General features: G+C 36.9%; 8 protein-coding genes and 1 long non-coding RNA gene across 15 annotated transcripts in view; 1 reads left to right on the top strand and 8 right to left on the bottom strand.

The window, feature by feature from the left end:
• si:cabz01074946.1 (CD48 antigen) overlaps positions 1–4345 on the top strand; it is a 6049-nt gene extending 1704 nt beyond the window's left edge. The window contains exons 4-8 of the mRNA XM_067524369.1: positions 39–317; positions 649–771; positions 2358–2390; positions 2477–2512; positions 2645–4345. Of these exons, the coding sequence (XP_067380470.1) occupies positions 39–317; positions 649–771; positions 2358–2390; positions 2477–2496 (455 nt within the window). The 3' untranslated portion in view covers positions 2497–2512; positions 2645–4345. The remainder of the gene's footprint in view (positions 1–38; positions 318–648; positions 772–2357; positions 2391–2476; positions 2513–2644) is intronic.
• Positions 4346–4916: 571 nt separating this feature from the next.
• Positions 4917–9883, bottom strand: LOC137137725 (T-lymphocyte surface antigen Ly-9-like). The gene is made up of 7 exons (XM_067524366.1): positions 9737–9883; positions 7833–8138; positions 7377–7649; positions 6666–6773; positions 6501–6559; positions 6301–6378; positions 4917–5817 (listed from the first exon to the last, which is right to left on the bottom strand). The coding sequence occupies exons 1-7, from the start codon at positions 9813–9815 to the stop codon at positions 5740–5742; spliced, it is 981 nt and encodes a 326-aa protein (XP_067380467.1). The 5' UTR covers positions 9816–9883; the 3' UTR covers positions 4917–5739.
• A 1896-nt stretch (positions 9884–11779) lies between these two features.
• LOC137137726 (SLAM family member 5-like) lies at positions 11780–17384 on the bottom strand. The gene is made up of 8 exons (XM_067524367.1): positions 17281–17384; positions 15072–15377; positions 14614–14886; positions 13993–14085; positions 13872–13887; positions 13697–13770; positions 13511–13561; positions 11780–12819 (listed from the first exon to the last, which is right to left on the bottom strand). Exons 1-8 carry the CDS (start codon positions 17372–17374, stop codon positions 12782–12784), a joined length of 945 nt encoding a protein of 314 aa, XP_067380468.1. The 5' UTR covers positions 17375–17384; the 3' UTR covers positions 11780–12781.
• A 4640-nt stretch (positions 17385–22024) lies between these two features.
• Positions 22025–26813, bottom strand: LOC137137721 (SLAM family member 9-like). Of its 2 annotated transcripts, XM_067524352.1 has the most exons (8): positions 26695–26813; positions 25290–25595; positions 24832–25104; positions 23921–24013; positions 23800–23815; positions 23625–23698; positions 23439–23489; positions 22028–22681 (listed from the first exon to the last, which is right to left on the bottom strand). In XM_067524352.1, the coding sequence occupies exons 1-8, from the start codon at positions 26786–26788 to the stop codon at positions 22644–22646; spliced, it is 945 nt and encodes a 314-aa protein (XP_067380453.1). In that variant the 5' UTR covers positions 26789–26813; the 3' UTR covers positions 22028–22643. The 2 variants fall into 2 exon arrangements, with proteins under 2 accessions (XP_067380454.1, XP_067380453.1); XM_067524353.1 differs by lacking the exon at positions 23439–23489 and having other exon boundaries at positions 22025–22681.
• A 10647-nt stretch (positions 26814–37460) lies between these two features.
• Positions 37461–38778, bottom strand: LOC137138098 (uncharacterized). The gene is made up of 5 exons (XR_010915889.1): positions 38677–38778; positions 38521–38536; positions 38330–38433; positions 38093–38143; positions 37461–37599 (listed from the first exon to the last, which is right to left on the bottom strand). It is a non-coding gene; the product is annotated as an uncharacterized lncRNA (long non-coding RNA).
• A 424-nt stretch (positions 38779–39202) lies between these two features.
• Positions 39203–40871, bottom strand: LOC137137147 (uncharacterized). Its single transcript, XM_067523087.1, has 3 exons — positions 40805–40871; positions 39987–40337; positions 39203–39637 (listed from the first exon to the last, which is right to left on the bottom strand). Exons 1-3 carry the CDS (start codon positions 40869–40871, stop codon positions 39249–39251), a joined length of 807 nt encoding a protein of 268 aa, XP_067379188.1. The 3' UTR covers positions 39203–39248.
• Positions 40434–43962, bottom strand: LOC137137146 (Fc receptor-like protein 4). The gene is made up of 7 exons (XM_067523086.1): positions 43770–43962; positions 43297–43452; positions 42796–43062; positions 42440–42709; positions 42090–42359; positions 41465–41743; positions 40434–41356 (listed from the first exon to the last, which is right to left on the bottom strand). Exons 1-7 carry the CDS (start codon positions 43960–43962, stop codon positions 41025–41027), a joined length of 1767 nt encoding a protein of 588 aa, XP_067379187.1. The 3' UTR covers positions 40434–41024.
• A 3418-nt stretch (positions 43963–47380) lies between these two features.
• LOC137138092 (carcinoembryonic antigen-related cell adhesion molecule 2-like) lies at positions 47381–58674 on the bottom strand. 6 transcript variants are annotated; one of them, XM_067525021.1, is made up of 18 exons: positions 58597–58674; positions 58442–58457; positions 57771–57814; positions 57527–57577; positions 57114–57168; positions 54353–57003; positions 53936–53971; positions 53504–53767; positions 51997–52299; positions 51259–51528; positions 50269–50511; positions 49858–49968; positions 49682–49697; positions 48968–49044; positions 48532–48588; positions 48385–48439; positions 47949–48014; positions 47381–47839 (listed from the first exon to the last, which is right to left on the bottom strand). In XM_067525021.1, the coding sequence occupies exons 6-17, from the start codon at positions 54390–54392 to the stop codon at positions 47987–47989; spliced, it is 1500 nt and encodes a 499-aa protein (XP_067381122.1). In that variant the 5' UTR covers positions 54393–57003; positions 57114–57168; positions 57527–57577; positions 57771–57814; positions 58442–58457; positions 58597–58674; the 3' UTR covers positions 47381–47839; positions 47949–47986. The 6 variants fall into 6 exon arrangements, with proteins under 6 accessions (XP_067381122.1, XP_067381124.1, XP_067381123.1 ...); XM_067525023.1 differs by having other exon boundaries at positions 57114–57150; XM_067525022.1 differs by having other exon boundaries at positions 57771–57826; positions 58597–58640.
• A 2556-nt stretch (positions 58675–61230) lies between these two features.
• LOC137138094 (carcinoembryonic antigen-related cell adhesion molecule 1-like) lies at positions 61231–66694 on the bottom strand. The gene is made up of 5 exons (XM_067525029.1): positions 66501–66694; positions 66085–66120; positions 65653–65916; positions 63729–64031; positions 61231–63271 (listed from the first exon to the last, which is right to left on the bottom strand). Exons 1-5 carry the CDS (start codon positions 66538–66540, stop codon positions 62961–62963), a joined length of 954 nt encoding a protein of 317 aa, XP_067381130.1. The 5' UTR covers positions 66541–66694; the 3' UTR covers positions 61231–62960.
• Positions 66695–70045: the final 3351 nt, after the last annotated feature.

Here is a 70045-nt window from a genome sequence, read left to right as displayed (position 1 = left end):
TTATATCTAAGTGACAATACCAATCTAACCCTTTGCAGAACGCCTTCAGAAACCGAACATTCACACACAAGTGTGGGTCCCAGGTACATCAACAAAAGGAGGCTGTTGGGTGGAGGCGCATTGTTCTTCTCCAGATAAAGACGTTGATTTCTCCTGGAAGACTAAACCTGTCAGTGTGACTACGTTGAGGAATCCCGATGGCACCCCTGCTCTTCTTTTAGTATTCCTGAACACAACACAGAACTATGCTGAAATCACCTGCATCTCCAGCTGTAAAACTGAGAATTCCTTAAGTGCTGTAAATATAACATGTGAAGGTAACGTTTACTCTGTGCTAATGTGTTTAACATGCAAACACAATATAAGGTCAAATAATGAAGGTCCCAAAACTCAAGGATCAGATCATAAATCCAGATTAATTTAAAGCCATTATTATGACAGCTGACATAATATCCTCAGACTTCTTGGTTAAATGTGAAATTATTATGTCAGTTGACATAATAATGCTGACATTTTCAATAGAATTAGCACATATTGTAACAAGTGATGTATAGTAAGTCCCCAAATTAATTTTGAGAATAATAGAGTACTGTACAACAGTTTACTGTTTATTAGGATTATGATTATGTTGTCTTTTGCATGTTTCAGATGACAAGATTCCGCCTGCACCTCAGCCTCAGCTTCAGCACAGGAGTAGACAATCAGTATTTTTTGTCACAGGAGTTTCCGTGGGAATTGTAGCTACAATAATTATAACAATCTTATTTGGAGGTGAGAGTAAAACAACTTCCTTGTAGAAAAAGCACAGCTAACACGACAGGAGAAGTATAAGACATATCAGTAGCTGCAAGAATGTCTGTTCGGAGTTTGTATTCCTCCTCCTCCTGGATTCCTTGCTTATATGTGGTGCAAACCCTTATGGATGTTGTATCTCCGACACCGGCATTATGCACAGCACCACCAATGTAACTAACATCATCCTGGAGCAATGTTGGACATGTTGGACATCACTCAATCTGAATGTACGACAAATCTTTGCTGGAGGGTACCAACAGATTCTCCTCTGAATGTTAATTCAACTATCTTTTCCTTAAACAACTGAAACTGAAATATCAACCTTAATTGGCTAAAAGTGAAATGTTCTGTTTATGTCCATGATTTAAACTTTGTTTTTGGTTCCTCTGCAATGCTGCTATGTGGCAAACAGTGTGTCATTATACACTGATCACCCACAACATCACCACATACTGCTAATGTCGTGGAAAGCAAGTGTCAGCGTGGCCACTCTGATTAGTCTGCAGCTACATAGGCAGTATACACTGCAAAATGTTATAATGTTATAATTTCTCAGGTGAAACTGTCAGAGTGCATCATAAGAAGAGGTGGTTCATCAGGTGGTTAATAACATATTGACTCCACCTTGAAAGCACAGACAATGATATGATTCTCCCAGGCAAACCCAGACACTGGGTTGCAAACCTGTGATTTATTCTCACCTATTCTCTACCTAAGATGAGTATTACTATGGGTATTACAGAATTTGCTGATAGCAGTAGATATACAGCTCATAAATTGGAGAAAATTTTATACTGCTCCAACATAAACTGCTCGCTGTGTGATAAATGATGTGTTTTGAGTGCATTTTACATGTTGTTGCAGATTAAGTTATAGGTTTTATAACTGTAATTTATTATGTGTTGTATCAAAAATCAAGTGCATAATGGTTAAAGTTTATATTAAAATAATTCTTACTTGCAGTTTGAGGTGTCTTTTCAACTGTTGATGAAAAACTTTTGTTACAACTTATCTGCTCTATACTCTGGTTAGTCACAGCATTAGCACCACCTTGTGATTTTAATGTGTGATGAACGAGGTGCATCAAAGTTGAGTATTGCATAGAGGGGGTATTCGCAAATATTTAGTCACTACAACAAAAGATGGAGATCTGTTGTAACAGTAGCTTTATAACTTTTATTATGGGAAACTGTGGCTCATCAGGTAGAGCAGTTGTCCACAAACACCGGGGTTGTTGATTTGATTTCCAAATTCTTCTGTCACGTTTCAAAGTCTCCTAGAGCAAGACGATGAACCCTGACTTATCTGTTTTGCTTATTCTTCATAACCCATACACTTCATTCAGTTTAATATGGGCAAGGAAAAGCTAGGTCATGTCTGGAAAACGTGACTTTCTGACTGTGGCTTCTCTTGGTTTCCATGAAAAACTTCCTTTTATCAGCCATATACATGTTACCTGCTCTATTTTCTAACATTATAACGTGCTCTATTTTCATAGACATGTATGGACATGTTGATGAGTTGGTGTTCAATTTAGTGATTTAATTTGTTTTTCATTTCAGAAAATATTAAAAAAGCATGGGAAACTCTCAAAGGTATGCAAGTCATCTAATGCTCAGATTGAAATTGAAATCAGTTTTACATTCATTAATATGCATTTTCATTTATTTTCCATTTTCAGGAAACCTGTGTACACCATAGTTACAACAGTACAAAGGTAAGTTCCAATTTCTCTTTATACTGTATCAGGGTTTATAGTAATAACTACTAATATAATGTCATTAATTAGAAAAATGACCATATTTTTCTCTCTTGTTTTTCTCCAATGAAACAACTGTACAAACTACAGCTATAAAACATCAGGGTGAAGTGATGCAGAGTCCACTGTATGTGTACTGTATGTCTTCTTACCTGTAAAACACCACTGAGAAATGCAAAGATCCCTCTATTTTTCATTGTTTAAGAAACATGTATTTTGTATGTTTCAAGCAGTTAAAAAGTTATTCACCATAAACTTGCTTTGAATTTAAAAATGTTAGACATTATTAATTTCTTAAATACATCACAAAGAATTGTTTTTTTTAAAGATTGTTTTTGTATTTCTATGTTTTTTTGGTGTGGAGTTTTCCAAGGCTTATTGTTGTTCTGGATCTCAAAGGTTGTTTATTTCTACTAAGGTACTATAATGTGACTATTGTTCAGTTTAAGATAGTACTAACGTTCTTTCATCATAGAAGTAACACAAATTATAAAACAGTGTATGTAAAAAAGTAAAATAATGAAAATTAAATTACACCCCCTTAAAAAATTAATTAAAAAGCAAATTGCAAAGCAAACTTATTTTAGTCATCCTACAGCCACCTATCAAAAAGGCAAATTTACATTAATAAAAAAGACTCAAGGTTAGGACTGTGCTGCAGAGCAGGAGAGGTGTTGATGTTATGCAGGTTATTATCTGTTGTATAATAGAAAGGCAACCACAAGGGGACACAAGTCAGTGTTTTCTTGTGGCAGTCCAAAGTCTGGATGAATGCAGAGGGTTGTGTCAGGAACGGCATCTGATGTAAAACACATGCCAAATAAACATGCAAATCATGACTTCCACAACGTTACAGGGAGCAGAGGTGAAGAAGGTACAGGACTTTAGGTACTGTTAGGTTGGAGCGGGTGTAGAAAAGTGTCAGGTGTGTTGTGTGATAGAAAAGTAACAGCGAGAATGAAAGGAAAGGTTTTCAAGACGGTGGTGAGACCAGCGATGTTGTTCGGCTTAGAGACAGTGGCACTGAAGAAAAGACAGGAGGCAGAGCTGGAGGTAGCAGAGCTTAAGATGTTGAGGTTCTCTTTGGGAGTTAGATGTTAGATGTTTTAGAGATAAAGTCAGAGAGGCCAGATTGAGGTGGTTTGGACGTGTTCAGAGGAGAAACTCTGAATATATCGGTAGAAGGATGCTGAGGTTGGAGCTGCCAGACAGGAGGTCTAGAGGAAGATCAAAGAGGAGATTTATGGATGTAGTGAGAGAGGACCCCTGAACAGCCCAAAGGAAACAAAGATCATAAAAAGGCCAGTAACAATGTACAAGGTATAGAGATTCAGATGTAGTTGTTCAATAAATATTCTGTAACTATGTGTGTATTCACTTCACTTTGGACAATATTTATTTCGACCCCATATTTTGAAACTAAGAAATCTATCATCCAGTGGAGCTGTGTGTCTGGCTAATGTATTTTTAAAAGTTTCTGGACATGTCTCTCCCCCCTTTGACTCTAGAACCACCTTCCCTAAAAAAACTCCATGTGCTAAATAGTCACATCCATCCCTTAATATCCAAGTTCACTGATTTGCTGTTCACATAGTACCTGTCCTCAAATCCCTAGTCTTTGATAGATTCCAACATTAAGTACAAGGTTAAGAGTTACAGTATGACTGTTTGAACCCAGGAAACTATTGCTGATTTCATCCAGTCTGGTTTTGCTGCTTAAATATCAGATTACATAAGCAATGAGTTTTAAAAAGATAAGAACATTTACAAACCGTGTTGAAAATTATAAACACAACCCTCAATGCTGGCTCACATTTTTAGTGTAAGTATACATAAAATACTGTCTTCTCGTTTTTTGCACTTTATTGTTCTATTGATTTTCCATGAGCTGTCTCTGAAATAAAATAAAGTATTGCAAACAACACAGCTATATACAACAGGAAGTACCTTTTATTATTACAACATTTTTAAAACTCCTATACTAAAATATAAATAATAATAAACTGTTTTTAACAAATGTAATTTTTGTATTTACAGACACTTCAACTCATTTGAATGCATAGCGTAAACATGCAAAATATAATGGAATCTGACATTTTTTACTGTGTCAGAAAGTACTTTTTCAAAGCACTTTTGTCTGTATCCAATTACGTGTAGGGCTGAACCTTTTGCAAATGTTGCTCTGAGCATAGTATTACTACAAGTTTTAATTGTTACTCTTGGGTTTTGGCTGTTTTTAATTTTATCTTACTTATTTTTTCTTTAGTCAACAGTGGGCGAAGTTGTACATCTTGTCTGATCCTCTAGGTATCATGTTCTAAGGGTTTTAGTTGGACCCAGAAAGGAGCAGAACACAGAGGAATGGAAGGCAGTAACAGTTTTTATTGAAAGGGACAGAGGACGGGGATAACCCGGGTGGTGATTCAGGACCGGAGGTGGAGGTGGCCGGGAAGCGTGGGGAGCTCTGAGGAGGAAAAGAGAGGTGAATAATAATCAAGGCACGGGGAGATTTGAACGGATTAGATGTCTTACTAGTTTTGGAAGAGAGGTGGCGGTGCTGCGGCGTAGGTGAGGGAGAGCAGGGGAGCCAGCAGCAGGGGAGCCAGAAGCAGGAAACTGGGGGGGAGGAGTGCAACTGAAAGCCGGCTGGAAAAACCAAGGAGACAAAAAACTCAAAAGCCCCGAACAAAGTACAACTAAAACACAAGCAACACATAAAGAAAAGTATCAACTGAAAAAACGCAGGGGAAAAGGAAACTCAAACCCTGACTCCACTTGCGCAAAATCCTCTTCTTAAATTATAATCCACTATGTTCTGATCTGCATGCAGAGAGTACAAATGTCACTTAGGGAGAAACATAGACAGGCGTCCTCGGGAAGAGAGGCAACAAAGTGAAACTCAGATCCTCAGAGAAAAAACACATGATTTTTGCAAAAGTCTCAAAAAACATCACAGAAAACAGACTTGACTTGACTTTCACAGATTCTTGGGCAAGAGAGCAGCATGCTGCTCAGGAGAGACGAAAGACAATCTGGCAGAGAAGGACAGGGGAACGGAGCATATAAATGGGAGGCAACAGGTGGACGGAGTGAGGCTGATTAGGAACCAGGAGAGAGGAGGAAAGAGTAGAGAGGAGAGAGAGCTGATCACCAGGGTAACTAGAATCAGCCTCACAGCTGTGACACTAGGAAACTTGTTGGTAGGGCGACGCTGAGACATTCTTCACCCGGCTCAGCTGGATCTTGTCATACACAGTGTGGGGCTAGATGTGGGACAAAAGGACATGAAAGATGAAACTCAAAATCAGATGCAAGATTTAATTTAATAGGAATTAATTATAACACTGTGAGAAATTCACACATCATTGTACCAGCAGTCAGGAATTTTATTTTGAAACACATTTCTTTGCTTCCTCAAAATAATACAAAATATCCATTTAATTGATGTAAGGTTGAAAAATGCACATTGTTGCTTTGCTTTTTCTGTTCTTTAGAATAATGTATTGTCAGCCTCACCTCACTGTCAGAAAGCTGATGATTCTACTCTCTGTTTATTACTGAGGTGGAAGTGATTAGTGGAGAGCAATATAAAAAGAGGTGGTTTTGGCCACCTCAGTTATTTTCTGACAGTTTCAACTTAACAGAATTCATGGCAGAGTTGCTGTATTGGATTGCATTAGATTGTACAGGTGTACCTAAAAAGTGGCCAGTGAGTGTAGACTTGCTGTTAAAACAATTGGTCTTACCCCATCTGTTCTTATGACTGGGTTGACTGCGTTATCAATGGTTTCATACAACGAGCATGGCTTCATGGAAGAAGTTCTCTGGTAGTGGACATGTGAATGTCAGAGAGAGAAAACACAGAGTGAGTATAACCTGCATTCCAACGCCTAAATCCTTAATCCATAATACAGTATAAACATACACACATAAAATGCATACTTACATCATCAATTACAAAATCACTGACATCAGCGTACACAGTGAGGTCATTTGAGTCACTGCCTGATTTCAGAAGAAAAGGCAAATTCAAATCGGATAAAGAAACTGGTACCGAAACAATGTCAATCATTATTAACTAGAAAATATATTTGTTGTAGAGTCTTTTTACCAGCTCGTCGCTGTTTGCAGTGACAAACACCCACAGCTATACCAACTATAATGACAAGCATCAAACAACTTCCTCCCGCCACACCCATGATGAGAAAGTTCCATGGGTCTGCAAAAGATCGTAATATTATGTCAGGTACAGGCCAAATTTACATAAAAGGAAATATGATTATACAGCAAGAAAAACACCAGGGACGACAAAAACAAACAGTAACGTATAATCTACTTTATGCATTTCTATGAATTTCTCAAACTAAGGGCGAATAATTTTTATTGTTATCTTTATTAACTTTATAATGATAAATGTTTACGAAACATATATAATACATAGAATAGAGAGATATAATTTAAAGCCTGTTAAAATCAGGTTTAGACTACATAGTGAACTGGATCACTCTTTAAAAAAAAAGTGGCGTTTCAAAATTTTAATTTGTTGTAGACTCATTCATTTAGATACAGCGTTTTCAAACTCTAGTATTGACATGTCTGCACTATGTCATTTGGATATAAAAGATATTCTAACTTTTTACTAGAAAATATAGAAAAATATATGTAAAAAATAGTCATATCCAGTCATATCGTAGCTGCTGTACTAATTACACTGTAACATGAGTCATCACTTTATGGATATTTTAGTTAAGAAAAACCATTTCTCTGTCAACACACTGCCAGGAATTTAACATTATACCTAAAGTCACTGCTCTGCACATACCTGGTACAGATGTATCGTTGCTACACTTCACAGTTGTAGACGCAGACTTGTCACTGATTGAATTAAATACTGTGCAGGTAAATATGGTTTCTCCGTCCTCTGGTCTGAGTTTGTACTGCAGCCTGGAGCCACTTAGGGTTTGGTTCCTCACAGTCCAGTTGTAGCTGACATTGCTGTCAGAGGTTGATCTGCACTCCACCAAAACTGTACAGGATTTGTTTGAGGCGTCCCAGGTGGAATTTAAAGTCAGGACAGGCTCCTTAGTTATGGGCTCTGATGAAGCATTAGACAGAGAAAAGAAAAACAGCATGTGGTGGACAGTGTCATTTCATTTTGGACAGATTCTTAGTTTGGAGGGAAAAAGTCACTAAATTCTGAAACATGCTATTTATTCAATAAACATTTGTGGCTTTTTACATTTACTAAACTACATTAGACAAAACAGACACATCTTACCATGAACTTTCAGAGTGATGACGACTGTGGGTCTTTGCTCGTCATTGACCTCTGAGATAAAACTAAAATTACCCGAATCTTGAAGAGTCAGATTTCTCAGTGTTAAACTCAAGTTTGTCTGGTTTACTGAAACTCTGTCTTTGAAATTATAATATTTAATTCTAGAGTATTCTATGTCTGCAACTATATCATCTATATATTTCCACTTTGCTGAGGTGACGTCTTTAGCTGGTAAACATGACGGAAGCTCCACTGTGTCTCCAACTTTTTTATGGATGGTACTTGGACAGCTGGAAGCCTCCACATCTGAAACACATGAGCAGAAAACAGAGTGAGCGTTACCTTTCTGAAATGTTATTGTTAAATTTCTTTTACAAATTGTGCCAAATGACCAACAACAACAACATATAACCTAACTTCATATCATATCTCCAAGGTCTAGTATACAAAGTATAATGGAACATATTACCACACAAAACAGCTGATATGATAAGGATGTTAATAGCAATATACATGATATGATGATTTAAAATGGCATCATTCGAACAACAGTAAGACATGAAATATGATGACTTGCACTAAGATACCATGATGTGACAGGACACCAGTATAATAAAAAAATAAATATTTAAAGTATTTGATTCCTATCAACACCACCACAGGTTTTCCATTAGCTGTCATACTGACATCCCCCATGAACTTAACTAGTAATTTAAGCTACATGACCTAAGAATATACTGTGGAAAACTTCATGTCACGTGATTCATGTTTTAAATTTTTAGGTGTTTAATTCTGTGCTGACAAGAAATTTACAGAAATTACTTAGTGATAACAAATATACAATTTTCAGATACAATTATCTGTCGTGGCTGCAAATTGAACAGCATCTATTCTTTAGCAGCTTACAGCATCTGTCATGATGACGGTTTAAAGCTGACCAGGTTCCCATGAACTAATTTCTACAGAGAGACAAGGACGCCTATAGATGCTGACCTCAGTAAGCAAGTTGCAGAAGAGTTTCCTTTAGTCAGAACCCTAACGTGCTGCTGCTACTGTAGTACTCAGGAAATACATGCTTTACCTGTTTAGCCTGTCCTGTAAACTGTAAACTGTCTTTAAGCCTTCACATCATTGGCTGTTCATTATGTATTTGTTAGCACCTAAATACTGACAGAGAATTGAAACACTGATGGCTTCTTTCTTAGGTATGTAAATAAAGCAGCAGCGAGACATGTAACACATCTGCTTCTCTACTTCTGCTATATTCTAAAAAGGTTCATAGTTTGCTGTTTCTGTCTGAGTAATAACTTTACATGTCACTATGTTTTATCAGAATATGTGTTGTTTTAGTAAAATGCATAACAATCCTTTAAAAAACAGTGAAGACTCAGCCGAAAGAGAAAGGGTGCACCATTCCTGAGTTAGACTAAGACTGGAAAGTTTGTTTCCAAGGTCATGCAGCAGAGAATTTGCTGACGCAAACATGCAAACCAAGTCCACAAATAAAGAACCACATGTCTTTGACTATTCATGAAATTAAAAATACTCAAAGAAAGTTTGGATTTTTTATAAATGTTGGCAACCAAAAGCACTTTACGTGTGAGACAAGAACATAAACTAGTGCTTTTGGAAAAGTAAAAGTTGAACCTGAAATTAGTTTTTTAAATTTTAATGTCTCTAGCTTTATTACTATGGACAGAAGCTGATGTAATTTACTGCTTTCTTGTATTTACAAAGACAAAAGGGAAAAAAAATGTACGCCTCTTCCAAGGAAGACATGCACACATCCAATAAATTCTGTAATCTTGACCTATGCTCTAGTCCAAGAACATGATAGAGCACATCAGCAAAGTAAATACAAACAGCAATAAAACTACAGAACACATGAGAAAAAGTGTACATACCAAGGAGTTTAACCCCGAGGAGAAACAATACACTCTGTGTGTAAAAGTAGCTCACGCAAAGAGGCCGACCACCAACCATGTCTGTGGGGAGAGCAACAACGTCTGTTTCCTCTTCTGCTCTGTCAAACTGTGCTGTGACAAGTAAAAAAAACTAAGACAAGGGTGGAGAGTGGGGGAGGTTTCTAAAAAAGTAGCTGGGTCTCTTGTGACACAAGATCAAAAGTAGGCACAGGCTTAACGTGTAAAATGAAGTGACACTCTAAATGACTCCTGTTCAATCAGGTAAACTTTAAGGTGAGTCAAGATCTGAGGAAGGTGAAAGATAATTCAGCAGAGCAGGGGCCAGAACAAAGCACAACAGTAAATGATGAAAAACCACAGGTTCCAGCGAGAAAGGCTGTAGCCAGTTATTCAGAAGCAGAGTGTATGTAAGAAGCGTAGGTGTGAAACGTTGAATTGAAAAGATTTTTTTCCTTGTCCTGTAGGTGACCAGCAGAAAACAAGTTACAAAAGGGTGCAAGTGTTGTGATGAGCCAGGAGAGAAGTGTGGAAAAAACTTGAGGAAGTTGAACGTTAGATACATGGTAACATTCTGAGCAAGCTGCAAAGATGTGACGCAGGCACCCGACCAGGGAGGGCATTTCTGGAGTAGATACGGGAAGACAAGTTCCGTGATAAGTGCCTGGGCTGCTTCCACTTGAAGTGCAAGGGGCCAAATTTTCCCACTAGGTGGTGCAGACATCATCAGGAGGGAGAAGCGTCTGTTACCTAGTGTCACACACAGGTTTATTACTGTAAGACACAGGTAAGCTTTAAGGTAAGTATGGCAGCACAAAGTGCCACTGAATGAAACAGGAATAAAAATGAATGCAGCCGTATATAGTGAACTGGAACCAGCACCACATGAGAGCACCAAGTGGAACAGAAACCTGATCCATACACCTAGTTGCACTCACTAATTTAATGCCTCATCAAGTGATATTCTCCCTCACACTGAGTAAATAAATGTACACTACTTCTTTACTATTTCCTCTGCCGTGTGCTTTCACACTTAGATCTCTTATCAATATCAAGTGTGCAACCCTCTTAAAAAGGGAAGCGACCTAACCAGCAGCCAGATAAGGGCCATTTATGTAGCTGTTAAATGAAAGTGCCTCTGCAAAAGAGCATCTGCATGGATCTCAAGTAGGGTGAATAACATCCACAATCATCGGTCTCTTCTCACTACATGTCTCTTTAAATGTGTATGAAAGAATATCACCGAAGCATTATGCCTCTGCTAATATCTGATGTATGTCGTTAAAGTGTAGAGCAGCTACATCACACACTTCTGATAATCATTTGTTTTGACTTCAGTTGTTATACGTATGAAATACTTTAAGTTATAACTAGGTTTTAGACTTTAACATGACTATTATTGACAAACCCCCCTTTTACTACTGCAGAGTGTTGCAACAGAGGGCTGTGGTTTCATTGGCCTACAAAAAAAAGAAGGACGAACAATTACTCTAATGTTTCCGGAGAGGTGGTCTGTGCACTGCCGGCAACACAACTTTAAGCTGAAGCCTGTTCACAGATTAAACCTCCAAAGCGAAACAGATTGTTTGGATGCTGCTTGTCTAAAATTCAGATGTCTGTGACACTTCCTGATTACAGTTATGTTTCTTTTTACAATTTTCTCAGGATTTCCATGAGTATAGAAACCCTAAAATATACTATATATTGTCTGCGTGGGTTCGAACCCCACTCCTGGTAAAGAATTTAGGTGACCTGGTGGCTCAATAGGGAGATGATCAAAAGTAGGCACAGGCTCTAATGTGTGAAATGCAGATCTGTATGATCAGTTGTTCAGTTTAAAGAACTGAAGAGTCGGCTAATAAGGAAGATACTCAGGGTGAAACCCTGAAGTTTAACATTTGCTGAAATTTCTTTTGAAAGAAGAAGTGATCTGATGATGGCAAAATGATGTTGACCAGTGAGTCATAAAAAAAAAAAAACCGGGACACACCCTCCATATCCTTTAAAGGAACTCTAAAAACCAATCAAATGAGTTCAAAAGTTTACATTTATTCATTTCACATATCTACCAGTTTTTAAAAGTATATTGCAGTTCATTTCAATGTTGTTATTTATTATTTAAATGCACCAAATTAACAAAAGAATAATTTATAGGTAACATAGGTTTACAATGTTTCATAGTTAAGGACATTTAACATGCAATTAACTACACATCAGGCATGAACTCAGTAATAATACGCACTGAGCAGCCACCACATTACCACTGGTGGTATCAATATTTTATTACAAAATAAATACTAAGTACAAAATAAAAGTACTCCACTGAGAAACAATGTATTTTAAACAGTACTGAATGGGTTAGATATGGCAAAACATGTACAGTAAATAACTAAAAAAGGAAAAATATAAAGGGTAAAAGATCACTGTTAATAAAGGTGGAGGGGATTTTAACTATGTGGTTAATCAGTGATTAAGAGTTCCTGATATTTTTTAAATATATATAATTCATGTATTGAACCCACCCTGGGGTCCTGGTGGATCAATGAATAGAGCATTGGGTTGGGATGCAGAATGCTGCAGGAATGAATTCCACCCTGGTCCAGATCCCAGACCCAGATAAAATGGGAGGGTTGTGGCAGCAAGGGCATCTAGTGTCAAAACTCATGCTGAATTAACACACGGAACAAGTTCCGCTGTGCGACCCCTGAAGGGACAAGCTGAAAGCTGTTGCTCTTTTGATTCGTGAAAACCACCAGCTGGTGTTAATGTTGTGAGAGTTTGATGCATGTGACCACAGGAACCACTAGGCAGAGAGCAAATGAAAGGAAGCCATTACTATTACCATTTTATGTATTTTTAAAATGATTTTCAGTTCCTCTGTTGGTATAAATTGTTTAAATTTGACATAAATAAGATACAGAAAACTTGTTCATAAAAGCCATAACCCGTGGTGTCTGCTAGTTGAGTGGTTAAGATGGCACATGATGGAAACATCCTCAGTTGAGTCCTGTGGACCTTTGTTGCATGTCATAGCTCTCTCTCTTCCTGTGTCTTCATTCTGTCCTCTGTCAAATAAAGGCATAAAAACTTTTAGACAGTGTGATAATGCACAAAGTATATTTTCATGTTACAGTTCATAAAAAATTCCCCATAAATCTTCAGACTATAAACCATGGTCAGAAAGATGAGCCATCTGAACTGGCCTTCTGTCTTCCTGTTTAGAAACATCTCACTGTTGAACCAAGAAGCTTTTGATGACTGGTTGGGGACCCAGTTATGTCCTCCAGGTTGGTCCATAGTGTTACACCTGAGCTGAATACCACTAAAGGACTAAAGAGGGGGTTTGAGTAGCTGAGAAGTCGTTGGGATGCAACGATTGCATCTAGACCTAACAAAGGGGTTGTTTGGGATGGTATGGCCTCCTGGTGGATGTGTGAAGGCACCTGAACACAGTTTCAATTATTTGCTAATTACAAAATGTGTTTTTGCCATGTGATTAATTTTTAAAATGTGATTGATGGGAAAAATGTTTTTCTTTTTTAATTTTAAGATTCATTCCCAAAGGAGAAAAGTGTGAAAAAATGAACAAATACAATTTACAGCGTATACTGTAAATTTATATTGTTGTGTCAGCACATAACAAGGTAAGGAGACAATGAGGAGCGAGGGGGCTTGAATGTAGCACTCATTCTAAAAATTCAAGATTCACGGAATCACAGGTCACATTCTCTTGAAGGCAGATTTTAGTCACAGTACCTTCTTTAGCCTCTTCAGGTCCTCTCGCTGATTCATAGACACAACCATCACCTATTTATGATCAAAAGTCATAATGATAATAATGTTTGTCAGTGGACTATCATGTTGGCTGTCATGTTGTTTTGGCAGCTTTTTTTTCAAAACCAACTCATTTAAAAAAGTTAAAGGGTTTGATGGATGACTGACCCTGGAGAAGTGAGGAGTACACAGGCTGTTGAGTTTCATCCTTCTTTACTGTTTGAGTGCTCGATGTTTGGAGCCTGAGATGCAGTTAAACATTTTCTATTAGTATTAATTATTAAATATTACGACAAGGACATTGGTGCTGTTATGTGGGAGATGAAATAAGTGGCTCACTGACCTGTTACAACATTTATCTGTAAAAGACAAACATTGTTATATCAGATTTTCCTGTTGCACCTTAAACCAAAAGTCAGGTTCACAAATTCATGTTATTGGGCCAATATCAGACAAATACCCACCTTTGGACTTTGTGTAGTGAATCAGTGACCCTAGTAGGGCGGTAAATGGTAAAATTCCAATAATTCTCAACAAGACGAGATCTGACCATGACCCTGTAGTGATAAATAATAATAACTTTATGTTCATCTGTATTTATATATATGTCATATCTGAGGCGATGGTGCTTTTTAAATATATCACAAGCCATGTCAACAATCTGTAGTATTAATTCCACATGTTCTTCTTGTCAAAGCCATTATGTTATTAACTACCAATATAACTCAACATTTCACAGTTTTGGATGAACTTTTGCTATTTGTTACAAGTCTTGAACCTATAGTCTTGTCTGTAGTCTGTCTGTTTTAGTAAATTCATTAATTATACGTGAAGCAGAATTTTCCTGAACCTGTTCAGAACATAAAGAAAAATAAACCTTAGAGAATTAGACAAAAATGATTCATCAAAAATGTGCATAGACTTAATAAATATTCTTCAGTCATACTGAAGCTGCTGTACTAATTAAATTTTACTATGATTCATCATTTGAGGATATTTTCAATGACAGTTAAGTAAAACCATTTCTCTGTCAACCCACTGCCAGGAATTTAACATTATACCTAAAGTCACTGCTCTGCACATACCTGGTACAGATGTATCGTTGCTACACTTCACAGTTTTAGACGCAGAATTGTCACTGATTGAATTAAATACTGTGCAGGTAAATGTGGTTTCTCCGTCCTCTGGTCTGAGTTTGTACTGCAGCCTGGAGCCACTTAGGATTTGGTTCCTCACAGTCCAGTTGTAGCTGACATTGCTGTCAGAGGTTGATCTGCACTCCACCAAAACTCTACAGGATTTGTTTGAGGCGTCCCAGGTGGAATTTAAAGTCAGGACAGGCTCCTTAGTTATGGGCTCTGATGAAGCATTAGACAGAGAAAAGAAAAACAGCATGTGGTGGACAGTGTCATTTCATTTTGGACAGATTCTTGGTTTGGAGGGAAAAAGTGACAAAATTCTGAAACATGCTATTTATTCAATAAGCATTTGTGGCTTTGACAGCATTTACTTCACTACATACGACAAAACAGTTACATCTTACCATGAACTTCCAGAGTGATGACGACTGAATCTCTTTGCTTGTTATTGACAAATGAAATAAACATGAAATCACCCGAATCTTGAAGAGTCAGTTTCCTCAGTGTTAAACTCAAGTTTGTCTGGTTTACTGAAACTCTGTCTGTGAACCTATAATATTTAGTTCCAGATGATCCTATGTTTGCAACTGTATCATCTTTATATTTCCACTTTGCTGAATTGACATTATTAGCTGGTAAACATGACAGAAACTCCACTGTTTCTCCAACTTTTTTATTGATGGTACTTTGACAACTGGAAGCCTCCACATCTGAAACACAAGAGCAGAAAACAGAGTGAGCGTTACCTTTCTAAAATGTTATTGTTAAATTTCTTTTAAAAATTGTGCCAAATGACCAACAACAACAACATATAACCTAACTTCATATCATATCTCCAAGGTTTAGTATACAAAGTATAATGGAACATATTACCACACAAAACAGCTGATATCATAAGGATGTTAATAGCAATATACATGACATGATAGATTTAAAATGGCATCATTCGAACAACAGTAAGACATGAAATATGATGACATGCACTAAGATACAATGATGTCACAGGACACCAGTATAATAAAAAAATAAATATTTAAAGTATTTGATTCCTATCAACACCACCACAGGTTTTCCATTAGCTGTCATACTGACATCCCCCATGAACTTAACTAGTAATTTAAGCTACATGACCTAAGAATATACTGTGGAAAACTTCATGTCACGTGATTCATGTTTTGAATTTTCAGGTGTTTAATTCTGTGCTGACAAGAATTTTACAGAAATTACTTAGTGATAACAAATATACAATTTTCAGATACAATTATCTGTCGTGGCTGCAAATTGAACATCATCTATTCTTTAGCAGCTTACAGCATCTGTCATGATGACGGTTTAAAGCTGACCAGGTTCCCATGAACTAATTTCTACAGAGAGACAAGGACGCCTATAGATGCTGACCTCAGTAAGCAAGTTGCAGAAGAGTTTCCTTTAGTCAGAACCCTAACGTGCTGCTGCTACTGTAGTACTCAGGAAATACATGCTTTACCTGTTTAGCCTGTCCTGTAAACTGTAAACTGTCTTTAAGCCTTCACATCATTGGCTGTTCATTATGTATTTGTTAGCACCTAAATACTGACAGAGAATTGAAACACTGATGTCTTTGAACTTATAATATGTAATTAAAGGTAATTCTATGTCTGCAACTGTATCATATCATTTATATTTCCACTTTGCTGAGGTGACATCTTTAGCTGGTAAACATGACAGAAGCTCCACTGTGTCTCCAACTTTTTTATGGATGATACTTTGACAACTGGAAGCCTCCACATCTAAAACACATGAGCAGAAAACAGGGTAATGATCTTAAAAAACATTATTGTCAAATAGTTTATAATGGCAGGTGATACGTGAGAGAACAGCAGTTTTTTTAGTTGTTTGTTTTTGGTTGGGTATTAAATTAAATTACACCCCACCCTCAAGTAGTGGTTGTTCAAAAAAGTAGGTTAAATAAAAAATTTTCCAACACTTTGTTGTTGAGCTGACAACTTAAAATTAAATTTGGAACAAAATTTAGTCTTTGGTTTTAAGGTGCATTTGTTCATTAGTGCTTCTTCAATGCATTTATAGCTTTTAAGTGTTTAAGTGCAACTGCATTTCCAAAAAGAGTTTAGATTCGGTGTAATGTAAATAGTAACAGAATACAATAATTTACAAAAACACATATTACAACACCATGAGGCTGCGTAGTAAAAAAGTCCTGACGTTAAACTGACCTGCTGTGTACTGCGTTTTAGAGTAATGAGGTAATAAGTATGACCTGAAACCTGTATCACGGAAGAAAAACTTTAACAAAAGATGAAGCCTCACTTGCCTCTTCAGTGGTCAAATGCTTAGATTGTTATAAAAAGAGGAGGTCAACACAGTCACTAATATTTGTTGGATTTAATGTTATGTATGTTGTTGTCTTATTGCCATTTTCAATAAACATGTTTAAATGGTTTGCTAATTACTGCATTCTGTTTATATTTTACACATATTTAGTGGAAACAGGCTTATAAATTAAAACTACACAATGTACACATGATACACAGCCATCATCATAAGACTGTAGCCTTTAAAAACACCTTTTCAGCGTTTCAAGTAAAAAGCGTAGTTGAACAAAGGTTTACAGACCATGAAACAAGACCTGAAGCAGCAGCAGAGCCACGTACACAAGCAAACATCCACCAACCATCTCTGCGTGGACAGGAACAGTCTGTTTCCTCATCTAAAAATTGTGCTATGAGGTTAGAAAAAAAATAATGTGGTGGGTGGTGTGACAGTAAGTAGGATATGTGACACTTGTAAAAATACAGATTAACATCAGCAGCATCACTGTATTGCCTCCTTTCATGCACAGACCTACTGTAAGTTTTAAGTATGATTTAATTGAAAGGTCTTAGAAGCTGAGAGAAACATAAATTAATTTCCTATTTTCTGCGTCATACATCATGGATGTAAATATATTTTTCATCAGGTTTATTTTCACATTAAAGTGTCATTTTTTGAATTCAACAGGATGAACAGATTAGAACATTTAGGAAAATCTGCCTCAAACCACTGAAGTGTGATCCTATCACTTGCTGACACGTCTTTAAAGAAGAAAAGTGACATAAAAAAAATGACACTGCTGAGATCAGAAAACAGGAAGCTTAAAAGACACGCCTGACTTTATTTACAGTCTTCATGTTAAGAGCCATTTTGACATTTTAGAATGTTTGACAAACTCACAGATACTATTACTGCCACTACTACCAGAGGTGTTTTAAGATACAAACTTTACCCTTAATATAATATTATACACACACACACACACACACACACACACACACACACACACACACACACACACACACACACACACACACACACACACACACACACACACACATCTGAAAAAGTTCACATTTGACCATAGAACAACGTCAAAGTGCCACCAAGTGGTGGATATGTAAACATGCAGGCCTGTGAAAATTATGTCAGAAGCTTAAATGTACAAAACTGTGCACAAGATTAGGATTATTTATATATATGAACAGTATAGTGGTATTTTATTAGAAAAAATACCAAACTATGAAAAATACTCTGAAGTGTTTATCTGAAAAGTCACTGCTAATAGTGATTAGTGATAGTCATAAACATATGTGCCAAAGCTAAGCTTTTCTAGAAAAGGGAAATGAACATTTTATTTTATTTTACAGTATGTAGACTTTCGAACATTTGGGAAAAAACTGTTTTCACAAAAGCAGAACACCATGTAATTTATTCTCCCGTGTACTGAGGCCAAAAATGTTAACAGATATGAAGAGCACCTTCAATACGGTTGTTCCAAGCAGAAATGGCCACCACTATAAATGAGAAATAGAGATGAAAATGTGACATATTAAATTAATTAAATAAATTTTTTTAAAAGGCAACACTGAGTGCAGAGGATATTTTAATTTCTCAGTTAGAAAAAATTAAGAAAATGTAATGAACAATATTATTCTGTCTCTTTACATTGGTTTAACATGCGCTTACAATGAATAAATCTCATGTTTTACTTAACAAGATGGAGAATCTATAGCATCTATAAAGTATAAAATTCTTTCATCAATTATTTTACCCAAACTATCTCTTAAAAAGTATAGTTTTATTGCATGTGTAAGCAATGCTAATCATCAGTAGCTTAGACCAGAAAGGAAACATGTCATTTTGATACTGTTGGTCAGGATGATGTAGCTCAATTTTCACTTCCTCTTATAAAAATGTGCCACTATGATGTGATACATTTAAGCAGTGTTTAGACAGTGTGGAACAAGCTAACTTGCTATGATACAGTTTTTAAAATACTGGCAATTATGTTTATATAAATATTAAAGATAGCATGATCATTTTTAACTAGAAATGCAACATTAAACACAGTAGATAAACTGCTAATATTGTTTGTACGTGTAATGCAAAGTTGAGTCACATTATTCACATTAAACTGATCATCACATTCAGTCTTCTTGTCAATAACTGAGTAAGATGTGACTGTTGATCACCACTGTTTTCTTTAGTTAAAAGTCAAAGTCACTTAATAAAAGTCACTTAACCTCTTTAAAATGGAATAAAACATCTGAATCAGAAATAAATGAAGAACATTTCATCTACTGGTTTATATTCTATGTGTATAGACATAGCCCTCTAAGAGCTGTCCCTATTGGATGTATCCCATGCGCAGTCGTGAAGATTTTCTTTCCCTGTCTAATAATGACACGGGAGGGATAGACTGAGAGCGCACACAAATCAGGGCTAAGAGAAGTGCTGTTTTCAGTGAGAGGAACTTGATAGAGATTGGAGATATCGACTCGAGGAGTCGATTCCCACTAAGGCGTCAATGAACGCATCACGGGCCGGTGCCTTCTCACTCCTTTTAGAAAGCGTTTAATCAGAGGATGTGCAAAGAAAGAGCTCTCTCCAAATCCTTCATGACAGGATGTAAAGGCTGCAGCGTAGGTTTCAATTGTGGATGAGGTGAGATTTCTCTCCACTAAGAGCTGGAGGAAAGTCAGGGTTGGAGATAGAGGACATGATGTGGGATAAACACACATGATGGAAGGATGGCATGATCAGTTTGGCGGGTGGTGGCCTGGTCGCATGGAGACAGCGGAGTAGGCCCGCATCTGCCGAAGAATGTTGCTTTGGAAAGCAAGATGGAGGCTAGACTGGATTGTAGCTGTGGAACGGCAGGAACGCCTTGCTCCATCTCTCTGTGGACTCTGGTGAATGCATCTTGGCGGCATCCTCAGTTTCCCTGGATGCTGCCATGCCTCCAAAAAGGGCTGAGGCAAGGAGGTCGTCTTCCATGATGTAGCCAGTGCTGCAGGATGGACATATCTGAGACCCGCCAGTAGAACGTTGAGATGAACTCTTCATCTTCTTCTTTATAGTGACTGCTATATTTGATTTGTTTGTGGACCTGAGGGAGTGGGAAAGAAAATCTTCACACTGTGCACGTGCATGGGGATCAACCCAATAGCGACAGCTCTTAGAGGGTAAATTCTTCATGAATATAAAAGCCACAGCTTAGCTATTTATGAATGAATCACATATGAATCACATTAAATACATGAATCAGGATACATGAGGGTGAAATGGATCATGAGATTAAGAGGTGGATTGGTGCAGCATCAGCAGTAAAGCGGATGTTGTACTTAAAAATTGTGGTGAAGACGAAGCAAAGGCGCAAGGCGAAGCTCTCAATTTACCAATCAATCACTGTTCCAACCCTCCCCTATGGTCATGAGCTTTGGGTTATGACTGAAAGAATATGATCCCGAGCACAAGGTCTTTGCGTTAAAAGGAGTCAGTTGAGGTGGAGAATGCCTCCAGGGTTCCTCCCGCTGGAGGTCTTCCATGCACGCCCAGCTGGTAGGAAACCCTGTGGTCGACCCAGAACATGTTGGAGGGATTATATATCCCATCTGCCCTGGGAAACCTTGGAATCCTGCCAGAGGAGCTGAAAATCATTGCCGGGCTACAGGATGTCTGGAAAGCCTTGTTAAACCAGCTGCCTCCACGACCAATCTCATGATAAGCAAAAGATAATGAATGGATGATGTGTTCCCCTGCTTCTCCACTGACGTCTTGACATGACAAATGGACAGATCCTCCAACATTTTCAGTGTGCTGGGAAACTTCTCTGTTCAATTCTATGTGAATGTTAAATGCAGCTGTCACAGGCTGCAGGTGGATTTTCTGTGGCTCTAACTCTTATTTACACATGTGATGTTATAGAGCAAGAAGCTTCATGTTCATCTTACTTCTTGGCTCTTTTATTTTCTAGATACTGAGGCGTTGGTTCCAGTGAAACCACCAAATTATAAAGAAGAGGACAGACTCCAACCCAGTATGACACGTCAACATCCAGACAACTGTCCTTTCTCCAGACTGTAGGGACAAAGCTGACCACTCTTGTACCTTGTACCAGTCAGTACTCAAGTAAAAGTGCAATTATTGGCCTAAAAAATGTTCTCAAGTAAAAGTATTAAGCAGATTTCTCTATATTTTACTTAAAAATACAAAAGTAAAAGTACAGTGTATTTTAAACAGTACCGATTATGGTAATGATAGCAAAACATGTGCTTTAAGTCATTAAAAAATAAATATACATCAGTGTTTATGATTTGAATATATTTTAAAAAATATATAATATTTCATTAAAGGCACCAGGTGGCGTTAATGTGGTGACTGCTTGATGCATGTGACCACAGGAACCACTAGGCAGAGAGCAACTGAAAAGAATCCATAGCAAACCATGGGGCCCCACCAAGTGGCTAAAAGGTTAAACCTGCACATGTGAAAGCAAATACAATATATCAGTGTGGAAACAGATTTTAAATGAGGCTAGTCGAGAAGTGCTGATAACGTTCTCTGGGCTTCCAAACCAAACTGTATTTCACATACGGTTCTTTGATGTCATTTCTTTGGCATGAACAAACACCATAAAACAATCACTTAGGTAACCACCTAAATCTGAACATGGACATCCAGGCTTGTCTTGTTTTGTTGATGATTCACAGAGGAGCTGAAAATCATTGCTGGGGTAAAGGATGTCTGGAAAACCTTGCTAAACCTGCTTCCACCACGACCAATCTCATGATAAGCAAGCAAGTGCAATTATTGGCTTAAAAAATGTTCCAGTACAAGTACCACTTCAAACCAATTACTCAAGTAAAAGTATTAAGCAGATTTCTCTATATTTTACTTAAAAGTACAAAAGTAAAAGTAAAAGTATTTTAAACAGTACCGATTATGGTAATTATAGCAAAACATGTGCATGTGACTATGATACACTTTTCTTCATAGCTATGGAGCAGAATCACTATAAATGAGAAACAGAGATGGAAAATGTAACATAGTAAATTTATTAAATCAAATATTTTAAAAGGCAACACTGAGTGCAGAAGATATTTTAATTTCTCAGTTAGAAAAAAATAAGAACATTTAATTAACAATATTATTATGTCTCTTTACATTGGTTTAACATGCGCTTACAATGGATAAATCTCATGTTTTACTTAACAAGATGGAGAATCTATAGCATCTGTAAAGCAGAAAAATCTCTCTGGGCTTCCAAACCAAACTGTATTTAAACATATGGTTCTTTGATGTAATTTCTTTGGCATAAAGCATAAAACAGCATAAAACACCATAAAACAATCACTTGGGTAACCACCTGAATCTGAACATGGACATCCAGGCTTGTCTTGTTTTGTTGACGATTCACTTGTTTTTTAACCTTTAAAGCAACATGACCATTATCATATTATGTTTTTAATAGCTTGTATATATTTAATATATTTAAATTATTTTCAGTTCCTCTGTTTGTATAAAATGTTTAAATTTGACATAAATAAGATACAGAAAACTTGTTCATAAAAGCCATAACCCGTGGTGTCTGCTAGTTGAGTGGTTAAGATGGCACATGATGGAAACATCCTCAGTTGAGTCCTGTGGACCTTTGTTGCATGTCATAGCTCTCTCTCTTCCTGTGTCTTCATTCTGTCCTCTGTCAAATAAAGGCATAAAAACATTTAGACAGTGTGATAATGCACAAAGTATATTTTCATGTTACAGTTCATAAAAAATTCCCCATAAATCTTCAGACTATAAACCATGGTCAGAAAGATGAGCCATCTGAACTGGCCTTCTGTCTTCCTGTTTAGAAACATCTCACTGTTGAACCAAGAAGCTTTTGATGACTGGTTGGGGACCCAGTTATGTCCTCCAGGTTGGTCCATAGTGTTACACCTGAGCTGAATACCACTAAAGGACTAAAGAGGGGGTTTGAGTAGCTGAGGAGTCGTTGGGATGTAACGATTGCATCTAGACCTAACAAAGGGGTTGTTTGGGATGGTATGGCCTCCTGGTGGATGTGTGAAGGCACCTGATTACAGTTTGTAATGTTACACACTAGGGTCTGAACATTTGTGTAAAACAGAGATTACAATTTTTGAAGTTTCAATTATTTTCTAATTACAAAATGTGTTTTTGCCATGTGATTAATTTTTAAAATGTGTAGATTGATGGGAAAAATGTTTTTCTTTTTTAATTTTAAGATTCATTCCCAAAGGAGAAAAGTGTGAAAAAAATGAACAAATACAATTTACAGCGTATACTGTACATTTATATTGTTGTGTCAGCACATAACAAGGAAAGGAGACAATGAGGAGAGAGGGGGCTTGAATGTAGCACTCATTCTAAAAATTCAAGATTCACGGAATCACAGGTCACATTCTCTTGAAGGCAGATTTTAGTCAAAGTACCTTCTTTAGCCTCTTCAGGTCCTCTCGCTGATTCATAGACACAACCATCACCTATTTATGATCAAAAGTCATAATGATAATAATGTTTGTCAGTGGACTATCATGTTGGCTGTCATGTTGTTTTGGCAGCTTTTTTTTCAAAACCAACTCATTTAAAAAAGTTAAAGGGTTTGATGGATGACTGACCCTGGAGAAGTGAGGAGTACACAGGCTGTTGAGTTTCATCCTTCTTGACTGTTTGAGTGCTCGATGTTTGGAGCCTGAGATGTAGTTAAACATTTTATACTAGTATTAATTATTAAATATTACGACAAGCACATTGCTTCTGTTATGTGGGAGATGAAATAAGTGGCTCACTGACCTGTTACAACATTTATCTGTAAAAGACAAACATTGTTATATCAGATTTTCCTGTTGCACCTTAAACCAAAAGTCAGGTTCATAAATTCATGTTATTGGGCCAATATCAGACAAATACCCACCTTTGGACTTTGTGTAGTGAATCAGTGACCCTAGTAGGGCGGTAAATGGTAAAATTCCAATAATTCTCAACAAGAAGAGATCTGACCTTGACCCTGTAGCGATAAATATTAATAACTTTAAGTTCATCTGTATTTATATCTATGTCATATCTGAGGCGATGGTGCTGTTTAAAAATATATCACAAGCCATATCAACAATCTGTAGTATTAATTCCACACAATCTTCTTGTCAAAGCCCTATGTCATTTCGTATTAACTACCAATAAAACTTAACACTTCACAGTTTTGGATCTTGTTTTGGAACTTGTGCTATTTGTTACAAGTCTTGAACCTATAGTCTTGTCTGTAGTCTGTCTGAATAAGTCAATGACAGCAATGTAACATAACATGATGAACATACTGTGTTCTGTGGATGTATTTAACGATCAAAAAGACTAAGTAGCTCAGCATTTCATCAGCATTTTAAAGAGAACAGATTGCTGTCTCTTTATTCTTTTTGCATTAAAATACCAATGTTGTTATTTAATTTCGTCAGTAAAGGAAAATTTACATGTGCACACAAAGTCTCTCCATATTCCTTTTCATGTTATATTCAGTTCATTACATTGCATTTTGGAATGATTTATTTCTATTTAGTAACTTTATTAATTATACCTAAAGCAGAATTTTCCTGAACCTGTTTAGAACATAAAGAAAAATTAACCTTAGAGAATTAGACAAAAATGATTCATCAAAAATGTGCATAGACTTAATAAATATTCTTCAGTCATATTGAAGCTGCTGTACTAATTAAATTGTACTATGACTCATCATTTGAGGATATTTTCAATGACAGTTAAGTAAAACCATTTCTCTGTCAACACACTGCCAGGAATTTAACATTATACCTAAAGTCACTGCTCTGCACATACCTGGTACAGATGTATCGTTGCTACACTTCACAGTTGTAGACGCAGACTTGTCACTGATTGAATGAAATACTGTGCAGGTAAATATGGTTTCTCCGTCCTCTGGTCTGAGTTTGTACTGCAGCCTGGAGCCACTTAGGGTTTGGTTCCTCACAGTCCAGTTGTAGCTGACATTGCTGTCAGAGGTTGATCTGCACTCCACCAAAACTGTACAGGATTTGTTTGAGGCGTCCCAGGTGGAATTTAAAGTCAGGACAGGCTCCTTAGTTATGGGCTCTGATGAAGCATTAGACAGAGAAAAGAAAAACAGCATGTGGTGGACAGTGTCATTTCATTTTGGACAGATTCTTGGTTTGGAGCGCAAAAGTCACTAAATTCTGAAACATGCTATTTATTCAACAAGAATTTGTGGCTTTTACAGCATTTACTTCACTACATACGACAAAACAGTTACATCTTACCATGAACTTCCAGAGTGATGACGACTGAATCTCTTTGCTTGTTATTGACAAATGAAATAAACATGAAATCACCCGAATCTTGAAGAGTCAGTTTCCTCAGTGTCAAACTCAAGTTTGTCTGGTTTACTGAAACTCTGTCTGTGAACCTATAATATTTAGTTCCAGATGATCCTATGTTTGCAACTGTATCATCTTTATATTTCCACTTTGCTGAGGTGACGTCTTTAGCTGGTAAACATGATGGAAGCTCCACTGTGTCTCCAACTTTTTTATGGATGATACTTTGACACCTGGAAGCTTCCACATCTGAAACACAAGAGCAGAAAACAGGGTAATGATCTTAAAAAACATTAGTGTCAAATAGTTTATAATGGCAGGTGATATGTGAGAGAACAGTAGTTTTTTTAGTTGTTTGTTTTTGTTTTTGGTTGGGTATTATATTAAATTACACCCCAGCCTCGAGTGGTGGTTGTTCAAAAAAGTAGGTTAAATAAAACATTTTCCAACACTTTGTCTTTAAGCTGACAACTTAAAATTAAATTTGGAACAAAATCTAGTCTTTGGTTTTAATGTGCCTTATTTCATTAGTGCTTCTTCAATGCATTTATAGCTTTTAAATGCAACTGCATTTCCGAAGAGTTTAGATTCAGTGTGAAATGTAAATAGTAACAGAATACAATAATTTACAAAAACACATATTACAACACCATGAGGCTGCGTAGTAAAAAAGTCCTGACGTTAAACTGACCTGCTGTGTACTGCGTTTTAGAGTAATGAGGTAATAAGTATGACCTGAAACCTGTATCACGGAAGAAAAACTTTAACAAAAGATGAAGCCTCACTTGCCTCTTCAGTGGTCAAATGCTTAGATTGTTATAAAAAGAGGAGGTCAACACAGTCACTAATATTTGTTGGATTTAATGTTATGTATGTTGTTGTCTTATTGCCATTTTCAATAAACATGTTGAAATGGTTTGCTAATTACTGCATTATGTTTAAATTTTACACAAATTTAGTGGAAACAGGCTTATGGTAAATGTTCTGCACTTGTATAGCGCTTTTCTACCTATTGGCACTCAAAGCACTTTGCAGTGCTTCTTATTCACTCATTCACACACCAATGGGGGTGCTGCTATGCAGCTGGCCAACACTCACCGGGAGCAACTAAGGTTGGGTTCAGTGTCTTGCTCAAGGACACTTTGACATGTGACCAGAGGAGCCAGGGATTGAACCAACAACTGTGAGATTGGTAGATAACCGCGCTACCTTCCTGCGCCACAGTCGCCCACAATAAAAACTACACAATGTACACATGATACACAACCATCATCATAAGACTGTAGCCTTTAAAAACACCTTTTCAGCGTTTCAAGTAAAAAGCGTAGTTGAACAAAGGTTTACAGACCATGAAACAAGACCTGAAGCAGCAGCAGAGCCACGTACACAAGCAAACATCCACCAACCATCTCTGCGTGGACAGGAACAGTCTGTTTCCTCATCTAAAAATTGTGCTATGAGGTTAGAAAAAAAATAATGTGGTGGGTGGTGTGACAGTAAGTAGGATATGTGACACTTGTAAAAATACAGATTAACATCAGCAGCATCACTGTATTGCCTCCTTTCATGCACAGACCTACTGTAAGTTTTAAGTATGATTTAATTGAAAGGTCTTAGAAGCTGAGAGAAACATAAATTAATTTCCTATTTTCTGCGTCATACATCATGGATGTAAATATATTTTTCATCAGGTTTATTTTCACATTAAAGTGTCATTTTTTGAATTCAACAGGATGAACAGATTAGAACATTTAGGAAAATCTGCCTCAAACCACTGAAGTGTGATCCTATCACTTGCTGACACGTCTTTAAAGAAGAAAAGTGACATAAAAAAAATGACACTGCTGAGATCAGAAAACAGGAAGCTTAAAAGACACGCCTGACTTTATTTACAGTCTTCATGTTAAGAGCCATTTTGACATTTTAGAATGTTTGACAAACTCACAGATACTATTACTGCCACTACTACCAGAGGTGTTTTAAGATACAAACTTTACCCTTAATATAATATTATACACACACACACACACACACACACACACACACACACACACACACACACACACACACACACACACACACACACACACACACACACACACATCTGAAAAAGTTCACATTTGACCATAGAACAACGTCAAAGTGCCACCAAGTGGTGGATATGTAAACATGCAGGCCTGTGAAAATTATGTCAGAAGCTTAAATGTACAAAACTGTGCACAAAATTAGGATTATTTATATATATGAACAGTATAGTGGTATTTTATTAGAAAAAATACCAAACTATGAAAAATACTCTGAAGTGTTTATCTGAAAAGTCACTGCTAATAGTGATTAGTGATAGTCATAAACATATGTGCCAAAGCTAAGCTTTTCTAGAAAAGGGAAATGAACATTTTATTTTATTTTACAGTATGTAGACTTTCGAACATTTGGGAAAAAACTGTTTTCACAAAAGCAGAACACCATGTAATTTATTCTCCCGTGTACTGAGGCCAAAAATGTTAACAGATATGAAGAGCACCTTCAATACGGTTGTTCCAAGCAGAAATGGCCACCACTATAAATGAGAAATAGAGATGAAAATGTGACATATTAAATTAATTAAATCAATTTTTTTAAAAGGCAACACTGAGTGCAGAGGATATTTTAATTTCTCAGTTAGAAAAAATTAAGAAAATGTAATGAACAATATTATTCTGTCTCTTTACATTGGTTTAACATGCGCTTACAATGAATAAATCTCATGTTTTACTTAACAAGATGGAGAATCTATAGCATCTATAAAGTATAAAATTCTTTCATCAATTATTTTACCCAAACTATCTCTTAAAAAGTATAGTTTTATTGCATGTGTAAGCAATGCTAATCATCAGTAGCTTAGACCAGAAAGGAAACATGTCATTTTGATACTGTTGGTCAGGATGATGTAGCTCAATTTTCACTTCCTCTTATAAAAATGTGCCACTATGATGTGATACATTTAAGCAGTGTTTAGACAGTGTGGAACAAGCTAACTTGCTATGATACAGTTTTTAAAATACTGGCAATTATGTTTATATAAATATTAAAGATAGCATGATCATTTTTAACTAGAAATGCAACATTAAACACAGTAGATAAACTGCTAATATTGTTTGTACGTGTAATGCAAAGTTGAGTCACATTATTCACATTAAACTGATCATCACATTCAGTCTTCTTGTCAATAACTGAGTAAGATGTGACTGTTGATCACCACTGTTTTCTTTAGTTAAAAGTCAAAGTCACTTAATAAAAGTCACTTAACCTCTTTAAAATGGAATAAAACATCTGAATCAGAAATAAATGAAAAACATTTCATCTACTGGTTTATATTCTATGTGTATAGACATAGCCCTCTAAGAGCTGTCCCTATTGGATGTATCCCATGCGCAGTCGTGAAGATTTTCTTTCCCTGTCTAATAATGACACGGGAGGGATAGACTGAGAGCGCACACAAATCAGGGCTAAGAGAAGTGCTGTTTTCAGTGAGAGGAACTTGATAGAGATTGGAGATATCGACTCGAGGAGTCGATTCCCACTAAGGCGTCAATGAACGCATCACGGGCCGGTGCCTTCTCACTCCTTTTAGAAAGCGTTTAATCAGAGGATGTGCAAAGAAAGAGCTCTCTCCAAATCCTTCATGACAGGATGTAATGGCTGCAGCGTAGGTTTCAATTGTGGATGAGGTGAGATTTCTCTCCACTAAGAGCTGGAGGAAAGTCAGGGTTGGAGATAGAGGACATGATGTGGGATAAACACACATGATGGAAGGATGGCATGATCAGTTTGGCGGGTGGTGGCCTGGTCGCATGGAGACAGCGGAGTAGGCCCGCATCTGCCGAAGAATGTTGCTTTGGAAAGCAAGATGGAGGCTAGACTGGATTGTAGCTGTGGAACGGCAGGAACGCCTTGCTCCATCTCTCTGTGGACTCTGGTGAATGCATCTTGGCGGCATCCTCAGTTTCCCTGGATGCTGCCATGCCTCCAAAAAGGGCTGAGGCAAGGAGGTCGTCTTCCATGATGTAGCCAGTGCTGCAGGATGGACATATCTGAGACCCGCCAGTAGAACGTTGAGATGAACTCTTCATCTTCTTCTTTATAGTGACTGCTATATTTGATTTGTTTGTGGACCTGAGGGAGTGGGAAAGAAAATCTTCACACTGTGCACGTGCATGGGGATCAACCCAATAGCGACAGCTCTTAGAGGGTAAATTCTTCATGAATATAAAAGCCACAGCTTAGCTATTTATGAATGAATCACATATGAATCACATTAAATACATGAATCAGGATACATGAGGGTGAAATGGATCATGAGATTAAGAGGTGGATTGGTGCAGCATCAGCAGTAAAGCGGATGTTGTACTTAAAAATTGTGGTGAAGACGAAGCAAAGGCGCAAGGCGAAGCTCTCAATTTACCAATCAATCACTGTTCCAACCCTCCCCTATGGTCATGAGCTTTGGGTTATGACTGAAAGAATATGATCCCGAGCACAAGGTCTTTGCGTTAAAAGGAGTCAGTTGAGGTGGAGAATGCCTCCAGGGTTCCTCCCGCTGGAGGTCTTCCATGCACGCCCAGCTGGTAGGAAACCCTGTGGTCGACCCAGAACATGTTGGAGGGATTATATATCCCATCTGCCCTGGGAAACCTTGGAATCCTGCCAGAGGAGCTGAAAATCATTGCCGGGCTACAGGATGTCTGGAAAGCCTTGTTAAACCAGCTGCCTCCACGACCAATCTCATGATAAGCAAAAGATAATGAATGGATGATGTGTTCCCCTGCTTCTCCACTGACGTCTTGACATGACAAATGGACAGATCCTCCAACATTTTCAGTGTGCTGGGAAACTTCTCTGTTCAATTCTATGTGAATGTTAAATGCAGCTGTCACAGGCAGCAGGTGGATTTTCTGTGGCTCTAACTCTTATTTACACATGTGATGTTATAGAGCAAGAAGCTTCATGTTCATCTTACTTCTTGGCTCTTTTATTTTCTAGATACTGAGGCGTTGGTTCCAGTGAAACCACCAAATTATAAAGAAGAGGACAGACTCCAACCCAGTATGACACGTCAACATCCAGACAACTGTCCTTTCTCCAGACTGTAGGGACAAAGCTGACCACTCTTGTACCTTGTACCAGTCAGTACTCAAGTAAAAGTGCAATTATTGGCCTAAAAAATGTTCTCAAGTAAAAGTATTAAGCAGATTTCTCTATATTTTACTTAAAAATACAAAAGTAAAAGTACAGTGTATTTTAAACAGTACCGATTATGGTAATGATAGCAAAACATGTGCTTTAAGTCATTAAAAAATAAATATACATCAGTGTTTATGATTTGAATATATTTTAAAAAATATATAATATTTCATTAAAGGCACCAGGTGGCGTTAATGTGGTGACTGCTTGATGCATGTGACCACAGGAACCACTAGGCAGAGAGCAACTGAAAAGAATCCATAGCAAACCATGGGGCCCCACCAAGTGGCTAAAAGGTTAAACCTGCACATGTGAAAGCAAATACAATATATCAGTGTGGAAACAGATTTTAAATGAGGCTAGTCGAGAAGTGCTGATAACGTTCTCTGGGCTTCCAAACCAAACTGTATTTCACATACGGTTCTTTGATGTCATTTCTTTGGCATGAACAAACACCATAAAACAATCACTTAGGTAACCACCTAAATCTGAACATGGACATCCAGGCTTGTCTTGTTTTGTTGATGATTCACAGAGGAGCTGAAAATCATTGCTGGGGTAAAGGATGTCTGGAAAACCTTGCTAAACCTGCTTCCACCACGACCAATCTCATGATAAGCAAGCAAGTGCAATTATTGGCCTAAAAAATGTTCCAGTACAAGTACCACTTCAAACCAATTACTCAAGTAAAAGTATTAAGCAGATTTCTCTATATTTTACTTAAAAGTACAAAAGTAAAAGTAAAAGTATTTTAAACAGTACCGATTATGGTAATTATAGCAAAACATGTGCATGTGACTATGATACACTTTTCTTCATAGCTATGGAGCAGAATCACTATAAATGAGAAACAGAGATGGAAAATGTAACATAGTAAATTTATTAAATCAAATATTTTAAAAGGCAACACTGAGTGCAGAAGATATTTTAATTTCTCAGTTAGAAAAAAATAAGAACATTTAATTAACAATATTATTATGTCTCTTTACATTGGTTTAACATGCGCTTACAATGGATAAATCTCATGTTTTACTTAACAAGATGGAGAATCTATAGCATCTGTAAAGCAGAAAAATCTCTCTGGGCTTCCAAACCAAACTGTATTTAAACATATGGTTCTTTGATGTAATTTCTTTGGCATAAAGCATAAAACAGCATAAAACACCATAAAACAATCACTTGGGTAACCACCTGAATCTGAACATGGACATCCAGGCTTGTCTTGTTTTGTTGACGATTCACTTGTTTTTTAACCTTTAAAGCAACATGACCATTATCATATTATGTTTTTAATAGCTTGTATATATTTAATATATTTAAATTATTTTCAGTTCCTCTGTTTGTATAAAATGTTTAAATTTGACATAAATAAGATACAGAAAACTTGTTCATAAAAGCCATAACCCGTGGTGTCTGCTAGTTGAGTGGTTAAGATGGCACATGATGGAAACATCCTCAGTTGAGTCCTGTGGACCTTTGTTGCATGTCATAGCTCTCTCTCTTCCTGTGTCTTCATTCTGTCCTCTGTCAAATAAAGGCATAAAAACATTTAGACAGTGTGATAATGCACAAAGTATATTTTCATGTTACAGTTCATAAAAAATTCCCCATAAATCTTCAGACTATAAACCATGGTCAGAAAGATGAGCCATCTGAACTGGCCTTCTGTCTTCCTGTTTAGAAACATCTCACTGTTGAACCAAGAAGCTTTTGATGACTGGTTGGGGACCCAGTTATGTCCTCCAGGTTGGTCCATAGTGTTACACCTGAGCTGAATACCACTAAAGGACTAAAGAGGGGGTTTGAGTAGCTGAGGAGTCGTTGGGATGTAACGATTGCATCTAGACCTAACAAAGGGGTTGTTTGGGATGGTATGGCCTCCTGGTGGATGTGTGAAGGCACCTGATTACAGTTTGTAATGTTACACACTAGGGTCTGAACATTTGTGTAAAACAGAGATTACAATTTTTGAAGTTTCAATTATTTTCTAATTACAAAATGTGTTTTTGCCATGTGATTAATTTTTAAAATGTGTAGATTGATGGGAAAAATGTTTTTCTTTTTTAATTTTAAGATTCATTCCCAAAGGAGAAAAGTGTGAAAAAAATGAACAAATACAATTTACAGCGTATACTGTACATTTATATTGTTGTGTCAGCACATAACAAGGAAAGGAGACAATGAGGAGAGAGGGGGCTTGAATGTAGCACTCATTCTAAAAATTCAAGATTCACGGAATCACAGGTCACATTCTCTTGAAGGCAGATTTTAGTCAAAGTACCTTCTTTAGCCTCTTCAGGTCCTCTCGCTGATTCATAGACACAACCATCACCTATTTATGATCAAAAGTCATAATGATAATAATGTTTGTCAGTGGACTATCATGTTGGCTGTCATGTTGTTTTGGCAGCTTTTTTTTCAAAACCAACTCATTTAAAAAAGTTAAAGGGTTTGATGGATGACTGACCCTGGAGAAGTGAGGAGTACACAGGCTGTTGAGTTTCATCCTTCTTGACTGTTTGAGTGCTCGATGTTTGGAGCCTGAGATGTAGTTAAACATTTTCTATTAGTATTAATTATTAAATATTACGACAAGCACATTGCTTCTGTTATGTGGGAGATGAAATAAGTGGCTCACTGACCTGTTACAACATTTATCTGTAAAAGACAAACATTGTTATATCAGATTTTCCTGTTGCACCTTAAACCAAAAGTCAGGTTCATAAATTCATGTTATTGGGCCAATATCAGACAAATACCCACCTTTGGACTTTGTGTAGTGAATCAGTGACCCTAGTAGGGCGGTAAATGGTAAAATTCCAATAATTCCCAACAAGACGAGCTCTGACCTTGACCCTGTAGTGATAAATAATAATAACTTTATGTTCATCTGTATTTATATATGTCATATCTGAGGCGATGGTGCTGTTTAAATATATCACAAGCCATATCAACAACCTGTAGTATTAATTCCACACGATATTCCTATCAAAGCCCAATGTCATTATGTTATTAACTACCAATAAAACCCAACACTTCACAGTTTTGGATGAACTTTTGCTATTTGTTACAAGTCTTGAAACTATAGTCTTGTCTGTTCAGACAGACGTCTGAATAAGTCAATGACAGCAATGTAACATAACATGATGAACATACTGTGTTCTGTCGATATATTTAACAATCAAAAAGACTAAGTAGCTCAGCATTTCATCAGCATTTTAAAGAGAACAGATTGCTGTTTCTGTATTATTTTTGCATTATAATACCAATGTTGTTATTTAACGTTCATCTGTATTTCATTGACATATAAAATTAATTAAATCAAATATTTTAAAAGGCAACACTAGAGTGGAGAGGATATTTTAATTTATCAGTTAGAAAAAATTAAGAAAATGTAATGATAAATATTATTCTATCTCTTCACATTGGTTTAAAATGTGCTTACAATGAATAAATCTCATGTTTTACTTAACAAGAATCTATAGCATCTGTAAAGTAGACAATTCTTTCATCAGTTATTTTACCCAAACTATCGGCTATGTTCTTTCGTATAATACTGAACTCCAAGTTCAAGATGGGTCAGGTGGGCACCTTCCATTGCAGCCAGTGGTGTGTGAATAAGAAGCAACATTAAAAAGCACTTTGGATAGATGTGCTACATAAGCAGGAGAAGCAGTCTCCTTTATAAACACTTCCTGAGTTCCATGAAGACTGATCTTCTGAGTTAAGGTTAGAGTTGATCTGCTGGCCTTCATCTGTGCACTGAGACTGGGGGGTCTGGAATATAAGGGGATCTGAATACATTTAATGAGAAACATTAAAAGTAGGGTAATACTGTACAAGGTGACTTTATTGTCAGTTCTAATTGAAATATGTTGCACATTGGTTACTCAAATCTAACCCCAGTTTCTATGTGTATAGACGTAGCCCGTATTCCAAGTGCATTCGTGAAGATTTTCTTTCCCTGTCTAATAATGATTCGGGAGGGAGAGACTGAGAGCGCACACAAATCAGGGCTAAGAGAAGTGCTGTTTTCAGTGAGAGGAACTTGATAGAGATCGGAGATATCGACTAGAAGAGAGGATTCCTGAGAGCAGGGGTAATTCCCACTGAGGCGTCAATGAACGCATCACAGGCCGGTGCCTTCTCACCCCTTTTAGAAAGCGTTTAATCAGAGGATGTGCAAAGAAAGAGCTCTCTCCAAATCCTTCATGACAGGATGAAATGGCTGCAGCGTGGGTTTCAATTGTGGATGAGGTGAGATTTATTTCCACTAAGAGCTTGAGGAAAGTCAGGGTTTGAGATAGAGGACATGATGGACATGCTATCCTTTTCATGATAAACATGAAAAGGATGGCATGATCAGTTTGGCGGGTGGTGGCCTGGTTGCATGGAGACAGCAGAGTAGGCCAGCATCTGCCGAAGAATGTTGCTTTGGAAAGCAAGATGGAGGCAGGGGAATTGACTTGATTGATCCCGAGCACAAGCTCTTTGCGTTAAAAGGAGTCAGTTGAGGTGGAGAATGCCTCCAGGGTTCCTCCCGCTGGAGGTCTTCCATGCACGCCCAGCTAGTAGGAAACCCTGTGGTCGACCCAGAACATGTTGGAGGGATTATAAATCCCATCTGCCCTGGGAAACCTTAAAATCCTGCCAGAGGAGCTGAAAATCATTGCCGGGCTACAGGATGTCAGGAAGGCCTTGTTAAACCTGCTGCCACCACGACCAATCTCATGATAAGCAAAAGATAATGAATGAATGATGTGTTCCCCTGCTTCTCCACATTGTGCTACATGTATTCTCGGTTTCAATCTCAACACACACTCACACAGAAACACACGGACCACCCCTACCTCCCCTCCCCTACCAAAGCTCATGTTTTCCTTATTTCCTACACTCCTCCTGTTTCCTTCCCTCCTTCCCACTGCTCCCTATGCATCAGTATATACTTCAAATACACACTTAGGCCGACAAAACATCCCATGATTTAAATTAAGTTTTCTTAGTTACCACCAGCCATACAGTCAGTAAAACTAATATCGTGGAATGTGCGTGGCTTCAGATTTATTTATTATTATTATAAATGCATTAATGCATCAAATCATAATCTATTTTGACTCAACAAACATCATTATCGCTGGAGACTAATACTGTCATAAACACCTAAACTGATTGATCAAACAGTTCTAACAACAAAAGAAATTGCCACTCTACAGAAATAATTAAACAATATATGAATTACAATGGACTCAACGACGGCTGGAGACTGAATAATCCCATATCTTGAGAATATATTTACTTTCCCCCTCGACGTCAGACATTCTCTCAAATAGATTTTTTTCCTTATCAGTAACTCACTCACCCAACATGTAACTGAAACCCTGAACCACCCAATCACACACCCATCTCCCTTACACTAAACATTCAAACCCATATTAAAGCATCCACACGATGGCGTTTCAACACATCACTACTCCAAGACACTGAATTTGATAATCTCGCAAAGAGAGAATGGGCCTCCTTTCTGGAGATGGACGACTCTCTGGATGCCAAACCATCAGTACTATGGGAAACAAAGGCAAAGGCAAAGGAAACAGGCACTTATAAAAAAAAAGAGAACAAGATGTGAAAAACAAACTATAACAAAATTTAAAGAACTAACAAACTCACACTCCAATAATCCAAGCGAACAAACACAAAATGAATTAAACTATCATAAACTGCTATATGACAGTATTCTACACAGAAAAACCCAAGCACACATACTTCAGTTTCAATATAGCAACAAAACAGATAAAGATTAAGCAAATCAACTCAAAAGTAAAAAAGAAAAAGCTATCAGAAGAAAATTATGCTGGAAACTTATATGTACTAAATTGTGCACAAGAAAATTATTAATTAACATTTTCTGTTATTAAGATTATCTCTATGTATGAATCATACAGTGTAGTGATATTTTTCAAACAATTCCAGCAAATTATTAAAATATCTTGAAATGTTTATCTCAAAGGTCACTTCTGCAATCAACATACATCCCAAAGCTGGGCTTCTTAAGAAAAGGAAACTTAACATTTTGATTTACACCTTACGTTTTACACTACATGTCATACAAATACTGATATAACAAACTCACACATGTTATAATCAGCTTACGTTCAACATTTTTCCCAACAAGCAATGATTCTGCCTTGTAATAATACAGTTATGAAAATAAAATATTCACACTGATTTCATAAAACAACATGAAATTCAAAATGTACATTATTATAACTATTTGATTTTAAAACTACACTTTAAGCATTTTATTAAATTTGACAACATATATTAAAGGAATCTTATTGTAATAATATAAGTAATATATGAATACAAATAAAAGGTGATATTAAAATGATGTTTGGCTGCAAGCAGCACAGGAGACACAGATTTATGGATGCCACAGTAATGCTAATGCTCACTTACAGTTTGCAGCACTTAAACTACGCTGCCACCAAACTGCTCATCTTCCATTTTATTGGAAGGGAAAACCACCAAGAAACTAAGCAAACATTAGTGCAATAGCCAGTATGATCTGCTCCATTATTCAAGTTCTGGAGGTCTGGAGGCTGGAGTACTTGTGTTCAACTCCAAATCCAAATAGGTTGAATTCCACACTGCCAGCAGGTGTAAATGTAAGTGTGAATAGTTGTCACGAGAATTAGTTTTGTCATTCAGGCTGGTTTCTATTCTCTTGTTTTGCTGCTCATATCTCTCTTTATAGATCAAGAAAAAATGACCACAAATAGAAAAAATGAAGCTGCTTACACTTACACTAAACAATCAATAAAAATACACTGAAATTTGAGACACGAATACTGACAATAAGTTGGACATTTTCCCTTATTGTTACATGAATCTCTACTGTATAAAAATCATATTGTAATATACTTCATTAAAAGTTAAATAACATACAAATTAGTGGTTTATAACTTTACCTCAGCTCATTTTTGATTCACATTATGGTACTCTGTGCTTTCATCTGGACCATCTCGAGTTCCTGTTTAAAAAAAGGAATTAGAGTTCATACAAACTACAGCATATAGATACCAATTTGTATTTGTATACTGCTGTATTCATCATGGTTTTGGCTCTAATTAATGGAAACCTAAATATACAGCATCCACTTTCTGTTCAATTGCAGATGGCAGTTTGTGTTTGGTCTTTTACTGTCACACCACCCTTAACATCATATACCGTTTGTGGCTGAGCTGTGGAAAACCTTACTTGCAGGATGTTTTAGCAGCAGATTAACATTAGTGGTTTTCAAATGATCACATACACAGCTGTGATATTTGGATGTCCACATACTTTAGTTAGAATGTTCACAAATTTGAATTTTTGTTTCATATTTTACTCATCATTTTTGACCTTTGAGGTGAGTCTGAAGTTTAAACATTTCTGTAATCTTCAAAAATTTAAATTAGGAAGTTTGTAACGAATTACACAGTTAAATTTGTAGTTTATTGTATAAATCCAAGTTTAAACTTAACTATTTCCAGAGTTTTCCCAATTGACGATTGTTTCATAGACAGAAAGGTCACCTGTAGGTCAGTGAAAATAAAGACAATTAGACAAATCAGGCACCTTACATCTTAACAGCACTGTAAACATATTCAAGTATTTGTTTGAGTTAAACATGCAGCACATGCTACACTGTCAAAAATTATTGGGAATATGTTAAAGTAGGAACAGCTTTAAAAGCATTCACAATTAGATGGAAGACTAACGGTGGAGAAGAGAAGAGTACACTTGCTGTTGATGTTCATCCTGGCTGACCGTTTGGCCCTCAGCAGACATGTGATCAGTTCTGGATGAATCAGACTGGATGAACCTGGGAAATTTAGTAAAAATCTGTAGTTTATGCTCAAATTAGTAAATTGTATTGCAGAAAAACTAAAGAGAAGAGATTTGTACAAACCTGTTCCAACATGGCTCTGTGAAAAAATAATTACAATAATTATATGATTTTGTGGTGGAAACTGAAAAACTTTCCCTTCTCATAATTGATGATTTTATTTAATGATTTTAAAAAGTCCAGTGTCATTTCTCCAACATGTAGAGGAGAACGTCTTACCTTTTGACTTTCTGTAGCAACACAACACTAACAGTGGCAGGAGAACAATCCCTACAATACCACTAATGAGCCCAACAATCCACAGCACAGGAGGCGAAGAAGTGACTGCTGAAATGATAGAAAAGAAACATTACTTAACCTTGTCGTTTGAAGGGGTTAGAGTAAAACGGAGACCTCACTCCAAGGTCTAGAGGGTGACATGACCTAACATTAATAAAGCACATCTTTAGCTGATCGTGAAGTGACACAATATGTTATATTTCTGCCTGCTTCCTATGTCATACTTTACCAAAAAAATTGAAAATTATTAATCATATTTACATTTTACTGTCATCCAGCTCTCTGGTGACTCATATCCCGCATTTTCACACTTGTAGAAACCTTCGTCTGACTTTGACACTACAGATATATTCAGCTCGTCTCTGTTATCACTTTGGATGAGTTCGTCATTTTTGTAGAAAGCGACAGTGGAAAATAAGCTTTCCATCCTGAATTCACAGCCAAGAGTAACAGAAACTCCCTCAGTGACAGGATGCACAGGACTCACCAGGATCATATCTGAATCTGTAAAATCATAAAATATGTAAAAGGTCTAACATTTCAGCTGCTATGTGGGGACTCTGATGGTGTGACAGGCCATTATTAGTTTGTTTCATGTACAACCAGTAAGAATAGGTGTCAGAAAAAAACTTACTGTGTCCAGTGATATTTACTGCATTGCTGAACTTTCCTGATTCAAACTCACACCAGTACACTGCAGTACCAGGACATGCTCTGAAGTTGCATTTGGATCCAGTTATTGTCCTTCTGCAGTGATTTAAATATGCCCAACGATGTTCCTCAGGAAACCTCCTCACTCTCCACTCAGTAGAGTTTCCCTCACAGCTCAGTGACACCAAGTCAGAGCTGAAGTGTTGAACTCTGTCAGGATTCACTGTGAGAGACGCTGATGGATGAACATCTGAAAAAAATGGAAGGAGTAAAACAAAGAATAAAAATATAAAAAAAATGAAAAAACAGTGATGCAAAAAAGTATAATTTTTTTGGTTATTTAGTTATTTTAATTTGTTAGAAATTGTAAAGCGTTGAGGCCTTTTGTGTTGAGTTTTACCTTTCTGTGTTCTACAGAAAAGGGAAATGTGTTGAGTCTGGTCCAGAATACTTTTAGTATAAATACATTTCTGTGACTGGGGGGGCCTAAATGTCCACATACATTTACATACCAGTGTAGACAAGGTCTTTAACAGACATCATTTCAAAAGACTTAGGAAAGAAGACAGATTTATGGAGAAAGAAATAATCAAACAAACCTCCAGACCAGACAAACTTTGGTTCACTGTGATCAGTGTAATACACTGGGTCTAGTCTTGCAGCTCTACACACATATCCTGCTGTGTGTGTCTGTCCATGAATGATGTAGAAATTCTGTTGAGTCCCATTGTCTTTACCAGGTAGCAGCTCATATCTGTAGGAATTATGCATCCAATATCCATCATAGTATAGATTGTAATAAGACATGAATGTGTTTGACAGTTTGGGCAGAGCTTTGTACCAGTAGAACCTCCATCCTGCAGATGGATGTTCAAACTCACAGTTCAGATTTACTGAGGCTCCAGGTCTCAGCCATGTTGGAGACACAGTGAGGACAGGCTGATGCTTTGCTGAAAAGAGATTTTTACAGAATAAAACCACACTTTTTAGAACTATCCACCGTTTTCTATGAATCACAATATTATTAATATATAATTACATGTGTTTAATCTTCTCAGAATTGCAAAGGTGCAAAGGGACGATTTTCAACTTATAATACTTTTATAGGAGTTACCTCTAGGGGTCAACCTATTTGGGTTTTTCAGTGGCTGATGTGATGGTTCTATTACACTTATGGTGACACACAGTCGAAAATTATACTTAGTCAACAACAGAGAAGACTGATGGTATTAATCACTTGGCGAAGTTAAAAATCACTACAGAAATCAGTCAGTATCACTGACTGTTCCTTTTTTTTGCCTCTCTCACCTGAGCAGGTACAGCTGGCAGAAGGAGGGGGACAGGCTTAGTGTAGAGCTGTTCCACCAGAACTTGCTCAGTTATTAAGTGACATAACAGGTTAGACAGTTACCATTACATGCAGACACATACTCAGAGTCACTCACAGAGTTAAGCTCTGCACAGGTGAGGTAACAGGTCACCATAACAGAACCGGCATTAAAGGCATCAAAAAAAAAAGAAAAGAAGTGGTGTTAAAACAATGTGGTAACACATTATTATTCCATTAGCATTGACAGCCCTAATGGTTTTAATTTGTTGTTGGATTAAAAGCAATGCTTGAACACAGTAAGAGACATTTAAAGCACAAAACACTGTTTACAGGCACGTACAGCAAAGTGTGAGAATGACTTACTGTAAGATACTTTCAGTCTGAAGGAAAAACTCCACCTTGTTGAATTGTGTGGTGCTCTCTTCAGTCTGCCCTTACACCAGTAGTCCCCACTGTGGGAATAGGAAGCTGAACTTATCCTGTATTCATTTTGGTGTGGAGGTTTTTCTGAGCTGGTTGTTTCCCATTCGTACTCCCACTCAGTGTCGCCTCCCTGGATCTCACATCTAAGAGTGATTGTCTCTCCTGTGTATATCCAAGGCCAGTTGGGTTCAGGAGTCACGACAGTCCAGTTTGCCACTGTTCATTGATTTACCAATAATGATAAAAAAAGACAAATAATAAATGTTATCAAACACTTTTGCCTGAACCTGAATTAGTAAACATCAAATATTTTGCCACACTTACTGATTGTTTGAACACTGACAGAGTCACTGTACTCTGTGTAGTAAACTGGGTCTCCTCTTCCTCCTCTGCACCAGTAGAGTCCTTCCTGTGAGACACTGACACTTTGTCCACTTAAATATGCTGCTTCTTGTGAAGTCAGGGGTTTGGAGGTTTTTGTGCCTCTGTACCAAAAGTATTTCCAGCCAGATGATGATGGGTTCACAGAGCAGCTCAGGGTCACACTGCCCCCTACTGGAACGACTGTGTTGTCAGCAGTCAGGTTGGCAATTGGTCTGACTGCTGTTTAAAAAAGACAAACATACAAAACAAGTGCTACTGTCTTCTCATTTAAAACAATAATGACACTACTACAGCACCAAACAGTTAAACCAACTACAACAAATATAATAATAATAATAATAATAATAATAATAATAATAATAATAATAATAATAATAATAATAATAATAATAATAATAATTAATTTGATGTTTGAATTAATGTTTGAATCATATAATTTAACTTCCTCACTATTGGCTAAAATTATGTAACCATGAATAAACTGAATAAAAACTGTTTTCTGATGCATATTTCTGTTATGTGGACACAAAAGTGATAACAAAATGAAAACAAGATGTTTTCTCACGAGAAACTCTTAATGTGACGAGATCGCTCCACTCTGTCACCTTATACGAATCCCCTTTGTGTTTGCCCATACACCTGTAGTTTCCACTGTTGGACACTGACGCACTGACAATGTTGTATTCATGTGTTTGAGTGTCTGAGCTGGGTTTGCTCCATTCATACTCCCACTCAGTGTTTCCACCTCCTTCAATGCCACATCTAACAGTGATGGTCTCTCCACTGAATATCAGAGGCCAGTTTGGTTGCAGGGTAACAACAGCTTTGTTGGAAACTGTTCGCAAATAGAAACAGGAAGTAAACACAGGCAACATATTTTTGGGTATTAATCCAAACTAAAACACAAACACTCACCATATTTCTCAATGCCAACTGCATCACTGTCCTCAGTGAAGTAAACAGGATTTCCTCTCCCTCCTCTGCAGTGATACTTGCCTCCTTGTGAGATATTTATATCTTTGTCATCACCATCTCTTATGATCTGGGCTTCAGAGGAGGGTGCGGTACCTCTGTACCAGTAGTATTTCCACCCAGCTGAGTTCTCCACAGCACAGGTCAGTGTTACGTTGTCCCCAGCTGGCATGGTTCTCTTATTGGCCCTAACTGTGGGCCTGGGTTTGTTTGCTATTAATTTTTATGAAAGAAAAATGAATTGATGAAAACACACAATCAAACATGACACAGTATGAATGAAAGACAACCTCACTTACACGACACAGTGAGTATGACACTGCTCCAGTCTGTTGAGGAATACAAGTCCCTTCTACCTTTACACCAGTAGGTTCCAATGTAGGAAACAGACGCACTGCTGATCCTGTATTCACTGTGTGCCGGAGGTGTGTTCGAGCTGGTCGTTCTCCATTCATACTCCCACTCAGTGTCTCCTCCTCCCTGGATCTCACATCTGATAGTGACCGTTTCACCAGTGAATATCTGAGGCCAGCTGGGCTGCAGGGTCACAGAGCTTTTGTTGGGCACTGTTCAGGCCAGAAATGCAAACACAAACTTCAAATCAACAGAGGATTTATATATATGGGTCTGTAACGCTGATAATTATAAAATCATAGTGTTGTATTAAAAGAAGTTACTGTACTGACAAGTCTTTTCAATGCGACGCACGTGACTGTGCTTCGTAAAAAAAGCTGGATTTCCTCTTCTTCCTCTGCACCGGTAAGTGCCTTCAGATGAGATGTTTATGAAGTTTTGCACACCATCTGCTCTGATCTGGGCTTCAGAAGAGTCAGGAGCCCGTCTGAACCATTCATACTTCCAGCCACCTGAGCCCTCTACGGAGCAGGTGAGTCTCATGGCTCCAGCTGCTCCTACGGCTGTTCTGTCTGTACTCAGAGTGGCAGTGGGTTTTTGTTCTGTTTGGCAAGAAAAGTTGTGTTATCAATCATGAATTAATTCATTACTGCATATTTCTGGTGCAATTTTTCTTAAAAGTCACTGTTGGTATATTGTGTTGGGATTATTTTATAGTATGATAGCCTCAAAGAATCTATTGAAGCTTGACGCACCAAGCTAAACACTATACATCGCAGTTTCTGAGACTGTTGTGACCTCAGTTGGCTCTAACCTCATGCTAAAGAGTTTAATGGCCATAACCACCAGAGGCAGAGCCTTTATTTTTTTACGTATGATGTCTGTGATAGTGCATCACTACAGGTGACAGTAAACTTACCTGACACGGATAAAGTGACTTTATTACTGTATTTTGTCAAATTTGAGACCTGGTGATTAGACATACACTGATAATCACCACTCAAGTCTGCTGTTAGCTTAAGTGAGTAGGAGTTCTTTGTACTGAAGGAGACAAGTTGCTGACCATTCCTGTTGAATTTGTAAAGCCAGTCAGTGTTGTTTCCTCCTCTCATGTTACATTTGAATGTAACCGACTCTCCAGTAAAGAAATAGAATGATTTTGGTTCAAGGGTCAGTTCAGCCTCTAAAATAGAGCAAAAAGATACATACTGTACAACACAGGTAGAAACTGTACAAATCAGAAAGGAGAATTGCAATATCTAATCCCGAAGCACCACTTCATTCATAGGCTTTGTTGTTGACTTGCACAAACACAATCCATAAATAAAATCAAACACAGAATAGACATATGGTTGGTCTTGGCTGATAAAAAAACAACAGAAGAAAAAAAATGCTTTACATACCTTGAGCATGTCCACAGCAGTTGAGTGCATTTAGAACTATAATCGAAATCAGATAATAATAAGAAACATGGTAAATGGACATTGAGTACTTTGAGTAATAGGTGACTACACAAGATAGAAATAAAGTGTAAAAAAGTCAACGGTCAGTACATCTGTATTTATGGTCTGGTTCTGATAAAATATGTTATGCTTCAGATTATTCAGATGTTCAGATTACTATTCTGTAGATGATATAAAACAAAAAAACACACTTCCTGCTTTCTGCTGTCATGTCTGCAGCTTAATGTATCATTTTGCTATAAACAGAGTTTATGTAATTATATATAACTAACTATAGCCACTGTAGGAAAACAGAGCAGAAAACCTCTTATTTCACTCCATCTGACAACAAATGTAGTCCTTACTTACCACTTCTGACATTGTTATCTGAATAAAAATCACCTCTGACAAAGTTTTTTTTCCGCCATTTTTACTTTAGGGAACCACACAAACAAGGGTCACTGATGTACTCACAGAATAATGACAGCACACAGAACACAGTCTGTCCCATCTTCCTGTCCAGCACTGACTGACTATTCTTTCTGAAAATAGAAAGAATGAAACTGTAACAGGAATAGAAACAGAAAAGTGTAGGAAAGAAGTCCCATTTTATATTTATATGTGAGAGCAAATGTTTTCTCTTACTTTTCTAGTCTGTCTCCACTTCGTTTTTCTTTGTACAAAACTCACACCACACATGCTCTGTCTCATGCTTTGTCACTATAAATATGATTGATCACATGGTCACTGCAATTAAGAATAAGCTAATTTTTTTTTACAAAAAATGCCACTGTTAATATCACAAAGTTGTCAAAGGTGAGCGGGTAGGAAAACAGAAAGAACATGCACACACAAGTTGTCAACAAGTTGTTAACAAATGTTTTACAGCATTATCTGATGTCCGTGATGCACGAGAAAGTGCCGAGTGAGCATGAAGTACATGTTTGCATGCAGAAAAACAAATGTCCTGTGTTCTCATCAATCAATCAGTATGCACTGCCACCACACAACATTTAATCTTGATTTCCACATGCGACTTTGGCATAAAAGTCGTAAGACACACAACAATTACCTGGTGCCTTATTGAGTCAAACTAGCACAACGGTTGATTTTTAAAATGCTACATGTAAAAAATGCAAAAAAATAAAAGATAAATAAAAAGCTACTAGTGTGAGATTGTGCATCAATCTCACTTCCTTTTCACACCTTTGCAATGTGACACTGACACATTGTATAGAGGATATAGCATAAAAGTAGCTTATTACATGTCATGTAGAAACTGCAGGCCATACAGTAAGTGTTACTTCTCTAGTTTTGAATGATTCATCTTTGTTGGCAAAAGTAAATGAACAAAACAGGCAATCTTCATGTTCAGCAGGTATTTAACTTTGAGCCAACAACCACTTAAATATCATTCAAAAATATGCCTCATAGGTTGGAGCTTACAGGCCTCAGCTGTAACTAAAGTCAGAATGTGGCGTGTGGTATAATCATTTCAATGCTATGGTCACACTTCAATCGGAAAGTCAATTCGGGAAGTGCGTCCAGAATTTTCATGAAGTTTCTGCTGAGATCAAGACAGATATATGATGATTACATAATTCTTCTGCTTTGAGCAAGAAGTCCTGCAACTTTAACACCTTCGTAGGTCTTTGTACCAACCTTTATAAATAACCCAATGAACTGTTTGTTGAAATAGCACCCCCACGCACGGCATCATTTGAAATTGTACCCCTCTTGGCATCAGACAACAAAATAATGAATACCATTCATACCAATGGAGCCAGAATTCTGGTCATCTTATTACTCATCTGTCATCAGTTTGCTCTAAACATTTAAAAACATGGGGTTTAAGGTGGGCCAACATAATGGTTAAATGAAGGTTAGGGTTGGTACCCACTACCCCAACCTGCTCTCCACAGATTTAGGAGAATCTAAATATTCAGCCTGTTCTCATTACTGAGGCGTTAAAAAGTGCCACATTGTCAAAACCTTCTGCGTTACACGCTAACGCTGAAGGTACGCGTTTGTGTCGGTCATTGACGTTGGTGCTTCAGTATTTTTTTGAGTCCATGGGCTCTGACTGGGCCACTTCAAGGATGAACATAGTGTCTTTAAAGCCATTCTGTAGCACATTTACTTAAATGTTTAACTTCATTGTATCTACTGTATCACCCAGCTTCTTCTGAGCTTAGCTTGCAGCCACCCTGACATTATGCTATAGGACACCTTGATAAACTAAGGAATTAATTTTCCTCTCCGCAATGGCAAGTGGTCCAGGTCCAGAGGCAGCAAAGCAGCCACAAATCAGGATGCTGCCTTCCCAGTACCTCCCTGTTGGGATGATGTTTTCCTGCCATAAGTGGTGCCGTGTGTTTTTACCCAACAGTTCTATCTTTGGATTCTTCATCGTGCCGTTGGAGTGATATTGGCTGGGCACTCACTCCTATGGAGAGTAGCCACAGTACCACAATGTCTCTGTTTATAGACAATATATCTACATGCAGACTAATGGATATCTATGTTGTCTTTGTGATTACTCTGTAACCCTTCTCTGGTACATGCAAATCAACAACTCTTGATTGTAGGTCTCATCTCCTTTTTTTTTAAGCCATGGCTCATATTAGCTGATGCTGCTTTTGAACAGCATACTAGCAGCGTTACTGTGTTTTTAAGAGTCAAAGTAGTTCTAAACCATCCAATATTTATATAAATCCAAAAATTATAACTAATATTATAACAATTTGTTTTATTCTTTTGGCCTATCCCGCTGGTTTAGTGTCGCCAGAGCAGATCATTGGTCCGCATGTTGATTTGGCACATTTTATTTATTAGTTTTTACACTGGATGCCCTTCCTGATGCAACCTTCCCCAATTTCTACCAGCTTGGGACCAGCACTTAGCTCTGCACGGGTGGGGATGGGGATGAACGGTTGGGGGTTCAGTTTCTTGCCCAGGGACACATTGGCATGTGGTCTGGGAGTCACTGCCACCCCAAAATAATAATCTAATAATCTCCATAATTAAATAATCATCAAATGTTAATAAAATGAACAAGATTCTCCACTTTTTTGTTTAATGTCAAAGAGTGAAAATAAAAGCAATAATGATAATGTTCAATACATCAACACCAAAAGGCAACTAGAAGCAAAAATATACAGTACAGCAAGGTTTACTATGCTCAAAATAGTTAGCATTCAGTCTAAAAGGTCTTTATATTTGAGTCTGATGTTGATGAAACAGAAGCAACTTCTCACACCTGAATACAAAGTAAAAGTCAAGTGGTGACTTTAATTCATTAGCATTTTTGGTCAAAGACCAAGTTTTTATAAATGTAAAATATCCCACAATATTGATTAGGATACAGTACAGTTACAATCAATGATAAAAGAAACATAAAAGAAAAACTATAGATTTATAGTTCTATCTCTGATGTCTATGGAGCTGCTTTAAGGTTGAAAGCCTGGGACTCCCAACCAGTCAGTTAGAACTGATGGTAAAACACCTAAGGTTCTGGTGAACAGCACCCTGGGTTCTTCTCATGGACCTGGAAGAAAAGCACATACAGCAGAGAAAAAGGATTTTTAATAGCAGGTATTTAATTTTGGGTCAAAAAATATTTAAATATCATTTAGATTTATACAAATGATCAATACCTGGAGCTCATTGTAATTTGACTTCAGTATAAACTGTTTCATCTTTTACTGGCTGAGATAAAGTTCCTGTGAAATGAGATGAGAAAAATGTACTATTATTGTCACAGTTTTCTTCATGTTTATTTTTAAACAAAAATCAGAAATAAGTGCATGTTGGATCATCATGTATGTCCTGATATTGTATTTAATCCATTATCTGTCATATGTTGCAGAAGCCATGTTCTAAGATTTTTTGTTAAAGTCACCCAGTATAGATAAAATAGGTACAATTCTGATATGCAAACACATTAAGGAAACGTCTAATTAATCACCTGAGGTATTTGGGAGGATGTAACCTAAAGTATATGCTAAAGTATAATTACCTCCAGAGTAATTACAACAACATTTGACATTTGTAGTGAAAAAACAGACAGGATTCTTGTACTTGACACTTTACCTGCAGCTGGTCCAAACTTCAAAATTAGAATACGCCTCTGATTGATGTTTCTGCTCTGTTAAAAGGCATGCCATATGAGTGCATAAAAATATTTTCATGTATTTAGGAATTAAAATATTTCTATCATAGTGTTTCTTCAGTACTCACCTTGGTTTCCAAAATGTGTATCCTCAATCAAACTGTATGTGACATCTTGGGATTCTTCTGTGTCGGACATACAGATTGTCAATCAATAATTTACAATCAATCCTCTACAATCATCTTATTCCTCTTGTTAAGCGATACTGTTTGAATGTTTTGTTTAATTTAAAAGCCTACCCAGGACCTGCATATTAACTTTTTATTAGCATTGGTTGATTGTGTAATAATAATAATACATTGTGACTGATTCCCAGAGCAGTGAATATCAGCCAAGGTACTAATAAGAATTAAATATCATGTCATTAGCACTTTGTTCCCCAACAAATATGATCAGGATTATCTAAAATGTGTTTTAAAAATATGGCCAGAAAACACTGAGGTGTGGCTGCTTGGTTTCAGTCAACAGTATTAGAAATGAATAAGTTTTCAGTCTGTCACTGACCATGAAGATGGGTGTTATTCTGAGTAACCACAGGATCACTAGCAGAGACCTGAGTGGTCCTCTGAGAACGTCTGATTCTGAAAATATAGACGAAATAGGGTGAAATGTTGTGAACATATTGTAAATAAAGTAACTCAAATAATAACAGTGTGGTAGGTTGTTTGTACCAGCAACCAAACACAATTACTGCCACATCTAATGTGCTTAGTGAAAATACAACAGTCACTGTTCAGGCCCTCAAAAGTTTGTCAGGAGCAGGTTAGGATGGTGCTTGCTTCACAAAAACACAGGATTTTCCCATTGAACACAGGAGTCTTTATCAAGTGTAAAACTACTGTACTGCAGTTGTTGTTGTTGTTACATGATGCATGTCATGTGACACATGATGTGACATTAAAGAATACTGATTTTTAACTTTTTTACTAACTAACCATGTTTATGCTTATGTTGTAATCTAACCATTTGGACAGTTTAAATCCTGCCTATCTGAGCGTGTAAAGTACAGACAGAAGCTGGTCGCACTTTTTGCTCTACAGCAAGAGACAGTATCTGCCATTTAGTTGACTAATGCAAAAAGGCATGAAACATCAACAGATGTTTGCCTCAGAACTTGTCACGATAAATGGCTGAATGGGTTCATAAGTACAAAGGACCAATATCAAGCATTATACGTTGTGATTTTCAGTTGATGAGAAAAGAGAGAGTCTTACCAACCTGGCAAAGCAGAAGTCTGTCAAAAATAAAAACAGCTTTTGTTTACACATTGTTATGTAAGAGAAACAGATTCCCTGTTATTCATATCATGACACAAACATTAATTAAGGATTTGGAATGTAATTGGAAAAATGGAATGTAATCAGTATGTAATCATCCACAAAACATTTTCTCACCATTTGACTTTTTGCAGCAAACAAACAGCAGCAGGAAGATAATCAGCAAGATTCCACAAACCAACCCAGAGATCAGTGACACATGAATTGAAGAGTTTTTAGGCACATGCACTTTTGTAAGAAGTAAAAAGGTATAGAGTTAGGTTTAGGTATAAACACATACAAAATATGTAACATATAACAGTTAATGTATATATTAATGTTTAACATTTCTTGTTAAACATTAATATTTCTTGTTCATCCAGCTTGATAGTTTTACAGTTGTATTTACGTACAGCAAACAGATCATCGTACAGTATAAGGCCCTTATTAGACAGTAAATCACAGCTTCTGATTCCTGTATCTTTTCTCCGATTACAACACAGTTTATGTAAAAGAACATCCAGAAGAAATAAATGTAATCCTACTCACATTTAACTGACATCCAACTCTTTGGGGACTCTTGGTTTGAGTGTTTACAGCTGTAGAAACCTTCATCTGTCTTTGACGCTGCAGAGATTTTCAGCTCCTGTCTGCTTTCATTTTGTAGGAGTTTGTCATTTTTATAGAAAACCACACTGGACATAGAGCTGTTGTTTCTCAATTTGCAGCTAAGAGTAACAGACTCTCCCTCAGGCACAGGATGGACAGGACTCACCAAGATAATATCTTTCTCTGAAAAACCATCGAACAATATGAAGTCAACATAGAGCCAAATTAGAGACACACACGCACAGACAACCTTTCAAACTCACATCACACACCTACAGGAAATTTGGAGTCAATACCCAACATGTATGTCTTTGGACTGAATTGGTAATTATGGATGAAGCACCTTTCAATGCATAAAGTGGTCAAAATCAATCTTCAAACATAACCAGCTGTGACATTGTTTTTGTTCCCAACCATGTTTCTAAATCATTTTGGTCTTTATTTTTTAATAATTATTATATTATAACTAAAATAAATTGTTTTTTTAGAGGAGTACTTGTACTTGTACATTTATGTAAATTTTAATACATATATTCTTGAGTAAAGAATTTAAAGTAGTGGTTTCCGTTTAATGTAAATACTTAATTTTATACAGGTCTACAGAACAAACAAGTAAGATAATTTGGACTGCAGACTGATGGACAATGAACATGAGTAGAGACAATTCCCAACAATTACTGTTAATTTGGAAAAATATGACAACAATAAATGACAAAAAAGCCACAATAAAAGAACTGAGATTTGATTTCTCTTGGTTTCACAAAGTACAAAAAACTAACCACAGAATATAAATGTATTTAATTGTGGCAGGTTTAAGTCACTCTTCAGTGTGTCACTGCATTAGGGTTTAAACACAGAGCATAGATATGAAAAAAAAACTTGAACAAAAGAAAAACGGCAGTTTATGAAAAGAAAGAATGTGACACCTACTTTGTACAGTGAGGTTGACTGCGTTACTGAATTCACCTGATCCAGATTCACAAAAGTAAACTGCTGTTTTATTATGAAACTTGCTGAAGTTACATGTGGATCCATTGATTGTCCCCCAAGCAGAACAGATTTCACGGTGACCGGTTTCATTAAACCTCACCACTCTCCACTCAGTAGACTTTCCCTCACAGCTCAGTGACACAGACTCATCAGAAAAATGCTGCACTGTGGCAGGTTTCACTTTGACTGATGCTGATCCTGAATCAAAATCTGAAAAACAGCATTTGGGGTCAAAACAAGGACAGAGACATTATGAGATTAACAACAGCACAGGGCAAACTCTGTTTTGACTTTCAATCCTGACTGGTTTTGGATTTAATAGGAAATTCTAGATGTTGCAGTCGGATTATTGATAACCATTATCCATCAAAGTGACTTTAGCATTCTGGTTGTACCAATACCCTGTGTGGTTACCCTGCTATTTGTTGTTGCTGACATGTCGTCTGTCTATACACCTGTCTGACTATAAAGTAAAGTGTCCTTCAGCACCTGCTGCAAACTTTTAAAACAGGCTGAAGGCTAAATACTGGCAGGTGCACTGCTACTTAGATACATTCATTTAATAACTAATAATTCATAATAATTCATTAAATTATAATAATTTAATAATTTGCAGTAAAATCATTTATAATAAAATAAACAGGTAAAAGCCAGAAAAAAGGGAACAAACAAACTGACCTCCAGACCAGACAAACTTTGCTTTACTGTGATCAGTGTAATACACTGGGTCTCCTCTTCCAGCTCTACACACATATCCTGCTGTGTGTGTCTGTCCATGAATGATGGAGGAATTCTGTTCAGTCACAGTCCTTCTATCATGTTCGATCATATGTTTGTAGTAATTGCCTGACAGGTTGGCAACAGTCTTATACCAGTAGAACCTCCATCCTGCAGATGGATGTTCAACCTCACAGCTCAGAGTTACTAAGGCTCCAGGACTCAGCCATGATGGAGACACAGTGAGGACAGGTCTGGGTTTATCTGTTGGGAAAATATTTTACTCAATGAAAACTTGTTGGTACATTAAGTAAATCTAGTGTACACACACACCACACACACACTATGCTTTCCTATGATTTCTACTTTTACAATATTATAATTTCTTGGTTTAAGTATTGAAACTGTCAAAAATGTGTTTATCTTTCTGTTTATTATTGAGGTCAAAGTAAATTATATTGAGAGGTTATTCTAATATTTTGGCCACCCTATGTAAAGTAAATAAAGTGGCCAAAACTTTAGAACCACCTTTTCAAATTAAGCACCACCTTCAAATTAGAGCTGAAGAGCTGGAAAAAGCCAGACAAACAAAAAAACAACACTTAATTAATGACACAATATGTGGTTAATTAAACAGATAAAAGGATACATGTTAGTAGTTTTCCTTCTTTTAAATTCTACAGCAAACATAGAGTCAGGTACATTCCTCCAACACATATGACAGTGGGCGTAGCAGAGAACTGGTAACTGAGTGAGTGAGTGAGCAGACTGAGGGTTGTGTACAGTTAATGTATGTAAACCAGACTGGGTGGAAGAGGAGGCCATGGAGCAAAACAAAAACCTCAAAAGATTGAATATTGATTTAAAATCAGAAATGTAATATTGATAGTCATTATGCTTGCAGACATCACTATCAGCAGCACCATAAGCAGGTAGCTGATGTGGACGATGGAAGTCCATCCATTCAGCAGCCAGAAATATTCCCATTACTTTGATTTTGTCAGGACAAACAGTCAGAAGAACATTCTTGTAACATGCACATTGTTTGCAGGTAGTGATCAGATTCTTTCCACTGTGAAAATCACGATACTCCAACAAAGATGGGCCCTCTGTGGCTGCAGAGGATGCCTGTAGCTTTCCAAGACCAAACCCCTGTCAACAGCAGGATGAACAACAAAGAACTAACAAAGCTTATGGCCACATATGTGATTGACTATACTATTGACTCTCCATATTTCCGATCATGTTCCTTCAGAAAAATAATTTAAGAAATAATGCAGTGGGGTACTTTTGACAGGGAGTAATAGCTAAAGTAAAAATAATAAGTAACAAGTTATGTTTTACAGTTTTGAAACAATGAGCGATGTACACTGTGTATAAAGGATCATATTATCTTAGCAGATAAATAAGAAAGCAAACATGATTTGATGATAAATTGGTGGTAGAAATAATAACCCTGATCACTTACCTAATACAGTCAGATTGATTTTATTGCTCATTTTTGTAACGTTGTTTCTAATGCTATGACCAATGCATTGATATTCACCACTGTCATTTCTCGTTACATTAAATAAACAGGATGTTTTACTACTGCAGGAAAGAAAGTGACTCTCATTTCTGCTGATTGTGTAGTTCCAGGTTTTGTCCTGCCCCTCTTTCGTGTCACATGTGAAGGATACAGACTCTCCACTGAATAAAATGGACCAGTTAGAGTTAAGGGTCAGTACAGCATCTAGAGGCCAACACAAAGATACAGAAACATTTATTGTAACATCCTAAATTATGTTGGTACTTTATGTGGACTGAGGGGATGTTGACACTGGAAGAATACAAATGAAAATAAAATAGTAATAATGTAGCAAATTATGAAAAAAAGAAAAGAGGAAAACTGTGAAATCACCTTCAGTGTGTCCACAGTAGATGGAAGCCTTCAGCACTGAAATATAGATTGATACTAATCAGACATTATAAAAACTACAAAGAGAATAAAGCACAATTTCTATATTTGCTCAGCGTTTTTATTGTTTGGTTGAGTTTTCTTAATCTAATGCATGTTGTTTTTCCTCACATGTTAAATTGAAGTTTCTAATTTGTGTGTGTTTGTGTATTTGCATGTATTCGTAAGCTGTTCTTACATGGATTGTAATGAAGACGCATTGTCAGATAAACTAAATGTAAATATGTATCAAATCCATGTTGATGATTATCAGCTTCCTGTGACAAACTGAAACATGCTCTTGTAAACACAAACCTTTGTTTCACTGCTTTCACTGTTTCATTCAATCATTCAAACACAGAAAGACATTGATGTACTCACAGAAAAACGCCAGCAAACAGAACAAAGTTTGTCCAACCATGATGTCCAGCACTGACACTCACTCTACTTTAATACTTGAAAGCATATGAACAAAACTGTGGGCAACAAGAAGTTACTGTCTCATCAGCACATTGTGTGGTCCTACAGGAAGCAGCAAGTTATTGATAGTATGTGGTTCTGACAACCACCACCCCCAGTGCCAGTTTAGTAGGAAATGAGGAAATGAACAGAGAAATCTACATCACTGAAACATATGATTGGGCAGTAAAGAGAACAAGCAAACAACACAGAGAACAAATTAAATACACTATACGTGAACAATGTAAGAAAAAATAAAGAAAAAAAGGTTTTGAGATATTTTATATGATTATTAAAACTATTTAATCATGTCCCATTAATTCCATTAAAGAGGAAACAGTCTTCTCTTTTTTTGCATCCTAGTTGCCTTTCAATCAGCTGGACTTCGGCCTTTTAGCTTGAACTACAGGCTGTATTCATTTACCAAATTTTGAACTTTTATCTCCATCAAGCACACACCTCTGTTGGTCCTCTTAGTCATTTTTTATTTTGACTGGACTGTCAGGTGAACTGACACTGAATGATGATTATATTCACTTAAGTGAGAAATTAAAAAGCCCTGTGATAGTGGTTGCTCAGCCAGTGATCATATCTAAACAACATAGAAAAGTAGTCCTGGATCTATTATTAAAAAAAGATTAGGTCTGTTCACACTTTAGTGAAACCATCACGTCTACAGAGCAAAGCTGTGAAACATTCTAATTATGATGCAGATAGGATCTAACTGTATATCTCATGTCTTGAAGAGTGACAAACCAATGTAAATAGTTACACTACTATATATGGGCAAAAAAGTGGTTTCTGAGACTCTTGTGACTCTTGGTTTGCTCTAACTACCTCGTGTTGAAGAGTTTAATAGTTGTAACTAAAAGACAGGATAGAGAACCTTTTTGTTTTTTCTTTGATTATGTCTGTGACACAGATAAACAAGTTTTTTATCACTAGTTTTGTGATAAAATGCATTTTATTATGCATATGCTCACTCCTGTCATGTCTGTATCTCCTACTGTAGCTTAACTTATTTTGCTATAAAGAGAGTTACAATGACGTATGGCTACGGAGCAGTAACCTCAAATACACACTTCTGGAAATGTTCTTTAAATAAAAAGTGGCACCTCTGACAGTTTTTTTCACCATGTGTAATATATAATGATTAATGACAGCACACAAACATCTTCTGTTTTTTTTGTGTCATTGTAATTTGGTAAGTATGTGCAGACGTTTCTGCTGAGTTAATGTGTTGTTGTTGCTGTTAAAACTGCTCAAAAAGTAATGCAGGTTTAATCTCATCTGTTGATGTTAATGACAAAACATCTAAACATAAGAAGAACATGTCCATCACGATTAAGGAAAAGGTAATGCGCATATTTCTATATAATGTACTGCAGCTTTTGAGAAAATATTTACTTGTCCTACTGTATATACAGTTGCCAAAAAAGATATAATGAAAAAAGTAATGATTCATAAAATGTAATCTGATGTTTACCAAAGTCACAACATCAACACACAAAGTATTTCTAACCTGGTAAAACACAAACAGTGATGACCCTTGTGTCTAATGAACACACAGTACAAATTCATGGTGGAAAATAACTAATCTAATAACTGGGTGAACCAAATATGGCAGCAATGACCTTAAAGAAGCTCCTCCTGTCAAAGGAATAAACAGCAAAGAACCTGATATTGATAAATATATATTTATTGATATAACTAGGTGATAAATACAGTAATTGTTGTTATATACGATGGTGGAACAAGCTACCAAATGCTGCACGCTCAGCTGAATCTCTCCCAATATTCAAAATACTGCTGAAAACTGAACTGTTCCGCATCTTCCTATGCACTTAAATCTCTTTAAAAAAAAAAAATCCTTTCTGCTCTCTTGCACTTGTATCTCGTGAACTGTGAACACTTTTCTGATAGGACTTTGCTTTGATTTTTTCTCCTTGACTTAGATTTTTGCTGCCTTGTACCTCAATTGTAAGTCGCTTTGGATAAAAGCGTCTGCTAAATGACTAAATGTAAATGTAAATGTAAATATACAGATCAAGAAAAAAACAATAGGGAAATGAATAAAAGGGGTTAAATATTGGAAATATATGGAAAAGGGGATGGTGAATAAAAACAGAATGGATCCTAGTACTACAATACAGCTGAAAGCTGAACGTTTTTCAAGACTTTGTCTGAGAAAGCAGGGGTCCACTCTCCTTCCTCTGGGGGATAGGTTAAAGGTCAAGGAGTCTGTGTCTGTAGCCTTGTGTGTACGCTACAGTAGCAAGATTAATTCATTGGCATTTATTGTCAAAGAAAGTTTATATAATTTTAAAATAGCAGACAATAGTAATAACAATAATTAGTAAGCACATACACTAATAATTCATGTTTAAAGTAACACAATAAAAAATGCAGTTGTAGGTTCTTTATGTGGATGTCTGTGGATGTTAGAAACCTGGAACCTTTGGACAGTCATTTAGAAACTAACGAAGCCTTTCAGATAAGAGGTAACACATCTTGACAAACTTTAAGCAGAGCCGGGCTCCTGTGAACAGCCCCACTGGGTTCTTCTTATGGACCTGAGAGAAAAGCATATAGAGCTAAGGAACTATTGTGTGCTTACAAAATGTATCTTTGAGCCACAACTTATTGAATGTTAGTTAAAAAATATGCGTATTACTATTGATACCTTGAGCTCTTTTCTCTTCATAATGCTACAGTTGTTACTGCAGAAGAAGAGTTTGCTATGAGATGAAATGAGTAAGAAATGTTTACCACTCTTATTAAATATTATATTTACATAAAAAAATAATAATATGAATTCAGAGCATGTTAGATCATCAGGTTTGTCCTAAATGTGGACTGTGTCTTCATCTTTTTTCATTTTATTTCATCTATCTAATATTGCTTATTTGTTCCAGAAGAATCACCATGTACAGTATAGACTTAATAAGTAAAATGTAGATATTCAGATACATAAAGGAAATATCAATCTAAAAACATGGGGTTCTTGGGAGGATTTAATCTACATGCTAAAGTGTCATTTCAACAACATTTCATAAAAAAACTATATAGACAAGATTCTTGTAGTGGACACTTTACCTGTAGCTGATCCAAACGTCACATCAGAGTCGTCTAGTTCATTATTCTGCTCTGTAAGGAGACATGTCACATGAGTGCAAGAAGAAATGTGGTGAATATTGTGAACATATATTAAATAAAGTAACTCAATTAATGACAGTGTGGTAGGTCAAAAAGGATTGTGCTACAATGTAACATATATAAATAAAATAAATGACTAAGTTTGGAGGGTAAATAAGACAGTTTAATACACTCATCAACTTACCATTAAATGTCTGTCGACAACGTTCTTGGTCGTTCTTTTTGTTGCTGAAATATAAACTGATATTTGATAATTTGGTCAAGGACAATTTGAGTGTTGGTTTACTTTGCATTTGGAGACTGCATGTTAGTCAAACAACCCTTTAAATGGTCTGTTTATGTAGCACTTTTATCTAAAGCTCTTTACATGGTTGCTTCTCATTTACCCATTCACACACCGATGATGGCAGCTACCATGCTGGAATCATGTGGCAGCACATTGCATTCAAAGAAAAATCAAATTGAAACCTTAAATCGTAATTGTAATATATGTATCTCTTGTTTTATGAGTTATGTTTCTTGTAATCATAAAATAATGTTTTTTTTTCTTTGATGAATGCAACGCGCCACCATAGAATCTGTGTCAAGCAGAACAAAAAAAAAACATAACATGATGGGGCTTGAATGAATCTAAACATAGACACTATTTTGAACATGTTCCTCAGGCTGCAATTTTGTTGCCTTGTGCCAAAGGGGTTGGTGTTTGATCACGTGTCACCTGATGTTGTGGTGCTATTTCAGCAAATGGTTCAGTGGGTCATATGAGAGGGTTGACACATATCATCTATATAGGGGTTAAAGTTGGAGTACTGGTTCTGATTTTAACTTCAAGAGAGAAGACAGTGTTTTACAAACCTGATAAAGCAAGAATCTGTAAAAAACAAATGTATTTTTAATATTTATTTACATATAAAACAAATTTCCATATTCACATCATTACACAAGAATGAATTGATATCTTTGAATAATCAGACTGTAATCTATAAAATAACCACAAGAAATCTTCTCACCCTTTGACTTTTCGTAGCACAAAATCAGCCCCAGGAAGATGATCAGCAAGATTCCACAAACCAAACGAAAGATCAGTGTCACACGAAGTGAAGAGTTTTCAGGCACGTGCACTTTTAGAAGAAGTAAAAAGGTATAGGGTTAGGATTAGGTATAAACACATACAAAATATGTAAAAAGATAAAAGTTACATATATATAAATGTTGAACATTTCTTGTTCATCCAGCTTGATGGTTTTACAGTTGTAATCCTACTCACATTTAACTGACATCCAACTCTTTGGTGACTCTTGGTTTGAGTGTTTACAGCTGTAGACTTTGACGCTGCAGAGATTTTCAGCTCCTGTCTGCTTTCATTTTGGAGGAGTTTGTCATTTTTATAGAAAACCACATTGGACATAGAGCTGTTGTTCCTCAATTTGCAGCTAAGAGTAACAGACTCTGCCTCAAGCACAGGATGGACAGGACTCACCAAGATAATATCTCTCTCTGAAAAACCGTCAAAAAATATGAAGTTTAAATCAGAGCTGATGTTTAAACGCAGTTTTTTTTTTTTTGTTGAGCTGCTACATTGCTTTTTTAACCGACCATTTCAACTTAAAAGTTACTTTATACCACAAAACATGTATTACTGATGTGATCCATTATATAATGAACAGACTAAATGCTTTAACATGACCACAACTCACTGATAAACTTTAGTGCTCAGGTGACATGTGACATGTTTTTTGAAAAATATATATCTATGTGTTAGAGCAGCATTTCCATGCATATGGATTTAATATTTATTCAAAAAACTTTTGTAGAGCCTGTCTTACATGTTGTAAGCACAATGCTCAGGGGAATGATAGACCAAAGAGAGGGAAATTCCCACAAGCAGAACATCCATTTCAGTTTTTGCACATGGATTTTATTGAATTAAATAAATGCAACAACTACAAGTACTGTTTAGTGTTAATTTGTCCATTTATAAATGGGTAGAGATATTGCCAAGTAAAAATGCGGACGCATTGACCGTAGCTAAAGCTCTGTGCAAATGTATCATACCTGACCATGGCATACCACAAAGACTGTACAGTGATAATGGTCCTCACTTTGTGAATGAGGTAGTCAAAAGAATAGCAGAAAATCTTGGAATAGAATTAAAAAACCACTGCTCATACCATCCACAAAGTGCAGGGTTAGTGGAAAGGACAAACGGCACTGTAAAGCTAAGGTTAAGAAAAACCATGGAGCAGACAGGGAGAACGTGGGTTGAATGCATTGATCTTGTTAAATTGTATATGAGAATTATACCAACAGGGAATGGTCTAACTCCATTTGAGATTATTTATGGTCGACCATTTAAATTACCTGTATTTATTGATGATGACACAAAAGCTGAGGCAGAACATACTTTAGCAGATTGGATGCTTAAGTTACTAAGAAGTAAAGAAGTCATGAGTGCAAATAATCTGCCAGATAATGTGGTATCCTTGCAGGACAGCCAAATTGAACCTGGAGATCTGGTGCTGATTAAAGTCATCAAAAGGAAGTGCTGGTCCAACCCTCGCTGGGAGGGACCCTACAAAGTCATCCTGTCCACACCAACTGCTGTGAAGATTGAGGAGAGAGCCACCTGGATACATCGTAGCCATTGTAAGAGAGTGACCTCACTGGCCTGCGTCGAGTAGCAGTGGAAGTCCGGCTACAAAGGGTGGGAGGAAACTCCTGGTCTCAAACCGGTGACGAAATCAGCTGATCTGCGCTCACTAATCATGGCCATGTGGTGGAAACTCATTCTGGCTACATTCCTAGCAGGTACACTCTTAGTATTTTCCCAGCAGGAGCAGAAACAGAGACGATCGAAGAGATGGACACACATACACACAGATGACTAGGACTGGATCAACACTGACTCAAAACATCCATGGGAAACTAACACCTGGTACCGGTATATGAAGACCTTGGCTATGTCATATAACAAATCTAGCTGTTATGTATGCTCTGTAATGCCACACTCTTCAACACAATAAACACAAACATTTCAGATGCTATGAATGTGTTGAAGGATTTACAAAAGGTAATGTCCCAAGACCATATTTCAGCAGAACCAAATTGGTTGTCATGGTTTCTGTCTGGGTCTTGGTGGCAAATGTTGTTAAAATTTTTAACTCCATTTTTGATTATGTTACTTGTATTTTTCCTATTCTTCGCTTGTATTGTGCCTTGTTTAAGATCTATGGTGTCTAAGATGCTTAATCAGACTTTTTCTGTTTATGTGCTGTTACAAAGAATGGGTATTGAAGAACCAAACTTCAATGAATCACAATAACTAGATAAAGCTAGTTAAAAGGATGTGTGATATGTGATAACTATGTTATGGGAAATGACGCTGGTACTGAAAATAGGAAACTAAGTGGTACTCATGTAGAAAATAACATAACAGTTTTCACATACTGATAAACAGGAGGGAATGTTGGAGTTTGTTATATTTTCTATTATATTTTCTATTATATTCTATATTATATTCTTTGTGTTGTTATCATTATGTGAAGAGTGGTAGGTCACAAGACTCACATAGTCAACTAGGTATACTGTATATATTCTATGCTACATTCCTTCTTAATTATATTAGCCATTGGCCTGTAGGGCAGCATATACATTATGTACTTATATTCCTTCTTAACTAGTTTAGCCTTGGGACAGAGCAGGATGTGCATCCTGTTCTGTACATCTTCTAATCTGTTTAGTCTAGGACCTGTAGAGCAGGACATAAATCCTGTGTCCACATTCCTTCTTGCGTGAGAATATCTGGTTGTTCAGTAACCAGATGGTTTGACTTAAAGAGAAGTAATGTACACATGAAATGTCCAATCACGTAAAGGCATACCCTTCTCTGTTCTGTCCTGTTTACAATAAAAAGAGCTTGCAAGGGGATACTCTTTGGAGTGGCTGTGTTTGGGTGAGTGCAACTGTCACTGAGACCCGCCGGCTCCCCTTGCAGCAAGTAAAAGACAAAGTCGACTTCTGTGTTTATTTCACTGTTGTAGAACTGTACTTCCTGGTGTAATCAGCTCTGTTGTGGTTATTAGAACCCAACACTATGATTTTCTTTTTTTATATTAATATATTACACAAACAACAATATTAAAGAATATTAGAGATAATACATACTTATATGGTATATTTTGTGACTAACTTGCCAAACTTCTTACGTCCAGTGTCACTCACATTTACTGTCTTTCAGCCTGCAACTTGTATTATCCTTTTTGTCTGTGCCATAGACCTTCACTGTTGTCGTAAAACACTTAAAAACGCTTGAGCCAGACACAACACAACTCTATCGGGTGACTGGTGTCTTTATTCTATAAGACTTATTTAAGATATTTTAAAAAACTATTTGAATATTCCCCCAAAACCTCTAAATTGCCATACTTCCACCAGTGACTGGCTTATTTCAGAGCACTGTCAGAGATTTAGAAGTCTTAAGAAACTAAATACTTTTACTCAAGTTCTGTACCTAAACATAATTTTGCGGTATTTGTACTTTAGATTAAGCAGTTAACCTTACATGCAACCAGAGCACCCAGAGGAAACACACACAATCATAGAGAAACATGCAAACTCCACAAAGAAAGGCCCTTTATGTAAATTTAAAAACTTGTTTTTTGAGTAAAGAATTTAAAGCTGCCATTGGCTCATTTTGTCTGTCTGATATGGTTTTAAATACATTTTATACAACAATGGGTCTACAGCACAGACCAGATAAATTAGACTGCAGACTGATGGACACTAAAAAGAGTAATGACAATTTCTAAAAATGAATGTTAATATAGAAAATGATGACAAACATGTGAGAAAAAACATTGTAAGAACTGAGATTTGATTTTAAAAAATTAGGCAGGTTTAAGTCACTCTCCGGTGTGTCACTGCATTGTTTTTGTTCCCAACCATGTTTCTAAGTCATTTTAGTCTTTATTTTTTATTAGTTATTATATTATAACTAAAATAAAAAAAATTTTTAGAGGAGTACTTGTACTTGTAGATTTATGTAAATTTTAATACATATATTCTTGAGTAAAGAATTTAAAGTAGTGGTTTCCGTTTAATGTAAATACTTAATTTTATACAGCTCTACAGAACAAACAAGTAAGATAATTTGGACTGCAGACTGATGGACAATGAACATGAGTAGAGACAATTCCCAACAATTACTGTTAATTTGGAAAAATATGACAACAATAAATGACAAAAAAGCCACAATAAAAGAACTGAGATTTGATTTCTCTTGGTTTCACAAAATACAAAAAACTAACCACAGAATATAAATGTGTTTAATTGTGGCAGGTTTAAGTCACTCTTCAGTGTGTCACTGCATTAGGGTTTAAACAAAGAGCATAGAGATGAAAAAAATGTGACACCTACTTTGTACAGTGAGGTTGACTGCGTTACTGAATTCACCTGATCCAGATTCACACCAGTAAACTGCTGTTTTATTATGAATCTTGCTGAAGTTACATGTGGATCCATTCATTGTCCCCCAAGCAGAACAGATTTCCCAGCGACCGGTTTTACTAAACCTCACCACTCTCCACTCAGTAGACTTTCCCTCACAGCTCAGTGACACAGACTCATCAGAAAAATGCTGCACTGTGGCAGGTTTCACTTTGACTGATGCTGATCCTGAATCAAAATCTGAAAAACAGCATTTGGGGTCAAAACAAGGACAGAGACATTATGAGATTAACAACAGCACAGGGCAAACTCTGTTTTGACTTTCAATCCTGACTGGTTTTGGATTTAATAGGAAATTCTAGATGTTGCAGTCGGATTATTGATAACCATTATCCATCAAAGTGACTTTAGCATTCTGGTTGTACCAATACCCTGTGTGGTTACCCTGCTATTTGTTGTTGCTGACATGTCGTCTGTCTATACACCTGTCTGACTATAAAGTAAAGTGTCCTTCAGCACCTGCTGCAAACTTTTAAAACAGGCTGAAGGCTAAATACTGGCAGGTGCACTGCTACTTAGATACATTCATTTAATAACTAATAATTCATTCAATTATAATAATGTAATAATTTGCAGTAAAATCATTTGTAATAGAATAAACAGGGGAAAGCCAGAAAAAGGGAACAAACAAACTGACCTCCAGACCAGACAAACTTTGCTTTACTGTAATTAATGTAATACACTGGGTCTCCTCTTCCAGCTCTACACACATATCCTGCTGTGTGTGTCTGTCCATGAATGATGGAGGAATTCTGTTCAGTCACAGTCCTTCTATCATGTTGGATCATATGTTTGTAGTAATTGCCTGACAGGTTGGCAACAGTCTTATACCAGTAGAACCTCCATCCTGCAGATGGATGTTCAACCTCACAGCTCAGAGTTACTGAGGCTCCAGGACTCAGCCATGATGGAGACACAGTGAGGACAGGTCTGGGTTTATCTGTTGGGAAAATATTTTACTCAATGAAAACTTGTTGGTACATTATGTAAATCTAGTGTACACACACACCACACACACACTATGCTTTCCTATGATTTCTACTTTTACAATATTATAATTTCTTGGTTTAAGTATTGAAAATGTCAAAAGTGTGTTCTCTTTCTTTTCTTCTGTTTATTATTGAGGTCAAAGTGAATTATATTGAGAGGTTATTCTAATATTTTGGCCACCCTATTTAAAGTAAATGAAGTGGCCAAAACTTTAGAACCACCTTTTCAAATTAAGCACCACCTTCAAATTACAGCTGAAGAGCTGGAAAAAGCCAGACAACCCAAAAAACAACACTTAATTAATGACACAATAGGTGGTTAATTAAACAGATAATAGGATACATGCTAATAGTTTTCCTTCTTGTAAATTCTACAGCAAACATAGAGTCAGGTACATTCCTCCAACACATATGACAGTGGGCGTAGCAGAGAACTGGTAACTGAGTGGGTGAGTGAGCAGACTGAGGGTTGTGTACAGTTAATGTATGTAAACCAGACTGGGTGGAAGAGGAGGCCATGGAGCAAAACAAAAACCCTAAAAGATTAAAGATTGATTTAAAATCAGAAATGTAATATTGATAGTCATTGTGCTTGCAGACGTCACTATCAGCAGCACCATAAGCAGTGAGCTGATGTGGACGATGGAAGTCCCTCCATTCAGCAGCCAGAAATATTCCCATTACTTTGAATTTGTCAGGACAAAAAGTCAGAAGAACATTATTGTAACATGCACATTGTTTGCAGGTAGTGATCAGATTGTTTCCACTGTGAAAATCACGATACTCCAACAAAGATGGGCCCTCTGTGGCTGCAGAGGATGACCAAGACCAAACTCCTGTCAACAGCAGGATGAACAACAAAGAACTAACAAAGCCTATGGCCACATATGTGATTGACTATACTATTGACTCTCCGTATTTCCGATCATATTCCTTCAGAAAAATAATTTAAAAAATAATGCAGTGAGGTACTTTTGACAGGGAGTAATAGCTAAAGTAAAAATAATAAGTAACAAGTTATGTTTTACAGTTTTGAAACAATGAGCGATGTACACTGTGTATAAAGGATCATATTATCTTAACAGATAAATGTTGTGCTAAAATAGCTCAGTTGGGAGATCGTTAGACTGATCCCTGGTTCGATCCCAGGTTTCGGCATTGCACCACCTCATTCTGGCGTACGATGCCAAGAGGCCCCTAATCTTTAGGGCGGCTATAGCTCAGTTGGTAAAAGGCGGTTGTCCATAGACCACAAGATGAGTGGTTCGATCCCCGGCCCTGGCTATATGTCGAAGTGTCCCTGGGCAAGACACTGAACCCCTAACAGCCCATTCCCCTCCCCAGCTGTGCAGTGCCGGTCCAAGCCCGGTACAAATTGGAGAGGGTTGCGTCAGGAAGGGCATCCGGTGTAAAAATTGTGCCAAATCAACATGCGGACAATTCGCTGTGGCGACCCTGAACTCACGGGATAGACCGAAAGGAGAGTAGTAGTATTATCTTAGCAGATAAATAAGAAAGCAAACATGATTTGATGATAAAATGGTGGTAGAAATAATAAATCTGATAACTTACCTAATACAGTCAGATTAATTTTATTGCTCATTTTTGTAACGTTGTTTCTAATGCTATGACCAATGCATTGATATTCACCACTGTCATTTCTCGTTACATTAAATAAACAGGATGTTTTACTACTGCAGGAAAGAAAGTGACTCTCATATCTGCTGATTGTGTAGTTCCAGGTTTTGTCCTGCCCCTCTTTCGTGTCACATGTGAAGGATACAGACTCTCCACTGAATAAAATGGACCAGTTAGGGTTAAGGGTCAGTACAGCATCTAGAGGCCAACACAAAGATACAGAAACATTTATTGTAACATCCTAAATTGTGTTGGTACTTGATGTGGACTGAGGGGATGTCTACACTGGAAGAATACAAATAAAAATAAAATAGTAATAATGTAGCAAATGGTAAAAAACAGAAAAGAGGAAAACTGTGAAATCACCTTCAGTGTGTCCACAGTAGATGGAAGCCTTCAGCACTGAAATATAGATTGATACTAATCAGACATTATCAAAACCACAAAGAGAATAAAGCACAATTTCTATATTTGCTCAGCGTTTTTGTGTTTGGTTGAGTTTTCTTAATCTAATGCATGTTTTTCCCTCACATGTTAAATTGAAGTTTCTAATTTGTGTGTGTTTGTGTATTTGCATGTATTCGTAAGCTGTTCTTACATGCACTGCAATGAAGACGCATTGTCAGATAAACTAAATGTAAATATGTATCAAATCCATATTGATGATCATCAGCTTCCTGTGACAAACTGAAACATGCTCTTGTAAACACAAACCTTTGATTCTCTGGTTTCACAACACTTCATTCAATCATTCAAACACAGAAAGACATTGATGTACTCACAGAAAAACGCCAGCAAACAGAACAAAGTGTGTCCAACCATGATGTCCAGCACTGACACTCACTCTACTTTAATACTCAAAAGCATATGAACAAAACTGTGGGCAACAAGAAGTTACTGTCTCATCAGCACATTGTGTGGTCCTACAGGAAGCAGCAAGTTATTCATAGTCTGTGGTTCTGACAACCACCACCCCCAGTGCAAGTTTAGTAGAAAATGAGGAAATGAACAGAGAAATCTATGTAACTGAAACATATGATTGGGCAGTAAAGAGAACAGGCAAACAACACAGAGAACAAATTAAATACACAATATGTGAACAATTTAAGAAAAAAATGGAGAAAAAAATGTTTTGATATATTTCATATGACTATTAAAATTATTTTATCATGTCCCATTAATTTCATTAAAGAGGAAACAGTCTTCTCTTTTTCTGTATCCTAGTTGCCTTTCAATCAGCTGGATTTCGGCCTTTTAGCTTGAACAACAGGCCGTATTCATCACTTTTGGCTCAGCTGGAAATTGTGTGATCATTTATTTTTAGTGAGATAATTAATATCCCTGTAGCAAAGGACCAGTCAGCAACTAGAGTTTTATGGACAAGTAGGAATCACCAAGACTTTCTCATCCCACAACGTCAGATATTGACATTCCTAAGACGTAAGATTGTGCTGCTTTGTACGTCCTTTGGCGTATCAGGTTCCCTTTGGTTACTATTGGAAGCTCCAGGAATGGCACCACTTGATGGCCTGGGAGCAACTGCATCCAGTACTGACATTTTCTCTGGCATCAGTATTGGACACTCCAGGAGCATCAACTCACAAGGCCCTGATGGTGATTATCATGCCGTTCCTCGTGATGCACTGGGCCAGTTGGACCTGATCTCAGCATACAGGCAAAAATTTAAACTTCTCATTTTGTCCCACCTCAAGGACATTACAGTTCACCTACAGAGCCAGCAGGTCTGTAGACGACACTGTAAACCCTCCACTTCATCCTCTAGCATTTGGACTCCCCAGGATCCTACGCCAGGATACTGTTTGTGGACTTTATCTCTGCCTTCAATACCATTGTTCCAGCTCTGCTCAAGCTCCCCAAACTGAACATGCCGGACTCCCTGTGCCGGTGGATTACGGACTTTCTGACATACAGTTTGTGAGTCGGGGGAAGCAAGTCTCTGACCCAGTGACCATCAGCACTGGATCCCCCCACAGCTGTTTTCTTTCTGCTCTGTTATTCTCTTTGTATACCAACAGCTGCACATCTGCTCATGTCTGTCAAACTTATGATTTCGCAGATGACACCACCCTCATCGGCCTACAGGAGTGAGATGAAAATGGCTTGGTTCTTTGTTTTCTGATCTACTGTTATCTATTTTTAGTTGTATTTAATTTTTATTAATTGTGTTTTCATTTTTGTTGTGTCTTAGTAAAATGTGAGTTTATTTTTGCTTTTACCCCGTTTTTCTTTTCTCTCATAATCGCTTTGAATTTTCACTGTCTAAAATGACGCAACCTTCCCCAATTTCTACCGAGCTTGGACCTGCTCTGCACAGCTGGAGAAGGGAATAGATCAAACTATTGAATTTATTTAGGGCTACAAAACATAAGATTTATTTTCTATTATTTCTGCATGTGCACAGCGTAATTCTCACTAGAAGAACTATTGACCATCTAAGCTCAATTACAGAATATGTGAAATCTCTGGATTTATCTGAAATACAGATATTTGTTGAAACTTCTCATTTGTCAATTAATTATTTACAGTAACTTTAAATTATAACCTTTTCTTACCAGAAAGCCATAAAACTGTATTGATGCTGACCATGACGTAAAAACCTGTTTGTTACGTTGAGATTTATCCTGGTTGATCATGTGACCTGTTGCAGAACTCCGATTGGTGCTCTGAGAACTGGTTTGGCCCAGACTTATGTAGTCCTTATATTTAATAAATTTAATAAATTTACATAGGCCACAGAAGGATGTTCTTCACCACATGCTACCAGCCCAGCTACAAGGCAAATGTTTACTAGGGTTCAAATATAACTATGCAGTGTAACTACTGTCCACACCCACAATCATTTCCTGACTCTCTACTTCCTGCATCATCAAGAGACGCAACCCAACAACAAGAATCAATAGAAGTAGCTGGGTTTGATACAATACAGAGCAGTTTCTATGCATATTTATAACACCAATAATACCAATAATTATAATATCCATCCATTTATTATCTCTAATCGCTTGTCCTGTTCAGGGTCCCAGGGGTGCTTGAGCCTATCCTGGCTGTCATAGGGTGAGAGGCCGGGTACAACCTGGACAATTCATCAGTCTGTTTCAGGATGTACAAGCATTCACACTCACATCCACACTTACGGACAATTTGGAGTCACCAGTTAACATAACATGTATATCAATAGATTGAGAGGGGAAACCAGAGGACCTGAAGAGACATGTTAGAAACATTTTACACAGTTTCTAAGATTAAAAAACTTTCATTTAAATTACAGGTCATATATAATCAAATAGATAATCAAAACATATGAACCAGGCTCATGAATAAATGTTGGTTAACTTGTAGTTTAGTCTTTTAACTACAACATGAGTCACATGCAAACAAGAATATCACTGAATAACAGTGTCATTTGTGTCAAAGCACTTCCCTCAAAAACTGCTTGGTGACATATATTTTCCAGTTCGGCTTTAACAGAATCTTCTCTTTAAATGTTTACCAAATTTGGAACTCTTATCTCCATCAAGCACACACCTCTGTTGGTCCTGTCAGCCATGTTTTATTTTGACTGGACTGTCAGGTGAACTGACACTGAATGAAGATGACATTCACTTAAGAAGTTAAAAAGCCCTGTGACAGTGGTTGCTAATCCAGTGATCATATCTAAACAACATAGAAAATTAGTCCTGGATCTATTATTAAAAAAGATTAGGTCTGTTCACACTTTAGTGAAACCATCACGTCTACAGAGCAAAGCTGTGAAACATTCTAATTATGATGCAGATAGGATCTAACTATATATGCCATGTCTTGAAGAGTGACAAACCAATGTAAATAGTTACACTACTATATATGGGGAAAAAGTGGTTTCTGAGAGTCTTGTGATGCTTGGTGTGCTCTAACTACCTCGTGTTGAAGAGTTTAATAGTTGTAACTATAAGACAGAGAACCTTTTTGTTTTTTCTTTGATTGTGTCTGTGATACTGCATCACTTCAGTTGACAGTAAACTTGATAGCAGAGACATAAATTTGATATCTAACCTGACACAGATAAACAAGTACTTTATCACTAGTTTTGTGATAAAATACATTTTATTATGCATATGCTCACTCCTGTCATGTCTGTATCTCCTACTGTAAGTTAACTTATTTTGCTATAAAGAGAGTTACAATGACGTATGGCTACGGAGCAGTAACCTCAAATAAACACTTCTGAAAATGTTCTATAAAAGTGACACCTCTGACAGTGTTTTTTACCGTGTTTAATGTATAATGAATAATGACAGCACACAAAACACCTTCTGTTTCCCATCTT

Source organism: Channa argus, chromosome 12 (assembly GCF_033026475.1).
Source record: "Channa argus isolate prfri chromosome 12, Channa argus male v1.0, whole genome shotgun sequence".
Lineage (NCBI taxonomy): Eukaryota > Metazoa > Chordata > Actinopteri > Anabantiformes > Channidae > Channa > Channa argus.
Note: the sequence above shows the minus strand (reverse complement) of the source record. Positions and strands in the feature narration are given on the sequence as shown.

Bases quoted from the DNA above. Each gene is read 5' to 3' on its own strand.
- LOC137137725 (XM_067524366.1), bottom strand. From the start codon at position 9,815: ATGGTTGGTGGTCGGCCTCTTTGCGTGAGCTACTTTTACACACAGAGT. The intron at 6,379-6,500 runs GTAAGTATGCAT...GTCCACTACCAG, and splicing joins GTGATTTTGTAATTGATGAT to AGAACTTCTTCCATGAAGCC. The intron at 5,818-6,300 runs GTAAGACCAATT...TCCCACATCTAG, and splicing joins CAGTCATAAGAACAGATGGG to CCCCACACTGTGTATGACAA.
- LOC137137726 (XM_067524367.1), bottom strand. From the start codon at position 17,374: ATGAGGAAACAGACTGTTCCTGTCCACGCAGAGATGGTTGGTGGATGT. The intron at 13,562-13,696 runs GTCAGTCATCCA...GATCATAAATAG, and splicing joins GTACTCCTCACTTCTCCAGG to GTGATGGTTGTGTCTATGAA. The intron at 12,820-13,510 runs GTACTGTGACTA...TTTATTTGACAG, and splicing joins ACCTGAAGAGGCTAAAGAAG to AGGACAGAATGAAGACACAG.
- LOC137137721 (XM_067524352.1), bottom strand. From the start codon at position 26,788: ATGAGGAAACAGACTGTTCCTGTCCACGCAGAGATGGTTGGTGGATGT. The intron at 24,014-24,831 runs GTATGTGCAGAG...TTATCGCTACAG, and splicing joins CAACGATACATCTGTACCAG to GGTCAAGGTCAGATCTCTTC. The intron at 22,682-23,438 runs GTACTTTGACTA...TTTATTTGACAG, and splicing joins ACCTGAAGAGGCTAAAGAAG to AGGACAGAATGAAGACACAG.
- LOC137137147 (XM_067523087.1), bottom strand. From the start codon at position 40,871: ATGGTGACCTGTTACCTCACCTGTGCAGAGCTTAACTCTGTGAGTGAC. The intron at 40,338-40,804 runs GTAATGGTAACT...ATCTCTTTTCAG, and splicing joins CTCTGAGTATGTGTCTGCAT to CAAAGCATCAGCCTGTCCTC. The intron at 39,638-39,986 runs GTTTGTTTGATT...CATTTTTTTCAG, and splicing joins AAAGTTTGTCTGGTCTGGAG to ATGTTCATCCATCAGCGTCT.
- LOC137137146 (XM_067523086.1), bottom strand. From the start codon at position 43,962: ATGAGAGGAGGAAACAACACTGACTGGCTTTACAAATTCAACAGGAAT. The intron at 43,453-43,769 runs GTAAGTTTACTG...CTTGCCAAACAG, and splicing joins AGTCACTTTATCCGTGTCAG to AACAAAAACCCACTGCCACT. The intron at 42,360-42,439 runs GTGAGTGTTTGT...ATTTGCGAACAG, and splicing joins AGTTGGCATTGAGAAATATG to TTTCCAACAAAGCTGTTGTT.
- LOC137138092 (XM_067525021.1), bottom strand. From the start codon at position 54,392: ATGGTTGGACAAACTTTGTTCTGTTTGCTGGCGTTTTTCT. The intron at 53,768-53,935 runs GTGATTTCACAG...GTTGGCCTCTAG, and splicing joins CTACTGTGGACACACTGAAG to ATGCTGTACTGACCCTTAAC. The intron at 50,512-51,258 runs GTAGGTGTCACA...ATGGTTTTTCAG, and splicing joins AGTCAACCTCACTGTACAAA to AGAAAGATATTATCTTGGTG.
- LOC137138094 (XM_067525029.1), bottom strand. From the start codon at position 66,540: ATGGTTGGACACACTTTGTTCTGTTTGCTGGCGTTTTTCT. The intron at 64,032-65,652 runs GTAAGTTATCAG...TTTTCCCAACAG, and splicing joins AATTAATCTGACTGTATTAG to ATAAACCCAGACCTGTCCTC. The intron at 63,272-63,728 runs GTCAGTTTGTTT...GCTGTTTTTCAG, and splicing joins AAAGTTTGTCTGGTCTGGAG to ATTTTGATTCAGGATCAGCA.